This window comes from Taurulus bubalis, assembly GCF_910589615.1.
Source record: "Taurulus bubalis genome assembly, chromosome: 20".
Taxonomy (NCBI): Eukaryota; Metazoa; Chordata; class Actinopteri; order Perciformes; family Cottidae; genus Taurulus; species Taurulus bubalis.
The window spans coordinates 13,070,841-13,142,929 of NC_136608.1; the positions used below are offsets into that span (position 1 = coordinate 13,070,841).

Sequence of the window (72,089 nt, forward strand, 5' to 3'; positions counted from 1 at the left end):
ATTTTAAAGTGGAGTTAATTTCCCACCCAGTGGGCATGCATTAACAACACACTGTTTATTTCTCTTCCCAATGCTACTCTGGACATAAACCGAGGACATTAACTCCGACACAAAGCCAATTTCCCAGACAGTCCACTGCCAATATATGTAGTGTTGTCTAGAAGATGGGCCCCTTATGGATTCACGTCCCTCATGTCAGATGATTTGCGGTTGGGAATAAACCACCAAGGGAAATAAAACACTCAGAGAGGACAAGAGATGCACAAAAGCGCTTGAAAAAAAAGTTGAAGCAAAGTTTTGTGTGAGAAAACAATGCTGAAACAGCACTCTGAGTGGTAGCTATTATGTATTACAATGCATTTACAGGTCAGAACAGTACTAAACGTGGTTCCCAAATGGGGGTACGGGAGATTTAAAAAAAAGTATATTAAATATTAGCATCAATTCAAAAATCCTTTAAAAATAGTTACTTCATAAATATTCAATAAAATATAAGCGTAAGTTCATGAAGATAATTGTATATATTCAATATTTAATCAGAAACTGATGGCACAGTGCTGTGTATTACATATATTTTTCAACCAAAAATGATTTCGCACTGGTTTAAGGGGGTACTTGACTGAAATAATATTTCAAAGGGGGGTACATCACTGAAAAAAGGTTGAGAACCACTGGGTAGAGGGTCGAGGCAAAGAAGTACTGCATGTATTATGCAAGTATATCAATGAATAACACTGAATGTATTAGGCCAGTTTAGCAGATAGAAGTATTTGAATGTATCATGCAAGTGAGGTAGTAAGTCAGATAACGATCAGTGAAGCAGAGTGAGAGGACGCGCTCAGGAATGTGAGGTGCACTGAAGAGGGGGATGCCGAATGAAACTGGACATGTAAGAACGGTCTGAAGAGGAGCAGGAAAAGAGGAGGACTTTTGAAACTTGGGACTCTCCGGAAATCAACGGCTTTTCTCGCGAACTATCGAACAGACTCCAGACAACGCTGGACGATGGGATGTATTCAAGGCTCTATTCCATGGAATATTCTTTGTCGTACGTCAAAGCGTTATTCAATTTGTAATAGTGTTTGCTATACTTTCTATATAAATAATTTGTATTGTAACTGGAACCATCGATTCAGCTCAATTTTGTTGCGGGACCTCCTAACCGGGGAAACTCGCCTCAGAGAAGGCACGGAGATCCCACATTCACATGGAGTCTGTTTTGGATATTCAAGTTATCCAATCAGATGTTTTAATTGTTCTTCTGTGTCCTACAGAGCACATTCCTATTACCTGATTACATCGTCGTCCACACATCCAAACTGGCTGTATGAACATCGTCATATCAATTGCGTGGTATTGAATCTAGTCTGCTGAGCAAACTCCAGTAGAGCAGTTAATTATGTTGCCCTTCTGTTCGGTTAATTCCCAATTCTGAAGGTCTGCCAAACAGCCCTCTGGTTTTGGCTTTGGGATGTAGGAACGGTGCTCAAAAAATGTGAAACATTGTTCTGTTGGGATAGTGGGAACCATTTTGAACATTAGGACGATAATATAATAAGAAATAAACAGCGAGAGAAACAAGAGTCTACAGCCAAGCAAGTGGCCAAAACCAAACTGGTTATATTGATACGTTTTGGAAAAATGTAAGCTAAAACTATTATTAGTTAATTAATCATTTTATAACGTTGTAATTTGAATGTCTTGTCTTGAAGGTCTTTCAAAAGAAGCAATTTGATGATCGCAACTTTGACTTGAAACCACCATAGAATCAATGAATCAAGAAAATAATCAGCAGAATATTTAATAATGAAAATAAGTATGGGTTGCACCAAAGTCCATGAATGTATGCACTGAACTGCATTCTAAGCCATCCAATATTTCACACAAAATCCCAATTCTCAAACATCTGGTGGTGAAAAAGAGAACGCCAGGGGATCATTATTCAACCCGTGGGGGACATGCCTGTCGACTCAAAATATGTGGCAATTTGGCTCTTAGCTGTGGAGATATTTCAGATATTTCACTCTCCAACACAAATGTCAATCCCATGGTGGAGCTATAAGAGAAGACGGGATCAAAAAGGTCATTAGGCTTCATCCCCTGGAGACCATGAATGCCTGTACGCCTGGCTCAGAAACAAAGGTATGACATAATTATTCTACAAGATGTTTTTCTTGTAATTACTCGTAATGTCCAGGATTCCATACGTGTATAGCAAGAAAAAACAAAAGAAGAAGACAGACATGTAATGCATTTGGTCATGCAAAATTAGTTCACATGAGGTGAACGTAAAGCAGAAAGACTCTCCTAATCAGAGTAATTTTCAACATACATAGGTATACCACTTTATATGCATGGTCATACGGCATGGACTCACTGAATTTCCATTTTTGTGCATTTATGAGGTCCATTAGGTCCAACATTATCCAATGTTTCGTTTTCCATTAGTTTTAAAAATGCAAAATCACGAGCTGGCCAAAGATGAGGACATGAATAACAACAATTTATTGCAAAAATAAGGGATAATTTGTGGAAACACGACCTTTCCAGGTTAGTAAGAATCTCTTTCAATGCAGCTGTTGTTATTTTTATTTTTTTTCCCTGCAAATTCTGCAGTTTCCCTTGGCTACAGTTTGGTGCCCCCCATTGTCATTAAGTGTAAGGTAAATAATAGAAAGGATAAGTGTTGTACTTCTGCAGTGGAGGCTACAATGACGCCTTTGAAGTGACAGTGATGAAAGATCCTTGAACATTTTGAGTTTCTAGCTTTCTCGCCTGTTTTATGCAGCAGCTATGTTTAATTGTGATGTCCTGTGGTTGAGAATAAAGTAAATGTGTTATATCGACACATCAAAGTCTATGGTGTCTTGTCTATATTGTTCTTATGGGAAGTCAATGAGACAGTTTAGTCCTCTCCCTATAAATATAGTATTAAAGCTTGTCTGAATAAATATATATATAATATATAAATGTGCATACATATGAAATTACATCATGTTAACATACATACATATGCATATATGCATACACTTTATATATGTACTTCTAAAGCAATGCACCTGTATAACTTTAAGACACCTGTTGAAACCACATAATGCATAAAAATACATAAAAAGTATGTATCATAAAGCTGTGATCACGTGGCTCTTTGACGTTCAATTAGGGTGTTTAGGGATCTGATGGCCGATGGAGCACAATGTGAGTTAGAAAATCTATTCTGCGAAGATCCATCCATCTCTCATCCCTTTTATCATCTCATCTAAACTGTCCAGGGTCACAGGGGACCAAGACCAGTCGGTGGGTTGGGAGGACTGGAATCTATAAACGAGCATGTGTTGGATGAAAGGCAGACACACACACACACACACACACACACACACACACACACACACACACACACACACACGCACACGCACACACAGGTCGCCAGTCCCTCACCAGGAACTCTAGTCGTTACTAGAACAAGTAGTTCCGTTACTGCCACCAACCAACTGGACTCACTCGCACATTATTGCGCGTCCCTGTAGGAAGGACGCAGCCAAGGGTTGGACTCCTCATCTTCATCACACAGGGAGCGCGTCTCCAGTCGCTCCTCGTTGCGCGCTGGATATGGATCAGGACGCAGCGCGCCTCCCTGCTCTCTCCCGCGGACGGGCTGCACTCTGCGGCAAATAATATATATATTTATTTTTTAATTTTTTAAAGAGCCCAAATGAACCACCGCCCTCCCGGCTCCCCCGGCGTGGAATGGCTTAACAGGAGAGACATGAGTCTCCGGACGCAGGACAGCATCACCTTGTGCCAAAGGGCTCTCCAAATCATTACGGATCTTTGTCTCGCGGGACACGTAGACCCGGAGAAATGTTCGGATATATTTCCCGTGGAGAGCAACATACCAGGTAAAGGACACGCAGGTAAATGCCAAAAAAAGTCTTTATTTTCCTCCTCCAATTCCCTCAGCTCTTCACTTTCGTTTGTTCCCGTCGTAGAGAGATATTGACTTGTTGCAGCGTTTGAAAGAAAAACTAAAAGAGAAACCAATCCACAGCTCTCACTTGTTGAAACTTTACGACGGCACGTATAGTTGTATGTGTTTTATCGCGTTGAACTGTTGCCAAAGTGTTTCTCTACCTGTTACGCATCTCGCTGCAGCTCAGCCCTGCAGACTGGTGGAGCAGCAACAGGTGGAAAACAGAGAGTTGGGCTTTGCAATCTGGGTAATTTACTCAGTGTAGGTTTGATCCACACGTTTTAAAACACTGCATATGTAGAGTGGGCTGCATTAAGCTTCATTGCATAATGATACTGTACACAGTCAGTGCAAACTTTAAATATCAACAAGAAAAGGAAATGACAGGAGCAGATGGGAGATTTTTTTTCTACTTCTGTCTAAAATTACTTTATATTGTCCTGCTTTATCAAACAGGTGCATATGCTGCCCCCTCTTTCTTACAGCTGGCTTTTTTCTCTTTCTCCCTTGCATGTTTGTCCGTCATATTTTGTCTCCCTCGCTTGCGTGTCCTCTCCTTCTTATGTGTCTCTGTCTTCCTCTATGGGTCTCTCCATGGTTACATCTAGACATCTCTATTAGTCTCCTTGCTGTGGTCGTGGGTTTCTGTGGCCTCGCCCTGTTGGTAGTCTCTCTCTTTGTCTTTTGGAAGCTGTGCTGGCCTATTTGGAGGAGCAAGGCTCTGTCGGCCCACGCCGAAAATGGCCTCCACGTGGGTTTCCCCGAGGCGCCGCCACCCATCTCCCCGCCGGACCCCGAGTGCAAAGCGGCGGAGTTGGAGAAGAAGTACCCGCTGGAAGTGAAGGCCAACGGACGGAGCACTGTCAAGCTCCTGGAGGCGGCCATGAAGATCAGCCAGACGTCTCCGGACATCCCCGCCGAGGTGCAAACAGCCCTGAGGGAGAAGCTCACCCAGCAGGCTAAGATCCAGAGGCAGACCACAGAGCCAACCTCCTCCTCCAGGTACCTCACATGAACCACCGTAGTCACAACCGCTCTCTGTGTGCGCCTGCATTTGAGGGCGTGATAATGACACCCTATTTGCACACACTCATCTGGTGCTTACAATTACTTACAATGGTCGCACAGAAAGTGCTAGTTTGTCCGCCCCCCCGAGCACAATAAAAAAATTAAAAGGTCCTGACAGTTCGTGACAGTGCAGCCACAGTCCTTGAGGTGGTTTGGCACGTGTCATGCAGAGCAGCATGGGCTGTATCCTCTGACCTTGAAACGCTGGCACATGTTGAATTGTGTGTCTCTTACACTCTTGTCTGACCAGAAGAAAAGGGATTTAGGGTTAAAAGAAGAAAGAAAAACCTCCTCCTGTAGGCTCATGAGCCAGCCAGTAGATTTCCTCGCCGCAGTTCAAACCCTGTAATCACCCTTTTTTTTTTTTATGCGCGAGTCGAGCTGATGTGGCAACGGCAGGAAGCAACCACAGTAATTAAAACGACCAGCACTTGGTCCTCTTTGTTTTCCAGCACTGTGTTTAAACTAGATCGTCCATAATTAGCACCGCTGTGGGCTTGAAGCTGTCATGGTGGAAGGTTGGTTTCTGGTGAGGCGCGGCAGTCAGTTGCGCTCAGTTTCTCAGAGGAAGCCATTATTGACAATTGCTTCGGTTGGTCGTTCGGCTCGTTAATTAAATTACATTGAGACCACGGTCTTCATGAATTATACGCCCACATGGGGTGCAGAAAGGCCAGGTTAAAGATTACCACGGCCACCGTCTTAATCCTTCCGCCTACTCTTTTGGCGGTAATTCACGATTATCGCTGATTGTTTCCTTTTTGAATGACAAAAACACCTACAATATGCTCTTAGCTCAAGCCAAACACTAATTTAGAGCCAATCTTATCTAGAAAGGCCATTGTGTAGGATTTAGTGGGATTTATTGGCAGAAATGGAAGATAATATTCATAACTATGTTTTCATTAGTGTATAAATAACCTGAAACTATGAATCATTGTGTTTTTGTTATCTTAGAATGAGCCCTTCATATCCATCCACTGCACCGTGTCGCGCTGCCATGTTTCAAACCAAACACCCTCTCTATAGGGAGCCTTCCATGTTTTTTTTTTACCTGAAAAGTAGTTCTCTGACATGTCTTTGAAACTGTGGGAACCTGAGCTGCAGAGGACACAACCCTGATACTGCCGTCTCACTTCTTTTGCTCTTAAAGTCGTGTGATTATGACATGGATGGCCTCTGAGTGAGGCAAATGGCGTTATGACGACCAGTGTTCCCTCTAAGCTGCGTGCGTGCGCGGCCGCGCAGTGTTTCTGAGATAGGAGTGAGCCATCTCCACAATAATAAGATCTTTGATGTAACGTGTCGAGTCTTCTTGGCCAATCAGCGTCCCGTTTCTCGACATGCGCTCTTTGTACCTCTGCTAGCGCTCTGCCTCCGTTAGCACCCCCCACCCCCGCTGTCCTCCTCCGGGCGCCAGGAGTGAAGCTCGCCCAGAGCGCCGCATGAGCTCGGGCCGGCGCTGTTTAGGCTCCTCTTGGCGGGCCCTGCTGCAGCAGCTATAGGCCTCCATGGCGAAAAGAAAGGCAGAGCAGGCGCCCCAGAAAAAGGTCTGCCTAACGTTCAAACATGAGTGGCTAGATGAAATAGTCCAAACTGACACAGGTAGGATGAAACTTTCAGACATATTTAAATATGAAGAATATGAAGTTATTAAATTTTTTATATAGGCTACCTTTAGGAAAAATTACACCATGTCAATTTAATAGGCCTATAATTATTGTTAAGCACTGCATTAGCATTTCTTTCAATGAAGTTCCACTTAAATGTTGTACCTGCTGAGAAATGACTACACCTTTGATACTTTTATTTTTATATATATATCATTATCAGTCATAAACAGTGAACCAGTCATAACCTCCCCTTATTGATGTTCAAAAAGATCCTTTAAGTTCAACTAAACTGACTGGTAAAACACCATCATTAAAATGTTCCCAAAGTCCAGCCATTATAAACAGTGCCGTAACGGAAACACATGAGGCCCCCCTGCAGAATAACCCTGAGAGCCCCATATGTAAGGGATAATGTATTGTCCGGCGGTCATTATCCAAAGATAAACGAACAGGTATGTGAGCGAGTGTGTTTGTGCTCTTTTATTATTCTAGACAGTCCTTGCCAATCATTTATTCCCGTAGTCCAGGCACTGTTATGGCATGCAGATCTTCTCTCACCAAAAAGCCAACAGGGCTCACAAAATACACTCTCAATTTTGGGGGAGTAATACAGCCATTTGCGTTGTATCTTGGTTCCTTTTTTTTGACACTATGATACAAATCTTTAGAAAAACATCTCCCCTTTTTATCTTTAGGATACAGACCTTCACATTTACATGGTCCCTGCCTTAAAAGGAACTTTTTCATGTCAGCATCAGTAATATCCACCGGGAAATGTGCCCGGTCACCAGGGTAAAGTGTAGTATTAGAAGTTTCATCTGACTCTGTGGCACGGCTACCCGAGGCCTCCTCACTGCAGCCTGGCTCCTCACTGCAGCCTGACTCTTCACTGCAGCCTGACTTCGCTGGACTTGCAGAACCTTGGCGCACGTCTGGCTCTCCGTTATCCTCTGTCACAGAATATGATTTAAGTGTCAACGGTGAATGGGACTTTTATTTTGACGGCCACAGAGCTCGGGAAGCAAAGGAAGTTTGGAACGTACACAAACCAGGCATCGTTCACATAGCAACTGTCAAATAGCAAACTGTGAAGACCCATTCCCCCGGTACTGGGGGAGCGTCTCAAGATTACGTTTTCAAATAGTCGTATGAACTACAAATGAGTTCTAATACTTGTATTATTTTATATAATTTTTTTCAGAATTTTCTTGTGAAGAAAATGTATATTTAAAAAAAAAAAAGTTTTAGAACATATTTTGATCATAACTATGAACATCCAGCATGATCTAATTAAGAATGGCAGAAAAATGCTTTTCGAGCGGTTTCCGACATCAAAATGTGTGCTTCAGACCCTTAGCAAGGTCTCACGTACTAATAATACCCCTTGTTAGAAAGAACAGAGCCTAAAGAACCCGAATATGCAATGAAACGACCAAAGTGCTGGGGTCATTTGAAGGCTTTTCAGGGGAAAAACTGTAAATCGGTTCAAAAATGAAAAACGTCAAAGTTCTATAAAGAAAACTACATTTCCCAGAAGCCAGCCCGGGTGCATTCTCTTCAGTATACTGTGCATGTGCTGTCTGAGGTGGATCAAAGATCGTCCATTTGACAGGGGAAATGCTGGACCCAGAAATGTAAAATAAAAAAATCTCTGACGGTTGACGGAATTTAAAGTTACTTAGAGGTGGCTGGTAAAGATCTAGATGCAGTTCGACTCCTACATGCCCGCACGGTCACGGAGATGTGTTTATTATTGAAATCCGTTGTTTTAAAGGATAGTTACGAGCGATTTCGTGAAACGTTACTTGCGTCGCGGAAAGTAAAAAAAAATTAAAAATGCCACGCGAGGCCCCCTGTTCCTGCGAGGCCCCCCCCTGCGGTGCGGGGGTTGCGGGGGTAATCTCTACGGGCCTGATTATAAAGGATATTGAATAAATATCAACCTTGTATACATATTGATGCATTTGCTGTCATCTCTTTGAATCCCCTATGGCTAACGCAGGCGTGTGGTCATTTTCGGCAGGTCGCGTGGTTGCAAATTGCTCACAGTGCTGAAATGTGCGCTCAGAAAAAAAAAAAAAAACTCAGTGCTGAAAAAAATTAGAGGGAACATTGATGACGACTGTGCATTTTTTGTGGTTCCATTAATTAGCAAGTACTGATGCTTTTATTTACAGACAGGCCAATAATACAATGATTGGGCTGCAATTAAGGACTATTTTTAGGACAAGGAAAAACAGTGAGAATCTGGAAACAGCAAGTATTTGGCATTTTAAATGGATCTATAACCTATTATCAATATATTTGAAAGTAATGTGATCACCTACACATGGTTTTCATGATTGGAGATTCTTTCCCAACATGTCGAACATGATTCTATTTTTCGATATAAACCATAAATAAAGAGAATTCACACATCAACCAATTTTTTTTACAATTTATATTGTAAGGTATTGTAAGGTAGCTGGTATCTTTCGGATTGTTAGGAATGTGGAAAAGAAAGAGGATGTAGGCTAAACTTGCAGCTTTTTATGTTGTTTACAATACTCAGGTGAAAAGCATTACATCTTCAGCGGTTCTTTCAGGGGCGTATCATTTGTGCCATGGCTGTCAGATCACTGTGATTGTCTTACTGTCAGAAAGGAGGAGGGCCAGTTGCTAGGTGACAAGATTGGCGAGCCAAACACAGCAGTCAGGGTTTTTTTTCTCCAAAAGATTTCAACTTCACAGACATTTGCAGCATTCAGGTAATTTGTCTGAATGCTACAAATGTTGTTTCTTCCCTCCACAAAAGCCCATGGTCAGTGGTGACAAAGATGAAGAAAATGTGGCCACTTGTGATGTTATTGTCTGGGACTACATTCAGGGTAAAACACACCTGTGTTCAGTAAGAAAGAGAAAGGATGCTGAGTGTACTTTGTAGTAGGTCACAGTGCTCTTAGGTTGTCCTCAAAATTACAGATTTTAGGCAAATGAAATGATGCCTCGAAGTACGTGTTGTCTCCGATAGCATTCCAGTTTGTTGTTCAGTGAATATATCTGCTTCTTACCTGAAGATTAAAGACCAACCAAAGACCATTTTTTTCAGCTATGCTACCAGACAGTAATGTCTCAATGCTCCATGAGCACCTCATTATTATGCATGGTGCTTTTCAGATAGTAACCCTCTCCTGACAAACCATTAGCCCTCCTCATAACAAAGCCACTCGTGCGAAACACACAGACATTTACCGGATACCCTTTACCCTTTCCAACAGGCACAATTCATTCCGCCGCCACCTGCCTCGTCAGATGAATGTCACCAGCTTTGACTTCAGCATGGATACGGTGCCTCTCCGCCAGTCTTCTACCGTGAGCATTGGAAGAATAAAGCCTGAACTCTACAAGCAGAAATCTGTGGACTCAGAGGATGGAGCAAGAGAGCCCGTGGAGACTTGCGGAAAGCTCAGCTTCTCGCTGTGTTACGACCACGAGGAGCAAGCTTTGGTGGTGAGAATCCTCAAGGCCTTGGAGCTGCCCGCCAAAGACTTCTCGGGCACCTCCGACCCGTACGTCAAGATCTACCTGCTGCCGGAGAGGAAGAAGAAGTTCCAGACGCGCGTCCACCGCAAGAATCTGAACCCCATGTTTGACGAGACCTTCTGTTTCCCCGTGGTGTACGATGAGATTTGCAACCGCAAGCTGCACTTCAGCGTCTACGACTTTGACCGCTTCACCAGCCACGATATGATTGGCGAGGTCGTGGTGGACAACCTCTTTGAACTCTCTGATCTCTCCCGGGAGGCCGTGGTGTGGAAAGATATTCATGCAGCGACTACAGTGAGTTGGCGTTCACACTTACACACTGCCAAAGCCTCACATATGTGGACATTGTTGCTACGTAAGAAACGTTGCACATCTTTGCCGTCTCTGAGTCAACCGGGAACTTGTGCTATTTTTAGGAAAGGGCTAAACATGAAGTATTGCACTGAATCACTTCTAATAACCAGAATTCATCCACATTGTTTCACGAACTTGGCCGGTGGAACACATTGCATAATTAAAAGGCTTTGGGAAATGCATTTCACACCCACACACATTTTCCATAAACGGCTGGGTATTCCTCAGAGATAAATATAGCAACAGAAGTAAACGATCCGATCACAAGTCATATGAACGGCCGCAACATACTCTCAAGCTTTTAAGTATTTACACAAACAGGGTATTGCACACTGTAGATAGTTGGCCCTCATACAGTATGAAGTGGTTATTTACCAATTACAATAATATGAACACTCTACTGCCAACACACCTAACTGCTAAGACAATTAGCCAATGCAACTCTTCTTTCAAATGTTTTTAAAAGGGTTTCAGTAAAAGGCTGGCTAGTGGAGTAGCCTTAGGTCCTAGCTGGGTTAGCTTAGGTTCCATCTCGGGTTCTCCTCCCTGAGGCGCTCTGGTTGGGTGGTCGGCCGTGGGCAGTGATTACCTCAAGGCTCCACTTAATCCAATCCCCACGCTCTCCAATGTTGATGAACGTATTCTGTCACATGCCATTAGAGCTCCAGTGTTCATTTGGTAAATGATGGTCCCGCTTAGATTAAAATACATGATAAAGCAGAGTATTCTTTAGGGCATGGCAACCTTGTGATTGACAGGTCGCTACCACAACGTTATCCCGTCTGGAAGTTGTCCGTGTTTTAGTCCTGCAACTTGAACCCTTTGGGCCTGTATCCACAAAACATCTTTTTCTGGCAGAAAAGCACTTGCTGGGCGCTTGGAATCGTTTCATCCCAGAGTTTCACCGAAAAGGCACTCAGAGTGCATAGACTAGCATTGAATTCGACCGTTTGATTTATATTATCTATACGTGCTACTATTTATATGTTGGACATTGTTTTTTCACCATGAGCACCAAACGCAGGATACGTAGTTGGTTTGGCAGGTATCTCATCATGAAGCAAAGTTTTGGACAAATGGACATGTTGACCTGGTGATGGCGCCAGATGGAAAGTCAGGAGATCATGAAAGCTCATAGTGGCGCTAGTTCAGGGGATTAACAAACAAAGCAGTATTCATCCTCTCGCTGTCATGAATGTTGGTGCAATATTTCATGGCAAACTAATTTATAGTTGAGATATTTGTTTGAACCAAAGTAGTTAACCAGTTGTACAAGATACAACCTCCTTTATTTACTGACCTGTTTACTTTTTGATTCACAGAATGTGGTCAGAGGCTTTAAAATGCATGTCTTTTTTTTCTTGTCCCCAGGAGAGTATTGACCTGGGAGAGATCATGTACTCGCTGTGCTATCTCCCCACAGCAGGAAGAATGACCGTAACAGTCATCAAATGCAGAAACCTCAAAGCCATGGACATCACAGGCTCCTCAGGTAACTTCACAACGAATAAGATGTGGTCACGTCAAAAGTACATACTGAGACATAAATAGCACAGCGTCTGGCCACTTAAGATTGGAAATGGGAAAGAGCAGGTAATGAGGCCGGAGAAGACAAATTATTGAAATGATATACTATTACAAGCTGTCGGCATATGTCTGTCAAATGTGCTTTCCACCGTGAAAAAGGAAACCGTTTGTAGTCTGTGGAGCTTCTGAACACCTGAGTGTGAAAAGATTTAGAACTTTCAGAATAGTTTCCCTTCATGTTTGTATCATAAGTTTTGGTTCATATTATCATCACATGACAGTAAACATGTTTCCCAGACCCTTATGTGAAGGTTTACCTGATATGTGATGGACGGCGGTTAAAGAAGCGAAAAACAACCACCAAGAAGAGCACGCTCAATCCAGTGTACAACGAGGCCATCATCTTCGACATCCCCCCGGAGAACGTGGAGCAAGTCAGTCTGTCCATCATGGTGATGGATTATGATCGGTGAGTTAAGCCGTCACCAGATATTTTCATAAGGTAGGGGACAATGTGCTGTCTCCAAGTCAACGCAGACTACAGATGTGAAGAAAAATAATTGGGGTTTTTGGAGCGCAATTTTGTGTCTGTTCCATGACTAATAGAAGATGAGCATCCAGAATGTGTCTTTGTGTGTGTTTTACTATTTACAGAGTTGGACACAATGAGGTGATCGGCGTGTGCCGCACCGGGCCAGATGCCGAGGGTCTTGGACGAGATCACTGGAACGAAATGTTGGCTTACCCGCGGAAGCCCATCACTCATTGGCACACTCTGGGAGAGGTACAGACACACGTCTTTTGTCCCTGTTTCCAAAAGTCATATGCCATTTGCTGTGCGAACGATCTTTCACAGTTACGTTTAGTTTCAGATGATCCGCTTCTGTTTTTCTCCTGATTTACTAACACTGGAATTATATTCTGAACAGTCCTCCTTTACTGACATTAGAAGGAACAAGTGGGGACATGGGGACATACAAATGCGGGTTAAAAGGATGTTCGTCAAATCTACTCCTAAAAATGTGTTTGTCTGTGAAAATCAAAAAAATATATAAATAATGAGCTTGAAGGGATATTTTGGAAAACGTATTCACTGTCTTGCAAAGAGTAATTTAAGAAGATCAACATCATCTAGTTTGGTTAAAGGTGCTGTCCAACAACTCCAATACTGATACTGTCTAACTTACCTTTGTCATGCATGTGTGTAGCAACTAAAAAGAGATGTAAAGTTGGTCAATGAGAACAATCAATCTTTTTTTCGAGACCAACAGCAGCAAGACCAAGTGTCTAAACACAGCATCTCAGACGTTGCCAGCTTTGCAAACTGCAAACAAAACCATGCTTTGGGTGTCCAGTTTGCTAGCTAGTAAGACAGTGTTATAGTTGCTGAAAGGCCAACTGTAATGTATTTAATATTTTACATGTTATCAATGTGTCTTCCTCTTTTGCCCAACCCACTTACCATCCGACGAATAGGACAACACAGGTGATTACCCATTTTCAGTGGTAAATCTACTTCATAAGCTTTGGTGAAGAAAAAAAAAGTGATCATAAGCAAAAACAGTGTCCTCTGTAGCTCATGTCAGAACCTTGTTACCTGTAGTAAACACTCATTGTATATGGATATGGGAGTATAGTCAACTCGGTGTGTGTATATTTGTAAATCTTGTTTTATTCTGGGGTATATTTCCTTCTGTCCAAGATTAAACAGTGTGCTAAACATACTAAAGTAAAATTATTAACCCATGCATGAAGCGTTATAAATAATCACACAACACTTCAGGTACCGCAAACGAGACAGCGAGGATGTCCAGACCAGAGGAAGAGCATTTAATGCATGTTCCCAAGCTACAAGGGAAGTTTTAAATGGAAGCTATGTCTTATGCTATATTTTAGGAAGAAGCACGCTAACAGAAGAGGATTTTTGCTGCAAGAATGGTTTCACAGGTATCTAACAATCTCTAGATAGTTTCGTTTTTGAAGGTGACAATCCAATTTTTCTTATCCAACAATGTATTTTTTTTCCCTGCTGTGCAGAATGCTGGAATCTGTCACAATAGCCAAACAGCCAAACAGACAGTGTTGTTGCTAAAGGGAGCTTATTTTTTGACAGTCAACTTTCAGGTCCTCAAGGGGTGTGGGATACTCAAACTTTAAGACCACATATTGAATCATGGCATAGCACTCATATCTCGTCTTGTTATGCCTTAGTAAATTGCCTCATCGCCAACATGCAACAAAATACACTCACACTGCATCTCTTTGCTGCTGATGTCAAAGTTGGCAATGTACGTTGAAATCAGCTCCAGATGAAGTGACATCACCAACATATGCACAAACACCCGCGTGTACGCGCACAAAAGAAATGGTCAAATAAGTTTATAACCGATGTGGATGAAGTGCAAAGTGCCCTGCCGCACTTTGTCCAAAAAAGTAAAGGCAATATATTAGAAATCGCTATAATGGTTTCATGGCCATGATCTGTCTCTGCTGCTAACTGTGACCGGACCCAGCTGTGTCAATGCAACTTATTTTTTGTTTGTTTTTTGCCTATGATCACAGTACACCCTGAGGCCTCTATAATGTGTTGTGTTTTGTAATTTTCTTACCTTCCAGTGGCCTGGAAGAGCAGCAAGCTTTGAGAGTCAAGGTTCGTGTCCTTCACCCAAACCTCCGCGGACGCCCTGATGATCGCAGGTGGCGTGGTTAACACCAACCCTGTAAACAACCAGGTGTTTGTTTAGAGTCGCTAAAGTCTCTTGTGAGCACGTCGTCTGAAAAATCATTCCGACACGTTTTTTAAGGTGTTTCTAACAAACAAAGTTGTATTACAATTGTTCTTGTTTGTTCATTTGAACTCGGATCCTTCAAGTGTTGTTTTTTTTCATACATCTGCTTTGAAGTTCTCCGAAAGGCTTTACATTGACACAGACCACATGAATTGTAGCCCTCACTGCAAGAAGTCACCGACGAGTCACTTGCAGCTGCATCGCCCCTTTTTAAGATAATGAGAAGAAGAAAAATGTCCTCTGGCCCTAGAGCTCTGTAGTGAGGTAGCGTTCCCCTTTGAAATGGCAGGAAGTCCAAGGGCTACGCTGCTCAATGCCACAAAAACAATTACTTGACTAAAAACATTCAATAAATCCAGTAAGTCTCAATCCAGGTCTTCGCTGAAGAATGCGGGTACACAAGCGTTTACAAGGGCTGGGTAAATCTCTCTTTAAAACCAGCCGGTAACCAGCCACTGTTACCTGCCGACGTTAGAAAAGTCAGCGTGACTCAGATGTAGAGAAAGTGTAGCAGATACATGTAGCAAACTACAAAAGTCCATCTGTGGTAACATGGTAAAAAAAAGAAACTCTGCAAACGGTTTTATAATCTGTGTCCTAGATGCTAGCGAAGAAGAAGTGCGTACGGTTCGTACATTCAAGGTGCTGGTCATTTTTAGCTAACGTTGCTTGAACGATAGGTAGATAGCGAATAGGGCAGGCCCCACGATACAATATTATCACAACACTTAATTCACAATACAATCTTAAACATTACGCAATATGTGAGTGTTTCATAAGCATCTATTGCGCTACATTCCATCACTGTTCCCCGCTGACTTTATCCATGAATGCGCCAGGAAAAGCTCAGCACCATTTAGAGAACTCAAAGGAAATTGTTACTAAAAGGATTCATTTGTATTGGTAACGTTGTAGGTTATAATGGATGGTCGATACTTGGCATGAGTGTATTGAAAAATCACTACTAAGCTGAATGGATTTTTTATCTCCACCCCTACAAGCTACTGTGCTTTGTGTCAAAGTTGACCCACAGCTTTGGAAGGCAACTCGAGCATCGGGCTTTCATTAGTTGCTCGGATTCTTTTTTCTACCATGTGACCCTAGAGAGGCTTAGTAGCAAACATTTACAGAGAGATAAACAAAACATCAAAATGTGTTCGTAATCATTTAATAACTGTGTTTGCAAAACCCACCCTGGCAAGTATTCAAATATGACAATTTCATAATGTATTTTTGTACACACCAGATTATTTTCAGCACATAATTGTAAATTGAAATGGCAGCACTTAGAAATGTGTTACTCATTTGTATTACGCCTATAACTGCATTAAATATAATTAAACCGTTATTTAAACTGCAAATGCCCCTCTAGATAATACATGTGCCAATTATTCAGAAACTAGTGTCCAATCATAGCTTAATAAGCCAGCCTGTCAAGCTTTGATTTCTATGCTCTCCCGAATAATAAATGCAAGACCAAAGAAGTGTGTGTTCATCTGCTTTAATTGAAGCTGCAAACCTAGAATGTAATCATACATTTCCCCTTAACATACGTATAGTACCAGAACTATTACTTCTACACAAAACCATGCTGACTTTTTGTCTGTGTCATGCTTCTTTAGCCTTTTAGCATGCTTATATGTATGTTATGCAGAGATCAAGTCAGAGTCAAAGTTAAAAGTCAAATTGTGAAGCTAAAGTTAGCTTAATTAGTGAGCTAGCTAATAAAATCTACTAGCGACAGATGCCGTTTCAGCCGACAAAATAGAAGGTTGTTTTGAAAATTACAATGTACGGTATTTTGATTGGGAAATCGGCCACCATTGTTATTGTAAACTGCATGTGCCACGTTAAAAAGGGAAAGCTTGACAGGCTGTGAAATAGTACCTAAGGGGGCGTAGCTTAGCTTGTACGCTCAATTGGCCAAATAGCACAAAAACATAAAATAGAGTAACACAGCTGGGCTGTGTTCCAAATCGCATACTAACCTACTTTGATGCAAAATTGGTTACGTTTTGCGGCTCTTCCGACTGTCCAATGGCGGACATGTAGGGAGCTCATGTACTGTTGAAAACATGTACCAACAAATGTATAATTTGCATTAATACTGGAAAATATCAAATTGAGTGGAAGAGTTGATGTGATGAACAATTTTCATTCGGCTCGGACTGGTACGGTCTTGATTGATACAGTCATGTGACGCAGAGAAGACATATTGCTTGATTATAGTGTGAACAGTCTGCTAATTGTTTGTTTAGTGGACAGTATGCAGTACACACTTAGTATATAGTATCAATACGCAAGTATGCAATTTTGAACACAAACTTTATTGCACAACAATCTTTTTCTCACCAGTTACAAAATCAGGGAAATATAATCCATAAAACATTTGCAACTGTTACATATGGTTTTTGTTTACATGAAGCCATACAAAATTAAGTTCAATGCATCTGACACGAAACATTGACTCAGCCTCGCCTCATATGTGAGTAATAAGAAACTAATAAAAAGACAACATAGCAAAAAAAAAAAAGGCAATGTACTGTTATCTTACTTGCACATGGATATATAATGATGCTTTTCCCCCTTGCACTGCCCTTAAGAAGAAAGAAGAAATTATCCTTTATTAATATTAAAAAGAAATATTTTTACTTGTAGCATGCCTCTCACTTCTTTAAAAACACACTGATTGAGGGAAACTATAAGAAATTAATATGTTAGAGTATTTAAATTTGAAATATTTGTAAATAGTATACTTGTCAATGGCACTGTTTGTATTCAAACGTGAAATTTAAGAAGTTGTCGTGAACTTATGGAGATAAAAACATCGCAATGTATTTCTATTGTTCTGTGATGATCTGAACAGCTCAGACTTGTAATTGAGTGAAATTGATACATGTTGTATAATAGTTGTGAACAATAAATCAAACTGGAGACCCAGTGAAACCAACTCTACCTTAATATTCCATGTTTAGCAGTTTAGAGCTTTGATCTGTAAGTGTTTGCATATTGGTTGATTCTATATCGAGCAAGAACAACTGCAACCGCTGTCATGATGTGTACAGTTTGTGATAACTTTTGTAACACATGTGATTTATTGTATCTGTTTCATATGTATTTTAACTAAATAAATAAAAAATGAAGAGTCACAGCAGGTCTCTCTCTGATTCTTATTCTCCTACCTTTGGCATTTGTTCAAACTCTAACTTCATTTTTGACAAAATAAATCAACTTCTCTGGGGTGTTGTGTCCAAATACCAAGTTAGATGGATATCTACTAGTGTACAGACAGTACAATTTGAGCTTTGTGTTCATTTTGTCAAAATAAAAGGATTATTTTGTTAACGTTCAACAACAACATTGACCTTCACATGGAAAACACTGGCCGCACTCTTTGAGTATTTAGTCATTTGACACCGATCATCCAGACAGAGGAAGTTCGATTAGAAGGAATATGCTGATCTAGGTGAATTTGCGTTGTTTCAAGGGGTCACCCAGCAAATAAGTTGAGCCAAATTTACACTTCACTAAGCACCGCCCCCGCTGCTACTCCGTCAAGCGGTCAGAGCCCACATGGAACCCACACTGTCACTAAAGAAATTAATCCATTTTTGGAAAAACAGAAAAGCAATTTCAGAGAGAAGCAGACAGAAGGATCTACAATATGCATTTGAAGGATAAATCCAGGATGTCAAACATATTCAGCAGCGGAAACAGGTTAAAAAGATAAAGATACAAGCTAAAGTTACAGATCTCAGTGTAAAAGTGAACAACCACATCCAGACAGAAGACAATGGAAATGAAGTGTTCCTGTAAAGCTGGGTTGCTGTTCATTCACTGTTACAACTATTAAAAAGCAAAACAAGCATAGACACGGACGTTATGATTATACTGTTAACGTTGAGATTGTTAGCAGAATAATATTGTTGGAGTGATAATATGAATTGACTTGAACACCTTGAATTAAGAAGAGAAATGCAAATACAAGTTGGGTTATTTTTTAAGTTACTTTTCCTCCAAGAGCAAAATCAACAAATACAAGAGAAAATGAGACACATTCTAGCAAAAATGTAGATAAGCTTGGAAATTGGCCACAATTATAGCCCACATACCCCTCCACACACAGTATTGTTGCTGTATTGTCAATACAATGAGTTGATATAGACCATTGTCACGTATTAGGTTTGTCTTGTGTTGCTTTTGTCTGATGCAGCCTCTCAACATGCTCTCCCCACAATCATGTGGATAATTTCTAAAGTGTTGTCTGCATTTAAAATGGCACAATTACCCGACTACACAAGAGAGGCTTTGAACTCTTCAGAGCGCTGAACTGCATGAAATCAAACAGTAAAAAGAGAACATTTCTTGTTTGCTTTTTCCCAAAACACAGAGCATTGTTACAAGTGGGATGAAATGCATCTAAACTTCAAAAAAATCCCCTTTTTCTAAACCACCTGTTGCTGGTCTCTGTAATCGGCTGGCACCCTGCTGCATCCATCAACCGCCGCGAACACTCGAGCTAAAGCAAATACAAGGCCCCCCGAGTTTGTGAAATGCTTTTAAGACGCTCAGCAGATAGATGGGTCCCTCTTTCTCATCTCGCATCCGTTTGATGGTGAAACATCAAGAGGACATTTTGATATCTCGTGGCACGACTTCCTTTCGCATTAGTTTCCCTGGCAATGAAAGCTGCCCACTCTCCGTGCACCAAACCCATATTTAGAGTGGAGTGGTATCCTTACTTAGAAAGGGCTAATAGCTCCACGTGGTGATGCATGTAATTAAAGCTTTGTCATTTCCTGATTGCTCGTTGGAGCTGGGCGTTTAACACCAGTGCTCTGTGGAGACTTAGAAGGAGATTGGACCGGCCTCGTGGCTCAACAATGCACCTGCAGGATTAGTCACAATTTTGGGAGGAAATTGATCATCCCAGTTTCAAATTGTCAACACAGAAGATATCAAATAAAGATGAGAGCTTCTTTCAAATTCTACTCTTGTTTTGTTATAATGGAAACTTGAATTTGACATCGCTAGCTTATCAAAGAGCCTCAGTAATGCCAGTATGATTGGACTTGTTCATTTAATCAGATTGTTCATTAAGATTTGCTTCTAGATATTAAGACCAATAATTGTTATCAAATCCATCTGGCATCACCTAAGCTTGTATTTACCTCATTTCACAGCTAAAGATATCGGTACGCTCACACAGGTCTGCTTTATTACAGCTCCATGCCGCGTTGGATACCGAGGGTCAAAGGTCCACTCATTAATGCCGAGGCAGCGGGGTTCAGTTCTATTCTCAGAACAATTTCAGTGAAAGGGGTAAATTAACGGACAGTTATGTAATGCCACCACCCATTACTGCCTAACAGTCTTTTTTATGCCCGTCAATGTCTCCATTCAATTATATGTCAGACACATGCTCATGCTTAGAGTGCACCTGTTAGAAACTGGATCGTGTAATTCAAAATATAAATGTCCTAGTGTAAAAAAAAACATTTTCCGGAAAGCATGCAAATCATAAACGATTGTATATTATTCCGTCTCCGTATGAATACAAAGTTAGTTAATCTTCAATTCAATTCAAAAGAGAGATGAAACATCCTGTAATAATTGCCCCTCACATAATGGAGCAGCCAGACGAAGCCTTGTGGTTGTACAATGATTTCAGAGTATCAGTAACATCTCAACACCGATCAGACAATAACAGTCCTCTCTAGTCCTGAAAGAGGACTGGAGAGCGGAGAGGGTGTGTTTTTTTCTCCAGAGGGCTTTTAGCAATGGGATCAAACACAAAAACTGTGCACTTTTCTGAACATGTCAGGTGTTTAAAAGGCAGGGTTGGTAATATTCTTCAAAAACATTTGGGATATTTTTGTAGAAATTCTCATTATATCCTGACAGCAATGGATTAATCAAATGCTCTGACAAAACAATTATAGTTTTTTCTTTGCTTTATATGTGGCTGTCACAGGACTGTAATAAACAGAGCCAAACATTTAATTTTGCCTGAATGTAAAGGTTGGATTGGACCTGCTCGTCCAACCTGCTGCACGTATTCTGCACATGCACTCGTCACCAGAGTCTTCCACAAGCTGTGAGCATGTACAATAGGATGTTCGTTGTTTGCGTTCATATGATTTCTTGTGTGTCTTTGGAGGGAGGCCTAAAAAGGAAAGGCGGTCAGTCTTGATCATTTGGAAACTTTTTTTTGGTAAGATTTAGGGACTTTTGGAGCTAATGCTGCTCGCTATACTTTAATCGGTTGGATGACTTTTAAAATCTTGCGTACACTTGCAAGATTTTCAAAATAACCGACCCTTTAAGGATGTTTAGCTGAGGTTGAATTTTAATCAATTAGCTTGAGGGATTTAGGGTGGAATGGCTGTGTCTCTGGTCTTTGCTTTAAACGTCAGGTTATCTGTATCTTTCAGAATAAAACCCCCAGCAGGCCGGCAGTGTAAATAGTGAGTATAACCTATACTTTTTTTCTTTTTAAGTAAAGAGAACAAAACTGAAAGCTGCTAACTGTCAACTGGAACAAGCAATCACCTGTACAGAGCAGACGACATGCTGCGACGCCACTGAATGAAGCATTAGCGGAGGTGACAAGGATCTATTGATGTGAGGGACTGCAAATAAATGCCCATTAGTCTTTCTCCTTCAATTGATTGGTCTTGACAGAAACATCAACCTCATGACTAACCATGATGTGGATTAATAATCTAAGAGATTGAAATTTATAATTGTGAGTATTACTATATTTCTATATTCTGAGTGACATGTACATTTGCAAAGTGGGAGAGGACCAGAAGACATGTTTTGCCCATGAACTGTTCATTGTTTGCACTGATGATTCAAGCTGGTGAGTGGCGTGTCCATCCAAGGCAAAGAGTGTCATCTAACATGGGTTTTGGAGAAAATAGACAAGTTGTCTTCATAGAGAAAGAAGTCTGAGAGAGGACAGAAGATGTGTTAGTTCTCTGTAATCTCATAAGTCATTCATGGCCATTTTCCATTCAACTTCCTTCCAAAAATACTGTCATTTTCCAAAAGACTGAAATTATAAACTGCTAGCAAGTGGGAGGGTCAACAAACCTATTATACCTCAGAGACTTCCGAGGTGTCACAGTTGAGGACAGCTTATCTCATCAAATACAGGAGACACATACAAGCTACTTTTGAGCAGAAAAAGTAATGTTTTCTCACAATTGTTTGAAAAAACAATTGAATTGAATGTCCTGCTAACCATCCAAATGTTGTGTCCAGATTATAAGAAAAGGAATCCCAGAGATCAGCCTCTCACTACCGGAGATAAAAGCTTAAGGCCTCTTAAGGATGTTCTATCCTGTGACACCATCCCTGCTGCTCCAGTTCTCAAAGTTAGTCCGAGGGTGGTAATTAAGACACCATGAGCGCCGCCGAGACGGGAAACAAGAGGCTTCACCGTGGCTCCAACAGGTGTGAGCGCCTGGGAAGACGTGGTAATAACAGGCTGTGTGTGCAAACGGGCCAATTCAGCCGCTCTGCTGATTTACATGGTGGGCAGAGGTGGAGGCAGTCGGCATGAATCACCCGAGAGACTCAGAGGACACCGTGGAGGACGTGAGCTTGAATCTAAATGCAGCCGTTCATCAAATGCCGCTCATGCCGTCACAGGTGTGACTCATCCAGCAGTGCCGCGATTCTTAACCGGAGAGGCATCCGACGTCTAAATAAACAAACAGGTGGGCCCAGGACGTGTTGGGAAACACGTGGATACACCTACAGGTTCCAGATCTCTTCCAGTGACTGCATTCATATTAAAATGACAAAATAACAGAAATAATGCCTTCAGGCGGACTGTTGACCAAGTTCAGATTTTTTTTTAGCAAAGAAGACATAAAGTGTGGAATTCGCCACCACTGCATAGTCAACATAAATAAGCCTTAAAAATGTTTTAATCAGACTTTTATTATGTTCTACTGTTTTCCCATCATGCTGCTCAGAACTTTAATGGAGGTTGCATTGTCTTGCATTATGGTGCGTTTACACTCTACTCAATAAAAGTAGTTTTGTGAAGATGAATCATAACGCAAATACTTTTTTCAAGTATCTTGACGTAGAATTCACAAGCAGAATTATAGAGGGAATTATTGGGTCTAAAAGCTATAAACTTTTAAAAGGTTAGAACTATAAATGTTTTTTTTATTAGAATAAAAGATACAATAATGTATTTCCTAATCATTTGAATAGTGCCTTTATGCAAATAACCACTATAGATGACAATAACAAAGTTAAAAACTAACATTTCTATTTTTTGTTACAGTTTACACTGACTTCAAGTTGGTTAAAAAAAAGAAGTGGGGGGATGGTGGGGAATAAAGTCTTGAGACTTGCCTCAATTATACTTCTTTGAAAATCGGCAAGTCGGACTTAAAAAAAAAACTGAAGCGGCCAAGAAAATTCCTAATACTCACTCAACATGAAATAGTCGATCCACATTAGAGCCCTTTGACCTCCACAACTTAATTAAACTACGACCATTTTCCTGATAATGGTTCTAGAGTGCAACCGAAAGCTGGAAACAGAAATCTAACTTTTAAACAAAGGAAACGTTGTGAAAGCATTTAAAAAGCTTTCAGTCACAGCCACCATTTAGTATCAAGAGTGAATGTTGGATGTTTGGATGTTGATGTTGGATCTTCCTGTTTTGCCCTCGACTAAAGAGCTGCTTGTCCTCTCCTACCTGATATTGACGCTGTACCTTCATGACTCACAACTCTATTTATGGTATAGTCGTGATTTTAATTAAGCTCTTGGTGTGATGCATCACATCTCACAAAGCCTGTGCAAACAGCAGCCAGCAGATGCGTGATGTCAACGTTCCATTTGAATTTGAGGTTTTTTGATTTTTTTTATGAATGAACAGCCTGAGCTCCTACACTCCGGTGATGACTCATGGTTCTGACCAGCGCCCTTACAATGTGTTGCTGTCATGAAGCTGTTTGGCAACTGCGTGGCATTATATTCCTAATGAAGAAACAAGAGTGACGCACACGCTCTCTAACTCAAAATGACTCACTCACTTCCCTGTGAGACCGCCATTCTTTATAATACATCCGTGTTGCCCACACTTCAACTTAGCGTGAGTGATATTACTAAATACCAACAGGAACATGATCTAAGAGCAGCGATTTTCATCTCGATAGGAGGTATTATGGCATTTTTGGTTAGAAGAGGTGCAACGTGCCCCAACAAGCGGGGGCAAGATGATTTCCCAGGTGGGGTATCAGAAAACGCTCCAAGTAGATTTCCTCTCTCCAGTGAAGACCAGACTTCTGATGCCAACACGGATTCAGTCTGTAAAAAAAAGGCCAGCAGAGAGTTTCTATTCTGTGAAGATTTTTTTTTTTTATGTAAGGAATTGTGGAAAGGTTAGATAAGCGAAGCAGGGAAGTGAAACATGGGTAAACAATGTCCCCTGCATGTCATCGCTGAGCAACAGGAGCCTCACAAGGCCGGCTGCTTTACGGCCGGTCAAAATGATCCACTCAAGGGAACATTTGTGACAGGCATGAACATACATTTGCAGGCGAGTATTTCACACTTTTGTGTTTATTCATCACGCCCCAGAAGGCCATATATGATAATATGGCTCATGAATAACCATGTGCATGTGAATTAACTCCAAACAGGCTCTAGAAACCAAATACATGCCATGACAACATATATATATAGAGAGAGAGAGAGAAAGAGAGAGAAAGAGAGAGAGAGAGAGAGAGAGAAATGGGGTAAACAGAAGGTATGTATAAAATACACATAAAATTACCAAAAATGAAAATGTACATTTAATTTGGTACAAATTTTTGACACCAACTCCTCAGATATGTTTATTGTGTGGCACTCATAATGACTTCCTCTCAGTAAAGTAAAGTAGAGTAAAAAAAAAATACTTGAAAATGGATTTCAAGAACCTGCAGTTTTCAACAACGATTTTTCTTAAAAGATATTGGGAAAACAAGATAATTTTTTGGGCATTAGTTTATATAAACAAACTGAAAGCTCAGACATCTTCAGATTAAATCCCTTGGAAAATGATGGTCCGGTTTATTATAACAGTCATTTCTGATCCTCTGTTCGTATTATCATATCTAGAGTGATGCTGCATTCCAGCACTGAAGCTGTGCACTGAGGAACTCACTCTCTCCGGGTTGCAATGAGGCGCTGACAGGATGCATGGCGACATCAAATCTTTATACGGCCAGAGGGATCTGGGCTTGAATACTTGCAGGATGCTCGCAGGAGATTTATGCCCTGTCGGCTATAGCTAGAGCTCCTTTATACCTCTGGCTGCCACCAACTCCCACCTCAATTTGGAGGAGGTTGGAAATAAGCCTAAACAACGCTGTCTCCGGGGCAGGCTCAAGGCATTCAGAAGGCTGGAGCTGGAGCATTTCTATGAGCTGGTTTCCTCACTGGCATCATGTGTGCATGTGTGTGTTTATATACGACAACACATTGAAGTCTGTTTGCCAGAAAGAAACAACCTGTTAACGAAAAAAAAGAGCCTCAAATATGAGTTTTATATATTCTCACCTGTGAATTTGATTTAATAAGGTGGCGCGTGATATAATTGACCTCGTGGGAATCATGATTACTTGAGTACCCAATTATCTACCTAATTAATAATATAAGAAAGTACTAACAGTTAACTGAAGTGGTTAATGTGGCAATTTAAGTCCAGCTAATGGAGGAAGGAGTATTCAGATTTTAAAGTAAAAGATGTTTGGGGCATTTTATAGAATAAACGGTCATCCAAGGAATAATTAATAAACCAATTGATAACGAAAATACTATAGTTTTAGTCCTATAGTTTCATCATTAACAATATTCATAATCTCATCATGTGCTTTCATGTGAGAACGTTATCTGCAAAGCACAGCAGTCAAGAAAATGTAAAGGATTTGTCCATCAAATGGAAATAATCAAGTAATGTATAAGTACCTCAAAATTGTACTTAGGTACTTGAGTAAATGTACTAATCCCAAATGTCAAACATTGTAATCATATAATTCCTCTTCACTTAACAACTTGTTTGTTTTCATTTGCACTTGCCCAGGAAAACAGTTATCTACTCTATTGCCTTTGTGTACTTATACACATATTGACAAGTATTTCAAAACAACCCACTGCCTGCCTGAATTCATGACAACAACTGGGATGACCAAGTTCCTTACATCATAAAAACAGAAGTTTCTCTCAGCTGTCACTGGATGTAAATGAGGGTTATTTGCACGTAAACAAGATTAAAAACAGAAGATTACAAAACACGAAGCACACAGGAGGTTACCGTATCTCAAAAATGTGTGTTTTATCTCCCACGGTACTTACCAACAGGCGTAATGCCATTTACTTCTCATTAAAGAAAATCGTAAATAATTACTAGGACCCAGATCGACTGCATCACACAGGCTCACGACAGCCGTTATGTTGGATTCTGTGGAGCTGAAGACACACTGAGGCACTAGAAATCATGGCTGGATCAAGAAAAGCCACATTGTGTTTTAGCCTCCATGGCTACGTTTACATGCAGGCATTCGTCTCAATCCGCGGTTTATTTCCAGGGTTAACTTGTTCATATATTTATGAACCCACCGCTGGGTGAGAATCAACTAAAATAAGGAACTTACAAGGAGTCGATTGCTAGCCTTCTTCCTTCATGAGTACAAAATCTTGTTTGTGTCTTCTGTAACACAAATACATGATCCTTTCCAGACACAGAACAGAAACAGTTAAATAAATGAATGCTTTTTAGCAGGTTAAAACATATTTATTCTGAATTGTCAAAGGAATTGAGATACAAAATACCAGCAGTACATATTTGATGTTTTGGCCACAGAAAATACGCAACCTCATGAAAACAAAACATATTGTGGCTTTATAAAGTTACTTGCACATAGCTGTAAGCATCTGGTGACTTGTATGCTCATAATTTGTCACTATAGTGTAATGATACATGCTAGTTTCTGTGTGACAAGCTGGGTTCAACTCACCACATGCAAACCACAAAGTGCTTCACGCTTCCATCAGTTAACATGAACAGACAAGATAACGCAAAGATCACACAAACTGCAAACATGTGGATGTGGTCAGAAGTTAAGATAATGTGGTAATCACAAGAAGCTGCACTACCAAAGTATACTTGACACCATCAAGAAATATAAAGACATGAGTTGTCTTGCTGGCGTCATACACGCTCCGCCTCACACAGTATTATACTCCAACCAGTTAGCAGGACAGGACATTAACCTGCTTTTGATTTTTGTTTTACATATCTTGGTAGACGGGAGTGAAATCATACACGGGGGAAAAGTCAATGTGGCCTCGGTACAGACATCGAGGTCACTGCTGACACGGTGACGACTTGTGAGTTATGATGTATTATATAATGGTGTTGCACAATCTCAAGAGGGTGGAATAAGAAACCTTGAAAAGAGATAGAAACATCTTATGAAGGAAATGGTAATGACATCATGCTCCTCAAAGTAAATACATAAACTCAGGAGACATCGTTCCTTATGGTCAACTTATTTTATTTTTTTACGATCATATATCAACAAATGTTTCTTTAATTAAAGTCTAGTTTAATGAAAAAGAAGTATGTTATTATGAAATCAGATAGTTTTTAAGTTTTGCTTCCTGGTCAACGGAGAACAAACAATTCCACTTCCTAGATCTGAAATGAACATAAAGAGAAAATAAAAGTGAAGTTGTGGATTATGAGGATTCACAACTGGGGCTGAAGTTGTTGATGATCTGCGAGTGGATGAGTCATTCTGTATGTTTCCTGTTTGTTTAATGAAAATGTATGACAAATGTAATTCATTCATTACAGTTAATGTTGCATTTAACGCCATTGTTGTGTGAGTCACAAGTCTTTGCACTCAAATTCCAAGTCAAGTCTTAGTCAAAACTAACAAGTCCTATGTTAAGTTTGACATGTCAAAGTCAAGTCCCAATTCTAGTTCTAGACAGAACTGATTATTCCTAAATCAAGAGTCAAGAGTCCCAAGTCCAGTCAAGAGTCAAGACTGACAAGTCCTAAATTGAGACTGAAAAGTCCCAAGTCCAGACCAGGTCAAGATTAACAAGTCCCAAGTCAAGACCCATGTTAAGACGAACAAGTCCCAAGTCAAGACTAACAAGTCCCAAGTCCAGACCCAGGTCAAGATTAACAAGTCCCAAGTCAAAAGCCATGTTAAGACCGGCAAGTTAAGACCGAGTTTCGAGTCCTGAACAAGTCATAATGCACTTTGAGTAATGTAGTGCCATTCCGCACACGTGTTGCATACCAGAATACACCTGCTTAACTTTGATTAAAATACAGATATCTGTTTGGACAACTGAACCACCTAATGAATTCCCGATCAGAGTTGAAAGCGTCGCTGGAAACTATCAATCACCATGCAGCATTTACATCATCCTCTAGTCTCTGCTGGGTGCTAATGCAGACACTAGACCCCCCCCCCCCCCGCCCTCTGTGAGCCTGCGGCTGCTGTTGGAGCAAACGTTCACACGGTTCCAACTCAGCATGTGCATCACCATGAAGTGCATTTCAATCATCACATCAGAGCAGCAGAATGTATAACTTGAATTAACATCCAGCAGCAGCTTGTCTTCAAATCAACTTGAGAGTTTTGGGAACATGCCGTTCCCCGGTGCCACACGGGTAGTCGATTGATGCGCTGGTATGTCAAGATGGGGTCAAGTCGGGCGTTTTTCATCATTACAGTGGGCACCTTGAGGCTGGATGAGGGGGGTGGTGGGGTATTGAGACCTGGTCATATGGCTTTCCCCCAGTCTCTATGGTAACCTGTTATGCCTGGAAGCCTTTTAATGACTTGTCACAGCCATGAGAGCAAAACAGCGACAGGGCATCTACAGTCCAAGTCTGAGTGACAACCAAAAGCTGCAGGGGAGAGAACTGTCAAAATACCTTTGTCTGACATACTGTATGTTCAGTGTTGTTTAGTGTTGGAAAGAGAGTCTGTTTCATTGGAAAAGTCTGAACTTATTAAAATCAGAAAAAGACACTAATCTTTGCCTACAGATACAATGACTTCTGATTTTCTGGAATTAAGGACTTTGCAATTCGTTCACAAGTAAAACAACAAAGAGTACATTAACCTGGCTTCCTAAATTAATTTGTATCATTTATTGAATACATATGTATTGCATGCATACACATTATTTAAGTAATGTACTTTTTGTGTGTGTAATAAAAGTGTTTGCTTAAAACTGACTCTCTAGTGCCACCTAGTGGAAGTAGCATGTTAATGCTGCACACTTTGACTTTCATTTGACCGACAGCAGGATGGTGTTTTAGGACAGCAAAAGGCAAAAAATAAAATACATATTCACAAACTAGATATTCAATGTCTGAACAGTTTTTCAAATATTAAGATCATTTTGAAGCCAAAAATTAGGTTCAGAATAGTTTTAGAAATCATAAATAATTGGTAATGGGGGATGAGAGGATACTTGCAACATACATAAATCAAAGAAACTAGTTTTTCTGGTGGCCTGTCACCTGCTGCAGATTCCATATTTAATTAATGAAAACACATAGAGGAAGTTTGATTGGAATAATCTTTGCCGGCCAGAGAGCAGTTTGTGCAGACGAGTGCATCAACAACATGAATTATCCGACTCATGTTAAATTCGAGGTCAATGATTCGAATGATCTGATAATTATTCCATAAAAAATCTGAGTTTTATCTTTGTCTTTCATTGCAAGACAACAAGAGAGAGAAATGGCAACCCGGGTCTTGCTGATTGCATTCCTTTAAGACATCAGTCACCGCTTTGCAAAGCTCCTTCCACTCTGCAGGCTCTTTGGGTCGCGACCTGTCGGTCAACAGTTGGGTCTTTTTTTGCTATAGAAATACTGCAGGTCTAAATAAGTATTCTTAAAAAGTCAGCTGTTCTTAACACAACTGTTCTTAAGTGACATCATTCAATAAATTACCACCAACAACAACGAAAAGTTCACATTTCTGTCTTGGGAGTCACCCTTTTTCAAAAACAATGACACGTTTGAAGTGGTTTATTGGGTATGAATGTAAGAGCAGAGTAAACTGAATTTCTTGAGTTAGAATGAAGATTAACTTGATTACAGGCAGATTATTTCACAAGAGATTAAATTGTGTTTTGAAGATCACACATTTTTGATAATAGAGTTTGTGGGCAGATGGAAAAACTAAAATGAACAACTGCACAGGTGGAAAGAAACAGTTTTGGTTTGCAAAGATAAAACAGCACACAGCGCTGTGAAGTAGTGAAATCAACACCACCACACACCAGGTTTAATAAAGTCTTCAACCAAACCATGAGTGAACATAAAGTGAGAACAATCAGACATGTCGATGACGTCCATGATACAGTCCAGCTGCGGCTGCGCCACCCTCACTTCCAGGAGCCGGCCTTGCCCTTGGCCCCGCGGGACGCCTTGGATGCTTTGGAGCCCCTCTGGTGGTCGCTGACTCGGTTCCGCAGCACGTGAATGTCGTACTTCTGCCTCTTGAGCTTCTCGGCCAGCTCAAACTTCTCGGCGTGCAGCTGGTGGAGCCACTGCCACAGGTCCTGCGCCTTGTCCGCCAGCTTGTCCTGGTGCAGGTGGTCGATGTTGAGCGGCTTCCGGCGCTCCAGCAGCGCCTTTTTCTTCTCCTCGCGCGCGGTCAGCTTCTTGCCCTTCTTCTGGTCCACCTTTTGCAGGTAGCCGCCGAAGGACTTGTTGGTGAAGATCTTCTTCTTCTTCGCCTCCTCGTCCGCGCGCAGCTTTGCCGCCTCGTCCTCGCGCCTCGCCCTCTCCTCGGCCAGACGCGCCTGGCGCTCGCGCTCCTGCTCGGCGCGCACGCGCTGCTGCTCCGCCCGGTCGGAGCGGCGGTTCTCGATGCGGCTGCGCAGAGAGACTAGCTCTTCCTCCTCTTTGTGGCGCGTGGAGAAATGCGACTCTATCAGCGTCTGCAGGTCGTTGAAATCCTTCTCGAGCCGCTTCCGGTGCAGGTCGTCGAAATCCACCTTCTCGCCGTCGGGCAGCTTCGGAGGAGCGATATTTGGCACATAAGTCGTCTTGGGCCGCCACTTGGAGTCCTCCTCGTGCTCAATCTCCCCTGCTTGCTTTTCCGTCTTCTCCGCTTCATCCTCTTCCTCTTCTTCAACTTCTTCCTCCTCCTGCTCGTACTCCTCAGTGTCTGACATGATGGACAGAAGGCAGGATGACCACGGAGACCAGCTGGGAAGAGATGACTGGGGTGGTGGGTGTGCAGCTAGAGGGGTTTTAAAGGGGTTTGCCTTTTTTTTTACCATGTGACCTCCAAAGTCTCCAGGGTGGGGTTCAGCAGCAGGGTGGATTTTGAGACAGATGGAGTAGTCTATTTTCTCCTCACCAAACCTTTTAGCCACACTTAACCGACCCCTCCCTCCAGTTCTGACCCCGCAGCGCCTCCTCATTCCTTTGTAAGGACAAGATGAGAGACTATTTCAGATACACAACAGATGCGCACACACACTTGTGCTTTCCAGTCCCCACAAAGCAAACACACATGTGTCACCCGGAAACAAGTGACGCCCATACTTGTAAAGGCCCACCGAGGCCTCTTGACGCTGACAGAGACGTGAGAGCCGAGGATAAATAGAGAGCGATGCTCTTCGACTCTTGTCTGCAGATATTTCACGCGCAGTTGGGGGAACTTGCTAATCCGCAGTGATGGTTTAAAAGCCACCGTGGCGTTTCGAGGAGTGACATTAACGGAGCACATTGCGATCTCTTTAAGTGCATCAGAGCCGCGTGAAGTCACAGCTGTCACATTCTCCAAAATGAGCCACTGCCTTGAATATCCTCAAACTAACATGTTTTAAATGTAGTTCAAAGAAACAACTTTATAAAGAGGATATATCTCTTTTATGTTCAGTTATCTTTGTAAAGTTATTGTTTTAGCAGTCAGCCAGTGCATTTTAAATATTGGTATTTGTGTACCAACAGTTATTATTTCTGAAAACGGAAAAAAAAAATCAAAAAGCTCAAGTACCACAGATGATCATCAGTAAGAAAAAAGACAAGATGAGCATCACTGCCGCGCCTGTGTCTCCTCTTTGGAATGCAATTAAAACATTCTTGCTATTGGAGGCCTTTTGCTCTCAGGATTAAAGTGTAATTGCTCCCACGATGCAACGCTTCGACGGCGGTGTCAACAATGTGTGTTCCCAAGTCTTGAGTTGTGAGTGGAAAGGGACCAACAAAGAGGATGAGATATAACTGACGGGAGGGAAACAGGTGCTCCGCTTCGTCTGAGAATTCCAATTAAAGCGTTGCGTTAGCCTCCTTGGGATGAGCGGTGTTCTGCTGCATACGCATGTGGGAGATGACACATTATCTCCAGGGGGTTCAGTTTCAGTATTCTGGAGCTCTGAGTGAGGATAGGTTTATTGTGGCCTTAAAAAAAAAACAAATTTGAATAATTGCGAGAAAGTCCCCTGTCTCGTCCCAGAGTGGACTGAGAGCCCCAGTAAAACATGCCAGTGCACAACAGCAGGTGGTCCCAGTATAAACTTGGTTGCTGGTGCCGAGGGACAACTGTGTCCATCAGCGAAGAAAGGCAGCAAAGGCTATAAATACAGTCACATCCTGTTGCTGTCTAACACAGGCCGCGATGAACAAATAGAGTGATGCAGGGAAACTAAATGCAAATGAAAAGAAAAAAGTTCTTGCAGAGGTTGACATCCTTTAAACAGAAATAGAAACAGTGAAGTATGGTTGCACATGCAAGGAATTTGACTTGGGCCATCAGTAGGAAGACAAAGTTAGAAATTAAAATTTGAAAATCTACAATAGGAGATGATAAACAAACAATGTATATGTGTTATTTAAGAGTCCATCCTTGTATTCAACCTTTTATTAAATTGAAAATGCATGAATGGACTTGTATTTGTGTACTGTTCTAGATGTCAGACGTCATTCACACGTTCATACACTGATGGGGGGTAATTTGGGGTCAAAGGTCGTGCCCACATCAACTGGATGAACCCACCAGGAAAGAAGCAGTTCTGCTCAGACATGCAGGCAACACTGGGTGAACAGTGACCTCATCTGGTCAACACATGCAGGGCAGTGAAGTGTATTGAGTGTCACCTTGGGAAACTGATGCCTAACGGGATCCACATCATGCAAACTGATAATCCGTTCACATCAAAATGTATTCTCCCTAAATCCGGAGCGTAGAACACAAATTCAAGAGTGACATCTTGACCTTTTTGCAGGGTCAGTGTTTCTGTTTCCGGTTGGATGTTGTGACCATCGTCCTTATCTTGTTAGTTTCCTGGAAAAAAATATGAAATTTGGCACCGACAACTCAGTTTGGAGACGTTTATTTGAGTTTAGTTGTGTTGATGAGCAGTTTTCTTAAATAGATCCGCTCCATTTATACTGTCTTAAATACGTTTTACTTATCATTTAGATTTGGGAACTTTATTATCCATATATAATGAATTGTAGAATAACTACAATTGACATGTTATCAGCACAATGACAGAAGCCTTTTTCTCCACACAAAAAAAATGTCCTTGAAAGTGTCTTCGGCAGGAAAAACAATAAAAAACAGTTTGGTCACTGAAACAATATCTGTCATTCCATTTTCAATTATTGATTTACCAAAAATATGTTTGTGTCAACCTAATTCTTAAGAAAAATACTCTATAATACAATTATTTCAGAAATGATATTGTTGTGGTGAGAAATTGTGTTTTTATAGACGTGTGGTGAGAAATTGTGCTTTTATATTAATTTCCACTAAACCTGTTTCTGAAAGTCCGATTTTTTTTATATATATGTTTTTTTATAGTTGCAAGCCAAAATAAACACATTTTCGAATAAAGTTCCACATTGAAGAATATCTTTTCTATAAAAGTTTTTTCGGCCACTGCTTTCCTCACACAACCGTAAAATGGAGGTAGAACTGTCGCAAAATCTACCACAAAGCACGTCTGAAGTGTCGTACAATAGCCCCTGATCTTCGGCGTGTGAAACCCCGTTCGTTCTCTCCGTACGGCACCCTAGCTGAAGACGGTATGTTTGCCAGCCCGATCCCCTTAAATAGTATAAAATACACATATTCACTGGTTTCTAGTGTAACGCTTCTTCCTTGTGTGTTTCAGAACCATGCCGGCTAAAGGTCCTTTGCAATCTGTCCAGGTCTTTGGACGTAAAGTAAGTGAAATAAAGACTGTATTCCACATGTGGTGTTGTGGCTATCCTGTCTTGCTAGCGCTCGTTAGCTAAAGTAGCTAACATGCTGCGTTGGTGTGTGTGCTTAACATCGTGTTACGGGAGCCTGTGTTGCGCTAGACGTGACGAAACATTGGTTGAAGCTCTATTAATGTTGCACATGTTCATAAAGCACCTGTGATATTTGCTGCTGCGTTTAAAATCGGTCAGTTTTGCTGCATAACGTCACCGGATCGGAGCTTTGGTAGCTAGCTAACTAGCTTGGCTGCTAGCACTGGTTGTCTTTAGATACTTTACGCAGCACGTCACCGTTCATTTCACCTCACGTCTCTTACATACGAACACCAATTTCTGACTTCATTGACAAACCCAGCAACCCTAATCCATCAACGTCACGTGGCTCCAGAACATCATACACCTAATGTTTGAATTGTAACGGTGTGATACGTGTTGTATCGTAATACACGTGCAGGTTGACCGGTGTACAGAGTTAACTTTCAGGTCTCTTTGTGATCTGACGATAATGTTGATGCTTTCTTCTTAGAAAACCGCCACAGCAGTTGCTCACTGCAAGAGGGGCAATGGCCTGATCAAGGTGAACGGCAGACCCCTGGACATGGTGGAGCCTGCCACCCTCCAGTACAAGGTGAGTCCTGATGAGAGAGGCGGTTAACGTCCGGATGCACATGGCTGATGGAGGACAAAGCCTTTAACATCTGTATTTGAAGGAGATGGGGACAGGTCGGGATGAGCTGGGGCAACATGACAAGGGTGCCAGTTGTAGCCTTAATCGAACACAATGCATGTGAAGCCTATATGGAGTGGTGCCTTACTGCCTTTGGCCTAGCAGCTGAAATCAATATTAAACTAAATTAATTGAAGGGGATTTCTATTGCAGATGACAGCGTAACTTGCTTTCCTTTGAAGCTAGTAGGGATGTATTAGATTGCTACAGGACGCAAAAGTATTTTTTAAGCAGCTTTCAGTATTCTGCAAAAACTCATCCATTTGCAATAATCCTGGTCACTATGATTGTTTCTTTTTTCTTTAATACATGGTTGTCATGTGTTCTTTTAGCTTCTGGAGCCAGTGCTGTTGCTGGGCAAGGAGCGTTTTGCTGGAGTTGACATCAGAGTCAGAGTGAAGGGTGGTGGACATGTGGCACAGATCTATGGTAAGAAGAAATCATATTTGTATCAATGATTAGTTGTTTCATATTTATCCATCATCAAATGGTGTGTCTGAGGATGTTTCACCTTCCTGCCATTTAATGTTGTTATTGTTGTCTTCCAGCTATCCGTCAGGCCATCTCCAAATCCCTGGTTGCCTACTACCAGAAGTGTGAGTATTACATTTTTCCCAGTGCACAAACATCACTCATGCTATTGAGAAATTGCTGTGAAGGTTTCAACCCAATAGATAGTCCTGATGCGTGGGAACACATTTTCATTAAGTTCTGTATGTCAACTATGTTTTATTTCGGGTCAGTGAATGTCCATTTGTTTAGACATGCTTGCCTAAAAAAAAGTAGTCCCCTGTAAGGTGGTATGACCTGTTCACTAATGGTAACATTGATGCATGGACATTAACTGATGCTACAGATCTGAGGACATCCTAGATGGCTGAAAGGTTGTCAAATCGGGATATTTAAAATACGAAGCAACACTCAAATGAGATATTTCTAAAGCTTTAGCATCAGAAATACACTTAACTTGCAGTCTTGAGAACATGTGTGCCTGCAAGTCTTTGAGTTTGTGCTGTATTAAGGGTTCCAGCCGTGTGCTGAGCTTTAATGTTGAATCACTGTAGAGTTGGGGTTTTGTGTCAGCATGGGAACAATAATCACTCCAGGGATTTGTGTATCCACATTGTTTGGAACTTGAGCTCTACATTAGTTTATTTTGTCATGTTTTTGAGCAAATGTCATAATACATTAAACAGTTGGGTGAAACTGATTGCCTTTTCATAGAAACTACCTTGGGATGCTTTCTAAACAAGACAACTGTTTTCTTTAAGTTCTATGTTACAAAAAGACCTTTGGGTATGAAGATCTGAAAATATGCAGTGCCGTGTTTATTACAGTAACGGTATAATGTATTCGAACACTTTGGATAGAGAATAACGTGGAGCCTTTATGTCCTTCTGCAGATGTTGATGAGGCCTCCAAGAAGGAGATCAAAGACATCCTGATCCAGTACGACAGGACCCTGCTGGTTGCCGATCCTCGTCGCTGCGAGTCCAAGAAGTTCGGTGGACCCGGAGCTCGTGCCCGCTACCAGAAGTCCTACCGTTAATCCCCCTGTACATTTTCTTAATAAATTGGAGGAACAAAAAAAGTTGTCCTTTTTTTTTTTTTTTTTAATTCATAAAACAGCCGATTTGATGGCTTATTAGTAATTAAGAAACTTGTCAGCATTGACTGTTACCAATTCCAGCATGAAAGATTATTCACAATACATCTACCATCTGTTCCTAGTTTTCAATGACGGATGTTTGTCAAGTTGAAATTGCTAAATTCATTAAGTACAACACACTTTGGAGTTATTTTTCTTAGTCACATGGCACAGAAGTACATGTTGAGAGTAAACTACACATTTCACTGATAATCTGTCGAGATGTGAACAATTAAGTTTTTTTTTTTCTCGTGAATTATATACATTTACAGCGTGAATTCATAATCCATCATTTACTGCTACTGAAGGAGGTCAAGGTGAATAGTCTTTATTTGAGCTTGACCTCTTGATGAGGAACTTGTGCTGTTATACTCACTACTAATTAACAGTTCTGTACTTAGCAGATGTAAAATGTTTCGCAGCATCAGTAGGAAGAATCGCACAGGTGTTACTCATCCCACTAATGATGGCAGACTGCATGCACAGCTACAGGACCCTGAAACTAAAGAAGCCTAATTACATTCAGACATCGTTAGTTTTTATTATCAACATGCATGCTTTATCTACTGTGACATACCAGAAAGACATAAAAGTACAATTGAACGGGTGTTTCTAACGGCTCAATCTTGTCTGCCATTTATGAAACATAATCTGTACAGAACTTAATTGTAAAAATTGTGAATAGTCATTGTACCTTAAATCCCTGACTGATTCCTTGGGGAAATGCTTTTTGGAAATATTTCTTAATACAAGGAAATTGTATCTGTCATGGTGGCAGGTCATCAAATTGCTTTTATCTGCAACCGCTGACATTAACCTGTTAGTCTAGTGGCAAGTAATGATATTCCCTGAGTGGGAATCAAGTCAGTATTCAATATAACATTGTTTCTTTTCTTTTAATGGACACACATTCTGCTCTGAAAAGTATTTCTCCACACACTTTCAGAGAGACCACTAATACTGGTTTTACTCTCACAAGCAGACACACTGAATGATTTTACGGTGCTTGCGGCAACTGTTTTCTTTGCCATTTGCTTTTATGATGACCACTTTCCACCAGCAGAGGGCGCCAGAAGACAGCGGTGAATCAGCGACGCAGAGACGTTCACTCACCAGCAGCCATTAAAAACCTGGCTTGCTGCCATTTCAGAAATGTCGTACAGATCAAGAAACATATGATGAACGAGCACACACCACGTCACAACTCCACACGGTTTCCCCTTTTTTTAAACCAAAGTGCCTGTGAGCGAGCCCCATACAGCCTGGCTCGGATAAATAATAAAGTCTAACAATGGTTCCCAAGCTGACTTTGCTTTGAAATCTCAGTAAACAACATAATGGGACTAATCCAAAGGTTTATCCAAAGATAGATGGATATATACTTTATTCATCCTCAGGGGGAAATTTGTTTGTGACAGCACGTTACATAATAAACTTGCACAAATTTAGTATGGGAAATACTCAATATAAACAATACAATAAAATAGAGCAGAAAAACTAATTTAAAAAAATGAAATAAAGAAGATGCAAGTATAATCAGCTATTGTGACCTCTGCTGATTTAATGGATACTTATTCACTCAGACGTTTTCATGTGTCGGAAAGTGTCAAATTAAACTTTCTGATCCCAAATTTTTACATTTACCCTCCCTTCCCCCCCTCCCCTGTCCTTTCCACCGTGATAAGAACACCTCGCACAGATAATCTCCACTTCTCAACTCCGGGTCTCAAAAAGATGCTGATTCCCTCATGCCGACCCCTTTCTCTTTCCCCCCTCATGTTCTGCTTGTTACTTACTGCTGTCTGTTTTTCTGCCAGTGCTGCTACACAAACACTCGCTCCACTCCGACGCAGCAACAAGAGCGTAATGAGGTGAGCTGAGCTGAGGCCCAGATGTTGTTGGCCTCTCTGTGGGCAGCCAGCAGCAGCCGTTCCCGCTCGGTGAGCTCCCGGGGGGGGATCGGGCTTGTGTACAGCCTCCAATAATCAACACAGCAGGGAGGCCCACTCCCCACCGCTACTGTTGTTTACTACTGTTTATGTTCTGGCCCTGCTTTCTGCCTCACCTCCAAAGGCCATAATGCAGCACCGGTGACATTCTCTGTCTGTGGAAATGTTTGTTCGGCAGCAAGGCGGTGGAGGATGCAGAGAGCCACAAAAAGATGTGTCGAAATAGATGTTTGAGCCTTGCAGTTTTTCCTCTGTGTGATGGGAAAAATTTGGCTTAAGTAGGACGAGAATTTCGCAATAGCAAAACAGTTTTCCTAACACAGCGATGCCTTCTTAAACCTTTTAAATCTGCAACATGCATTTCAGATCATAATCTGGTCGCCGATACCTGGTGATACGTTGGAATGAGCCAGTCTTTAGAAAGGGTTCATAAGTGCTGTTTAGTTTGTTAGTTAAAAGTCATCATTGAGGAGAACGTTGGGGTTGCCAGGTTCTTTATCCTCCTGCAGCCAGACACTTAAGTTCAGCCTAGAAATCCTCCAATGGGCCATATGACCTCTGAAAGAAAGCTCTGCAGTATTTATTAACTGTTTATCAATATTTACAACAGATTTGATGGCTTATTAGTAAACAAGAAACTAGTGAGCATTGGCAGTTACTAATTCCAGCATGGGAGATTATTCACAATACATGTTGCTCTTAATATTGGGCTATAAATAGTAATTCATTCAACCATTATCAACCATTATTAAAGCTGTTACTTGCCTTTTGAGAAAAGTGATAACAGTTACGTGATTATGTTTGATATAATCATGCATGGCTGCAGGAAATGAAGTAAGAAGTTACATTGGTGTGTAATTTGCAGTTTGCAATTTGATGTGAGCAACACATTGTCGCCTGTACTGGTTTGTTTCCCTCCGTCTCAACAAGCTGCCGCTTTGATTCAGTGACGCTGCTTCTCCGGTAATTTAAAGAAACGAGGAGCTGTGATAAATTAAATCCATTTGATTCGGTGTGTACAGAGGTGTCTGTGTTATTGTTGCACAGCAAGTCTTTTAGCTTTTAAAGTGTGTCATTAAGTGTGCAGGGTTTACTCCTTTATGGCTGAGCACACACACACACACACACACACACACACACACACACACACACACACACACACACACACACACATACACACTCTGAACCCAGCACCGGCCTTTCCTCTGTTAACACCTCTGCCTCTCTGGGTCTCCGGATCACACAAACACTGAGGTGTTTGGGCCAGGATGCATTTTGTCATCACTTGCACTTCATCCCCACCTCTCTGAGCGACACCTCCATGAACACACACACACACACACACACACACACACACACACACACACACTGCAGTTAACACGTGAAAAGCACATGAATACACCCACATGCAAAATCCGGTTTCAGGCACAAACCTGCACGGTGAAATATTTCATCTCATCCTCCTCTAAATAAAGAAAGAGGGAGGGACGTTCATTAACATACTGTAGACACTGACCACTGCTCTCCTCCTCCTCCTCCTCCTCCTCCTCCTCCTCCTCCTCCCTGCAGCACTCTAACTCCTCATCGAGCCTCATTGCCCCGAAGGAGTAAACAACAATTGGTGGAGGGCGTCGGAGGCTGAGGATCAGGGACAGTAGCAGGCAGCAACAAATGTCTGCTTCAGTGGGGAGGAAATGCGGCTCAGCAAAGCGACGCGCCGCTGTTTGGAGCCCAGAGTGATAATGAGCTGCTTATCTGTTGCTTTGTCCTTGAGGGGAGGTGATCAAAGGTGATCAACGCGTGTGTGTGTCTGAAGGAGTGATGGGCAACTAACACCAAAATGAGGCTTTTTTTTTGCGTTTTCCGCCAATCATATTTCTTCATGTCAAACTTCCTATCTAATCACTGTTAAATGTCTTAACTGGTGCTTCAACAATCCGTCAGTCATCATCAGTCAAAAGATGATTAATCAACAACAGTATCCAAAATTGGTCAAACATTTAAATAATTTCTAGGGTAGAAAATCCAAACATTCTGATGGATTTTTCTGCTTTTCTCTTTTATATAATTGCATTTTTTGTGTTTAAAAAAAATAATATTATTATTATTATATTATATTATTATGTATACCAAATCTATGGAGAAAAAAAAAAAATATAATCAGCAGTTGCAGTCTAAGTCTTAAAAGAGTCATTTTACTTTGGAAATCACAGTGAGAGGATATACTCTCATAAATATGTAGTTGTTTGCTTAGCTTAGCATACAGATTGTAAAACAGGAAGTTACCAGTGTCTGGTACTACATCCCTGGTTGCCTGGCAACAGCTTTAGGCCTCAACCCTAACGGAGACAGTGTGTGAAATCCCGTTTTTAATATCTGATCAACACCGTCCACGTCCTCCGTGCTCCAGCAGCGAATGCAAACCAAGACATTCTCATAGTGTGCATGTTTACTAAAGCTGCTGTTTGCCCAGGATGCTGACCGAGCGTTCTCATAGTTTCAAGCAAGCAATGATGTTCAGATCTCCTAAAAAAATAACACTATAAAAGACGGCGAGAGACAAAATAACAGCACACAGAGAAAAGTCTATTTAAAGGGTTCAAACTAGACTTTCTAAGAACAGATTCAATTGTCTGAAGTCTGAAGTGCAGAGAGCGCAGCGATCATCGAGGCTTTCTTGTTCTCCTTAAACCGGGCTTATATATATACATGTGTGTGTGTGCGTGTGTGTGTGTGTGTCAGGCAGCTTGTTACAGGCAGCAGCTTTGAACACTATTCTCTTTGGTGCAAAAGACAATACAGATGCTGGATTTGTCTGTGAAGAGATTATTCTCTCTTTGCAGAATTCTTCTTTTTTTTTTGGCAAAGAAGAGCCAATCAATCTTTGGGTCGTTTCTACTACTACTTTTGGGTTTGTGCCTCTCTGCAGAAGGACAACGATCACAAATGAGCAGCCAGCTGAATGCTCGAAATACACAACTCATGAATGCTGATGACACTTTTAAAGTCAGGTCTCTGCTCCTCCACGATCCCACGCCTCCCCGCCGCTCTCTCCCTTAAAGTACCCCTTCGTGCCGTCGAGGGTTGATGGAGAACACGGAGCTGATGATGGAGTCATCTCGTCTGCTTCACTCTGCCCAAAGAGGCCTCGCTCGCTCTCCTCGAGGCCTGTGTTTGGTCTGAAAGCAGCCAGAAAAGGGCTCCCTGTTACTGACCCGCTCTCTGCGGCCAGCATTGAGTCACTCCCAACGCATTTAACCTCGACTTGAACTAAAGTGAAATTAGTCCCAGTGCGCTCGCACCGCGGAGCCTTTTGTCTCCCGTTAGAATCCGCCTCCTTCACGTCCTCCATCTTTGTGCAGGCGGCGTGGCGGTGGTGGCGGCGTGGCACTGCGTGGACCCGGGCCTGCACACAGGGTCAGCCCGGGTCACGCAGGGGTTTTCCCCCCACCGAGAGCTCGGGGCTGTTACGCCCGAGCCAAATCGTGAGGTCAGAGGCTACCTCACACACCCTTCAACCTTTACCCTTCAGCTCTGGCTGCGGCGCTCTGATACCCTGCGACAACCTGCAGAAGACCCGCAGTGATCCCACCCCTCCTCAGGGGTCAGCGTGGTCGGCCAGGATCTATTTTAGAGAAAACACACAGTTCATACAAGAGAGGCTCACCTCCTGTGCAGCAGGGGCTCCCAGTGGCCCCAGACAGCTTTGAAGTATGGAGGTTATCTTTCATTCCCGCCACGTTTGTTGATGTTTCTTCAAACGTCATGATTCAAGGAGTATACGTCGGGGATTGGTGGGCTTACCTGAGAGGAGATGAGAACACGTTCCCTACCGCCATCTGTGTGTTCCCCTTCAGATGAACGGCCCTGGCGCTTCACGATAAACGCTTTAGTCCAAATTAATCACTAATATTATCCTCGCTTTATGCGCCCAGCCCTTTATATTATAATCACGTATATGATTGCAGAATCTCTGTTGCATAGTATTTGTTTGGTGTGACTATTAACTGATCAATTGATTACGGCAGTTTTTTACTGCCGTAATCAATTTGGTTGATTAAATATGATTTAAATATAGCAAAAACAAGGTGTGAAAGAGACAATTATATTTCAATGTGCAGGATTTTCTGACTTTAGGGCCTTCTCCTGGAAGGGTTTAATCATACATTAATTCTACACAGAGGCTTTAAAGGAATAGTTTGACGTTTTGAGAAATACGCTTATTCACTTTGCGGCCCAGAGGTCAAAAGGGATTATTGATACAAGTTAAATGCGAGTGGACTCGATGTTTTGCCGAGCTCTTGATTGCTCCCCTAAAACATTTCCAGAACTAAACTTGAACAAATCAGCTTTAAAAGGGGACGTTTCATGTAAAAACTCACTTCTCAGTGCACTACCTGTGAAATAAAGACAACCCCGTCAGTTTCTTTTTGGCCTGCCTCCATCAGAAAACATGTGCATACATGTATATTCAGATAGACAGTATGAGAAAAATTGTGTTTTTTTTTTTACATTAAAGCATGTAAACATGTTCTAGTAAAAAAACAAGAAAAACAAGTAGGGCCCTAAAAATGAGCACGATATGTCCTCTTTAAAAACACCTTCATTCATCAAAATCTATTTCTAACAAGGATAATATTATTATGTTTATGTTGGTAACGCTCACCTGTAATAGTCATCTTAAAGTATCTATATTAGTCAGGGTCAGACAGCAAGGATCTAGAAACGATGAGAAGAATGAATTACACGCACAGTTCCAACAAAAAAGATTGAAGAAGAACAAATAACGCACAATGACTGTAAAGCTAGAAACATGTTTTACCGCTTAACATTCAGAGAAACGCTGACATCCGCAGCAGAGGGCAGGTGAATTTTATTGTCGATGCTCTCATCACTTCCAGGAGGCAACGTTGGTGAATCTCCCAAAAACCTGTTGCTCTCCTTTTGGGGGGATTTGACCTCCTAGTCACCTTCACTAAGTGCTGTGGAGCACATGAGCTACTTGACTCGGACCTGTCAGGAAGTGTTGTGAAGAATGTTACAGAGAGAGAAGAGTGTGAATTGATTGCCCTCCGACTGCTGCCAAACCGCGCTCAGTGTGCCATCCTGTGCTGAGTACGTGTGTGTTTCTGCATGTCATGCCCCCTATATGTGGAGATAGGTGGGTGGAGGGTGTGGGGGTGGGGGGCATGGCTAATTAAAGGGAGTAAAAGTTGTTGAAAGGGGCTGGACACTGCCGGCAACGAGAGGACTTGACGTCCATGTGTTCTTGTTTCCAGACAGAGAGGGGGCAGGCGTGACGGAAGCAGGAGGCCCAGGTTGCAGCACCCCGCCTGGCTGCCAGAGCTCAGTCATAGGGCGAGGCATTGTGGGGAGGAGGAGGAGGGGGAGGGGGAGGAGGTGGTAAACGGTAATGGAGGAGGGTGGCGTTAATATTAACTGCAATTCCAGACCTTCTACTACCAGTCTCTCCCTCTCTTTTTTTCTTCCTTTTTTTCTCCGCAGAGAGCTCTAAACCCCAACACCCTATCCCACTCCATACACACACACACACACACACACACACACACACACACACACACACACACACACACACACACACAAGTGTACACACATTCCAAGAGGCAGGGATGGGAGCGTGACAATCGGGAAACAACGCCTGTTAGTTACAGAAAATGCATTACGGCGTGGGCCCGGGCAGCGGAGCGGAGGAGAGGAAGTGGTGGGATTACGCCGGGCTGGGACAAGCAGAGCACGGGGCCATCTCCTCCCCCTCTCTGTAGTAAACTGTTCAGATTTACAAGGCCTCCAGGGATACGGGCGCCCCATCCCCATCCTCATCATCGTCAAACCTCGACAGCTCCTGATTTAAAAATAATCCTAAATCAGCGCATGACAGTTGTCAGCAGGGCATAAGGAGGTCAGAGGAGCCATCGACTGAGGAGGATCGACAAATCGCATAAGGCGATTGTTTTTTTCTTCTTTTCGATAAGAGATGAACCTTGTGTGCAATCTGTCTGCTGCAAAGTGACTCATTACGGCCTCAAACATGACACTTCTCCGACACTAACATTGATTTTCTGACCTTAGAAGTTTGATATCTTTTGGGGGTCAGGTAATAATATCCTTCTCGTGGTTCATGACTAAGGGCAACGTCTTTGTTGTTCTCCTTGTTTTTGGTCAACAGTCACATAACAAGTATTTGTTTGCACAATATTGAGGACGATAACTCTCTTCCAGCTGCTATATTGTGCATCAATGATAAGCAGATTATGCAGATGTAAAGGCCAAAGTTTAAAGATACTTGATTTTCAAGTTTTTAGATACATTTAGATTCTTGTTGTTTATTTCAATTAATCGGAAGGGTAGATCACTCATTATTTATTTTGTTCATTTTTCGCCATCATTCCTATATATTGTCAATAATAGAATTCTCCGCAACGAGTTCATTGATGAGACCCTGGAAGCGTCAATGTCGCCTCATTTCACTTTGTTGAAGCAATGATGCAGAATTCCCTGATTTTAGCGACTACATCTATGAATACAATGTCATCATAACTGATAGAACAACTAAAATAGGACCACGGTTGTATTAGACCCATTACTTGACTTGACTTTATTTATTTGTTGTGGACCTCACAGATGCACCCTGTTGAGTGTATATAGCAAAACGTTAATTTCTAACACCTGTCTACATTATATAATAAAATGTGATAAAATAGAATAAATAAGAGAATACATCCACAGATACATACGTAGATACATACACAAAGTAAAAGTATGTGTTACGTTAAGTGTGTGAACAATGTTATTTAAAAAAAAAAAAAAAAATTAAAATGGTGTTGTACTTTCAGTTCTGTTGGGAGACAGTTGCTCTGCTCCTCGAACAGAGAAGGCTGACTGACCAAATGAGGTTCATAGCAACCCGGCAGATCCCGTTCACTTAAGGGGCCATACGCCTAAAAGAGGTTGATAATTGTATCATATGCATTGACTGTGTTGTGTGTTGTTCATTCTATACACATGGTATATATATCCCTCTGTTGCTCTCCTGCTCTCCCTAAGGTTTCTCTCCCCATCCCCCATCCTCTTTCCCGGGAGAGAGGATATCGTATGCTGCACAGATTGTAAAGCCCTCTGAGGCCAATTTGTGATTTTGGGCTATACAAATAATCCAAAATACGCTGCATGGAGCCCCCCAGTCTAACACTCTCTCTCCTCTTCGCCGCCCAACAGAGGGAACATATTTCTCCCTGTAGTCTTCACAGCAGTAAATAACACCACTTCACTATCTCCCCTCACTCGTGTCCCAGCTACTGCTCCATTGATGTATGTTTTTTTTAACTGTGGCAGCATCACTTCAAACCGGATGCTATCCGGCTGCCCGCCAGCCTCTCCTGTGATCACCGCAGGCCTCGGAAGACCCCTTCAACAGAAACAGGAAGCAGTTCACCGCGCGGGTCACGACCCCTCTCATTCAGAGTCAAGCACGAAGCCCACCCCGGTGAAACACAGGAAAGTTCCGGTCCATCGACAAGGTGTGGAAGGATATTCAGGAGGGAGGGAGGAGGGAGGACGGAGAAGGGAAAGGAGACTTCTCTCTCTCTCTCTCTCTCTCTCTCTCTCTCTCTCTCTCTCTCTCTCTCTCTCTCTCTTGATGCACATCTGTATGCATGTGTGTGAGTGAGAAGCAGAGAGTTGCACATCTGTCGAGCAGTAGCCGTGTAACATTGTTACACACAAGGCCCAGAGAGACACACCTAAACACAACTACAGCTGCATCTAATACAAGGCTGCATCCACAGGAGGAAACTACTGTATGAGCCGCCATTGAACAAATATCACACAGTCTGACTAGAGGAGCTGGGCCGTAACACGGTCTATAACTGAAAGGCTGGGTGTGCATGTGTGTTGTAAAGCTGCAGAATCCACTGCTCTTACAACTTGAGTACAGAGATAATCTTTTGAAGCGTTTCATTTTTAAAGTAACTGATTTATTGCTACTCTATAGTGAGCAGTACATTGAGAATTGGGACTTTTGGATCAATAAAACGTAAAACAATGCATTGTAATTTTCACTCTCGTAATTTAGACACTTATTAAAAATGGTGGACAGTGAAGTCGGTGCACAGTGCACATATTGAGTGTGTTTTATAATACAAAAGTGTGTTTTGACCTATCCACCTCCTCTCCTTCCCACTCTCCGTGGGATTTTGCGATCTTTATACTTCATGGTTCACGATAACGGGGATTACATACAAATTGACTACGAGGGATATCTACGAATTACAGTACATTCATTTTCGTGGGTATAACTACGAACACTGTATGAGAGAACAGCCTGATATGTGAAGTGAGGTATTATGACTATGCAAGTCCCCCAGAGACAGAACATGACTGGACTTGTTCCTGACTTGTTAGGAAAGCAAAGCCAAGTGTCCATATTTATGTTACTACTGGATGTGGTCTTTCTCTTGGGAAAGGAGAAAACTGTTTTTTTCTTCTTTATCAAACAAAAAGCATAAAATAGACGCCACAAAAAAACAGATCATTCTTGTTTTCTACGCTGAAGCTTTTATAGTGTGTAATGGATGCAGTTTTAATGCACTACGTTGTCAAAATGTACATCAATTTACTCCCAGTGAAATGTCAAGGGATTACAAGTACATTAAAAAGGCTACTTACCTACAGTAAGAAGACAGTGAGTATATGTTTCCTCTATAAAACCACAAAATAAGACACTTGCTGAGTTGATGTTTTTGTGCCAAAGATTCTGGCTTTTTTGGCCAAACTATTGAGCTGATGTCATGGGAGCTCGGTTAGTGTTCATGTTCGGCCACATCTGATATTCCACTTTAATGGAGGGGTGTTAATAGCAGAGGGGAAGCAGTAGAAACATGGGAGGGATGAATTGGCCCAACAAAGAGAAGCTTTTCTGCCTCTGTTCGATTAAATCCCCACATAGGCTTTTTCCTCAATAGCTCACCAGACTCCAACAGTATCTGCCGATTTCAACTTCTCACATAATCTACACTTAATAGCTTCCTCTGTGAATCTGAATTATTCAGCCTTCCCAGACATCTCTAGCCTCTGGCAGGTTTATTAGTCCAAGATAAGATTATGAAATCAGTCCTTAGCAGCAAGACCATCACCTAACACATGATACGAATAAAGCCTATTAGAGAGCATGGTGGCTTTTTAAAGCAGTCATGACCTAGTTAAAGCTACACTCATCAATCATTTTTTATACTCACAATAAATCAAATAGAGATGTGCAATGTGACAAGAGTCACTCCTGGTGACCTGCAGACAATTTTCACCAAATCCAGCTATTCAGCTTAAGTTTACTTTTAATTTATGTTGTCATTCTCTTTGCTGTCATTTCCAAACAGCAGAGAGCAGAACATGTCAGATAAACACACTATATGGGATATAGATATATTGTGATATTTTCAAACTCTGTTGCTTGCAGCTTTTGTCACCTGTAGCTAGCTACCTACCTAATTAAGTTAACGTTAGCTGGTTTCCTGGTTGTGTTTTTCTGGTTCAGCTGACTCATATCAAAAGAAGAATCTTGTAAAAGGACTGTCATGGTTGTAGGCCGCATGACAGTGCTTAAATACTGAAGCTCAATAGTTAGTTGGCCTTGGGGGTTACTTACTAGAGTAGGTAGTAAGCTAGTTAGCCAGGCATGCTAACGTTAGTAGCTTACCGACTTCAGAGCGCATGAACCACACTGTTAAATCCCGTCCTTAACTGTTCTTGTTTCCTTGATTTTAGATGAAATACACCACCCTCAAAACTTTAAATGCTGAGTATCACTCTCACAGACGAATGCACACTGTTGCAGCATTTTGAGAAATCTGCCTGGATATGGTTGCAGTATCAACTTTATGAGATGATAATATGTCCATGTTTCCAGTTTGTTCCGCAGCCCCCGCGTGGCCAAAATGTAGCTTTAAGTGATTTTCATGAAAAGCAGTACTATTGTTTCTATGCAATAAACGCCGTGCACAGAAATTCTATCCTCCGTCTCCTTTACGGTGATAAGAATCATCTTTTCTAACAAACAAGCTGGCTTTTCTCCTGTTGAATTTGTCCCTTGCCAGTTGTGGTATTTGTCCTTTTGCCAGCTGTTTTCTTTCCTGAGGTAAATCTCTATAAATCAATGGAAGTTAATCTGCTGAGAAGATTGTGTGCTCGCTCTGGCTATGGAGGCACTCTATCTCCATTGGTTACAGAGCATCCATCAAGCGCTCAATGAAGGCTCAGCGGAGCAGTGACATCCCGATCCCCTCTAACCCCATCACCCCAACCCTGCTTCCCCACAAAACCTCCTCCTCACACTTCTTCATATTCTTCTCAGGATAATTAGGTTATGAAGATCAATTTAATCCAAAGAGATAAAGCCCGATCGCCTAAAGAAATGCTTATTATCTGTTGTTAACTTTTCACAATCCATATCCGCTTCTCCTTTATCTCGATGTCCTTTTGGCCGACTGTGAAACGGCTCTTCCTCCAGCGCCGTCTCGAGGGCGGCAGTGTCTCGCTGCATTGGAAAGTTGATCTGATTGCCCCGTCATTCATCATGTAACTTTAACCCCGGGGGGGCGGACAGTGAAGTGAAGACTTCTTCCCGGTGATATAAAGCTGGTGCTGGATGGGTGCAAATCATCTTCGGAGATGGGTTTTGAAATTCCACACATTCTGTCCAAGAGCGTCTCTGTGGATATATCTAACCTGGTTTCAATAACACATGCACACTTGTGATATGCAGATGCACTCACCATTCATCATAGGCTGCAGAGTACTATTACTGTAATTGAAAACTGTAATCTGGTTTTATGTGAGAAAAAGAGGGGGTGTTGAGACCCTTGTGGGGACCAAAGCTGTTTGACCAATAGAAAAAAAAGACAGAATTACAGAGAGTAGAAAGACAAAAGAAGAGTGAGATCTTGCGAAGGGTTTCCTGGGTTTGAACCCCGGATGACCCTGTTGTGTTTACCCAGGTTGTCCTTTAACTCCTCCCCTTTTACCCACCCTGCTTGACCGCCGTCCTCTGCTTCTACACACCATTTCGCAGGTGAGGGCCTTTGTTGACAAGCAAAATATTGATAATAGATATCAAATGTTGAAAGAATACAGCCAGGCCTTTACAAGTAGGTTTTGTTGAGTGATGTTAACGCTACTTACCCACCAGTTAGCTTGTTAGCTTTGGTGCCCCATACAAACGTCTTATTTCAAATGGGAAAAAACAGTGTCGCATTTTTCTGTCAGCAGCTAGAGTATAGCCCCATCATTTATTGGATCTTCTACTGTGCAATACTGAGTTAACAGTACAATAACTTTGTGGAATAATTTAACTCTGGTTTGCATTGGAATTAACACTGCATTTATTATGCATTTATCACTGATGTTATATATTGCAGTATACACATTTATAATGGACACATTTGTCCTCTCTCTCTCTCTCAATTCGATTAATTAATTTGTTGTTAATAAACTCAACATATGTTTTTACATTTTCAGCATTTGGAATGGCTGAATGTGAAGAAAAGAAATTATCCTCCTTAATTTAATATACATCCTGTTGAAACAAACATAACAAGGTGGAATCATTGGAAGTAGTCATGAGAACCCATTAAACACACTACATAAATAAAATAAAATGTGTTGGTTATTTTCGTGAGGTTTTGAACAAATGCATTGATTAGATGATTTGCCAAATAATCATGAAATCAGTGCGGTCAGAGTAACAATGCTGTAGTCACATAATTTCACATAACATTCCTTAATACTTTGTGATACTCACATTACATTATTATAAGTTTGACATTATGATCATTTTAACTCAGTGCTGTATATTCCATTACACCGGGGGTTTGCACACATGGTCTTCTTGGTGACGTGAGATCAGTATTCTGACATGTACAGGCAGCTCAGGAGGCTGTTTTTGAAAGCAGGCCAGCAGAGACCACACGGGGAGAGGCAATCAGGGAAAACATGTCTGACAAACACAACCAACAACCACTGACGTCGCCTTTCATCTGCCTCGATTCAACACAGAGACGGTGGGAGGGGCGTTGTGGACAGCTCTGGAATCACTGCTGAATGATCTATTCCACAGGACTAAATAAAGACTAGAATGATGAAGTCAGGGAGCTTATAGGCCTCCGCTGCAGTGAGTAAAGATGTGCATTCCTTTGTCAAGCACTGTTAAGAGTGTGGGTCAAGCAGGTCAGTCCTGGACATTGGTGTGTCAAAGGGGGGGAAAAAGGGGAATCTGCGGTCCAAGATGACTCCATTCCATCCTATTGGTCATCATCCGGACCGTCTTTCCATTCGAGAAGCATGACTCGAAAACTCAAACAACGCCCCCAAAGGACTTCCTCACTCACAAAGAATGTCCAAATGAGTGCGAGTGTCTCAAACATCAGCGCTGCTCCCTTAAAACAAAGTTCTCCAAAGAGGCAAAACACACAGAGACAAAGGCTGTCTTGATTTTCAGCCAGCAGCGGAACCGGGCTGGTGGGAAACTGAAGTAATGTCTAATAGCAGTTTAAAGTTACAGTTTGTGTTTGGATAACTTGAGTGGGAGCCAGAGGGTGGTTTAGTTATAATAGGCTGGAGCCATGCTCTGTGATGGGCTCCGGTATGGTGATTAGCTGGGGGGTTACAGATGAACCCCGGGCAGCGCAGGGTTTCAGCTCCCCGCTGGCGTAAACTGTGGGTGGCAAGGAGATAAAACACAAGGCGGACTCTGCGTTGTTTGTGCTGCCTGTTTGTGGTCTGCGACCATGCAGGGGCGTGTGTGCAGCAGCCCTTATGTCTCCACAATGTAGCAAGGATGATAAAACCTCCTACACAGAAAATGAGGTGTAATAACGCAGCTTTTGTTCAGCCAACACTTACAGTTAGGAAATCCAGCTTCCATGAGGCGTTTTAATTCAATCAGATTTTTCAAAAAACATTTAACTGCCACAAGGTGAACAAATACATATAAACGTGATGATCCACCTCGTATTCTCGACTGGAGGTCCTCGGTTAAGTATGGGGGGTCCCGCTCCACCTGTCCCTCTGCCCCCCTGCCCCGAGCAGCCAGGGTCAGCCACCAGAGAGGTGGTCCCGCCTGGCTCCGTCCACACCACGACGAGCCCACCCTATCAACGCTAAACAGTGTGAAACAACACATTAACCAGCGGCCTGTCCAAATGTCAGCCAGGACAAGTGCTTGCTTTAAAAACGACCACCACACATCTCAGTTATCTAGCTGTGTGGTCTTCCTCATGAAGATACGTTGTTGGATTTTTGTTGTCGTCGCGTTGTTGTCGCAACCTGCGTGAAAAAAAAGCGTCTGCTGAGCAACATCTGAGACATAAAGAGGAGGGTTTTGGAGGAATCGGTTTCCGATTGAAGATTGGACCGGGATTTTTTGTTGATGATACAATGACCACACAAATTCTGTGAAGGAATTTATGATGTTTGAGAATGCGTTGACTCTGACATCTGCGTTCTTTGGCCCAAAGCTTAGCAAACACAACAGGGTTCCTACAATCAATGACTCATAATCAGGTGCTGCCTGCTGTGTTTTACCACATTCACAATCAAAAAGACACCGTTGATAGTGCTGGTATGTGTGTCGAAAAGAAGCGAACATATTCATACTTTAGGCCAATTTTTGTTGAAAGAAGCATGTTGAAGCAAAATATTATCTGCTTTTTGTTTTGTTTTGTGATAGTAGAACATTCAGAGAAGCCATTTTAGCTGAAAGAGTCCTTTCTTCCACCTCTGCAAACCAGAGAAGAAGAATTCCGCTTGGTTGCATTATATTGTTTTTATCACTGAAAGGATGAGAAGACTAAAAGGGTGTTAGTTTATGCGTGGAGGTATAATTAAAACAATCAAACAGAAATCTGGAAAAGTGATGCTGGGGCCGAATGTAGAAGTAAATCATCTTTTAAAATCGATTTACCACACATACTAATTTCATGTATTCAACGTATTTATATGGACCCTGGTCTTCCAATATAGATTTTGATACTTACAATAGATGCTTGGGCATCTTTGGCATTACAAGTTCAGTACTGCAGAGGATTAATATTGCGACACTTTGGTGGTATCGTGCAACCCTAACCCTCACTACTGTTCCACACATAAATCTCACAGAGCGTGACTAACCCGGCGGTAACAGGAGCCGGGGACAGCGGTCCCCGCGGACCCCGTCCTGCATGTCAGTGTTTTCGACCGCTCCGCTGTAAGGACCAGCCCCAGAACCTCCCTGGGCCCCCGGAGACCCTGTGAAACAAAACAGTGAGGTCAGCTTTGGGCTTCCATCTCACAGCGAGGATTACACACACACACAGACACACACTGACACACACACACAAAGAGCTAAAACCACTGAGACTGGATTAAGTCATTATGGGTAGCCATCCCCTAAAACCTCAGCCAGGGACTTTCTCTGTAAAGAGATATTCTCTTCTCACAGCAATTGATTTTCTATCTGTGAGCAGAGCTGGCAGGCCTCTCCTGACCTTTAGTTTGGACAGACAATTAATTTCTGCAGCGAATGACAGTTTATTATGTTCTTTCTTAACTAATTCTCTGCAAAACACTCGATAAAAGACTTCCTGGCCATCTCCCACTAGAAGACAATGTAATTAAATAGCTGTAAGGAGCAGACTGATGCTTCCCTGTCAATAATATTACACCCGTCTGACCATTTCCCTGCATGCACCTGCACTACTATTACACACGCGCAATGAAACTCAAGCTCCAATAACTTCCACAACAGTAACACTATATATTTTTTTATTGTATCAAACAGGTGGTGATGAGCTTCAGGGCCGGCGACACGTCCTATAAGACTCGTGTGCATATGCATGCGTGTGTGTGTGTGTGCGCGTGCGCGTGCGCGTGCGACACCTCAGTCTCGCACAACAAACAACAACATCACACTTTCAGAATAAAACGCTTACCGTCCCTGCAGCATTCCACACACAGGGACGATGCACACGTGTATGCGCACAAACTCACACACACACACACGTCACACACACACACAGTCATCAATGCTCAATTACCCTCTCCTGTGTTTAGACAGTAACGCTAGTCTGGAGGGTCTTGGGTGTGGAGAGCAACCTGTTGAGAATAATTCATGCGAGTGTCAAAAGTGGGAATCTCGGGATTCTCTTACATTTTGTGGGCCACACACGTGAGGATGGACGAAGCCTTCAGGCCATTTGTCAACATTATAGGGATCAATTGTAAATCACGTTTCATTTATTGCCTTCAGCCAAGCCAAGTAGTATTTATTTGGGTTATTTTACACGTAACGTAACCCAATTTATTATAAATCCTGCTAAAAGCCACTACTATTGATTCCCCCAAATATAGAATTCCTACGCTTTAAAACACTCAATCAGGAATATCGGCATTTTTAAGTTTGGAGCGTCCATTTCATTCAGCAGTCATTATTCATTTAGATGGCACGCTTCTCTTTGTTGAACAGTTTCACCTCAACTAGAAGGGCACAGACCTTCTGCCAAATTTGTAATGGCTTTTTCCTCGGCACGTGTTACACACAGCCTGCCACCAAGTTTCGTGAGCATTGGGCCAATAGTTTTTCTGTAATCCTGCTGACAAACAAAACAACATACCATCGTAAAAAGTATGGGTGTATGGAAAGTCAAGCCCATGTCTTAATCACTTTGGGAGCAATCACAATTGAAATGTAACCCACTAAATATTACTAATGCAGGTCACATCTAGAATCCACCACTGATGGATTCATAAGGAGATCTAACTCAAAATAAGGCAAATGCTTTGTTGGTGTCCTGATAGTAATATTTTATACATTCACTACACTGTAAAATCACTTGCTTAGGAGTGTCCACTTTTATCACTATTTATCATCTTCGTTATTCACGGGCGTCATGCCCTAACATTTGATCTCTTTGATGAACACTATGATTGAAATTAGGCCGGAAACTAATATGAATCTATCAAGTATAATTTGTTATTCCATAAATGTGGAACAATAGCTAGATTTCCTGTCATAATTTCCCAGAGCCCAAGGTGATAACCATTTTGTTTTGGTCAACCAATTAATGTACAATGATATGGAACATGCAAATGAGACATTGAAGCTGGTAAAGCTTAATAAATGACTAAAACCAGAAGAACAAAAAGTGACCAATCATCTCAGCGCGAGCTCAAACGTTAAAGAGCACTTGCAGACAAAGTTTAGAGCAACTGGAATTGTCTCAATGTCAAATGGGACGAAAATATGCCTTCATATTTATTAAAAATTGAAAATGTATGAAATCTGTGAATCCACAGGATGAAACAGGTTTTGGGTAACAAAGGCTCTCCGTAATGGCTGAGCCAGACATGGCTGTGTTCTTTACCCACTGTGGCTTTACGGATATCATATTATTGCCTGCATCCAGTCAAAGCTTCAGTGCCCTTTGTATCTGTTGTTTTAATGATAGACCCCATATAACCAATTATACAGCGCAGCAGTGCCCCTCTCTTCACTCGTCAGCACTGACATTCATCAATATCCTATTAGTTTCTCTTGGAGCCAGGCACTTTATCCCCCCCCTACCAAAAAAAAAAGAAAAAAGTCTGCTGTTGTTGTTATTCAGGAGTCTAATTTTCATTGTAACAAAACACGCTTTGTTCTAGGCTGAGACACTTCTGGAAAAACTAATATTGGTGGATCATTGTCACGCAGGTTGCCATGGCTACAGTCACACTTGCTGATGATTGGATTCATTCTGTGTTATCGCTGGCTACATCCCCGGCTCCCAGAGGCAGTGTGATATTAATGATAGCGATGTCCCATCGTATCGTTTACAGGCTGCAACATCAAAGCTGCAAAGAAAAAGACTCAGACTCTCTCTTCTTCTTCTTCTTTTTGAGTTGCATTCAATTTCCACACTCTTTGCACAATGGGAGAAATGCCTTTCTGTACACTGCGACGCTTGGCACTTATCAAAAAGTACATGATCAAGAGGTGAAGTGAAACAAAGAAGGCCAGACAGAGGGCAACGGGGTCGTCGTCTCACCTCACCGGCCAGACGAGAGGTCTCCAATCGTCTGCAGCTGGGTCAAGGCCAGTGACCTCTCTGAGTCCCCATCAGTGGGGACAGGGATACAACGCCAAGGACTAATCCATCCCTCTCCTGAATGAGGACAGAATCAATCAGGAGGGACCTTCAGATCACTCTGAACTAAATCACCGTCGGCTGTCAGGTGATAGGCTGCAGAAGGCCCAATCTCAGTGTGTGTTACCACGAAGACCTGTTGAAACAAAGGCGAAAAAAAGGCATGCGAACAGCTGGTTAGATCTGCTCGCACTATGGGCTTGTTGGTATTTCTGCCTCTACTCTCGATGCTAAATGGCGAGTTATTATTCTTTTCATCCATTTGCAGGAACAACCCTTTAAGCCAGTCCGTCAATACCAGTCCATTTGCAAGCGGGTTATTGACATTGTCTGAACAGTGCAACACTCTCGTCGTGTCGCATAATGCAACGCTCTGAGGTCATGGAGAGTTAGCTGGCAAACGGGCAAGTCAGCGAGCTCTTTCACTCGCTAATTGATGTACTTCAGCCGCTCGGCCTTTGAACTGAATCCCTGCGTCGTCCACCAGAGAGAAGGCAGATGCCATCAGCGTTGCCTCCCCTTTTTTCGCCTTTGAAACACAAGCTCCCCCATCTAACCCGGCAGCTCAGGGCACGAGTGAGAGGAGCCGTCTGTTAGCTTAGCTCGAGAGACAGCTACTCCCCACCGTCGGGACGGGCCCGCGAGTACGAGGGAGCCAGGCCAAAAAGATTAGCTGTGTTTTCAGTGGGAGATGCTATCACGCTGGCGGTAGTGACTGTCTCAGAGCTCGGTTGGGCCAAGCAGAAGGAGGGGAGCCATTGTTTGTGCAGGACTTGAGCCAGGACTGGCACTCTTCCAGCCCTGTAAGGAATTATTTGCCTGTGCGTTTGTGCATTTAGGCCAAGAGTTTTAGTTACTTCCATTTCAGGACAATAACATGTTAGCAACTCATCTTTGCCAACATTTTTCAAATTTGTTTTAAACATAATTTTTTTAATTCAGCAATCTTGTGAGGTTTGCACGCATATCAAATTTGAATACTCTCTGCATGGCACTCTGACAACCCGCCTAAAGTCCAAATCTTGCAAAGTGGAAGTTTTCTGTCTCAGCCAAAACCCCAAATGTATCCTCAGCCCTAAAGTTATGCAGCTTCTCCAAACTTGAACCGATAACTCTCGTGTGTCTCATGGTTATGGAAATCGCATGCCCAGTTTGTGTTTCTGTCCCAGAATTCATTTTCTGCTTATAATTTGAGGCAGCAGTTTGAAAAGGTAGACATAGAAACATACGTTTTACATGTCACTCGTGGCCACCCTGATTGCAAAAACAATCTCAGGCAAGTGGATGCAGTTTGCAAAAGAAAGGGATTCTTCTTGCTGGATATCTGAATCCGCTAATACTTGCATGTGCTGGTATGACATCTGAAGTTATTTCTGGCTGGTAATGAAACGGGCTAATGAGCAGAGTAACAGGAGAGGAGGAATTTCTGCTCATTGTAACCACCTGTTGCTGTCTTTGTTTCTGGCCTCCCGTGGCACATGGCTTCTCGTTGATGCCTTTATTTTTTGCAGTTGTCTGCATTGAAGTGCTCCTCTCCCATTCTTGGCATTTCCAAGACTTAAGTAGGCTAAGCTCTGCCTTGAAGATATGGAGTAGTCACTTTAAAAACAATTAAAATAAAATAAAGTTTGAACAAATTAGAACTAACATGTAGCTCATTAAAAACTATTTGAATACAGTCCAAACAATCTAATCTGAAACTATGTTGTAAAATTCATACGACTTTGTTCATTTGCTGTTCATCTGGTGCCTCACTTGAGTGACAAGCTAACGTAAATGTAAGTCCTCCTCTTAACATACAGCGAACGAACATGCAGATGGTTGGTCACGCTGCTATTAGTGACATAGTTCTTTGGAAAGGTCAGAGTGAGTTATGTAAATGTATTGAGAATGAGAAAACAAAGCCCTAAGTCCAAACCATGGACTGTATAAAAGCAGTGGAGGGAGTCACACCGGGACTTCATCCATTGGTTTGTCTTTGGCCATCTTGTTTTAAAAAGACATGAGAGGGTAGAGCACTACAACTGGGTTTCTGGGTGACCAGAAATGTGACAAATAACTTTGATGAACTGAAAACACACTTTGAAAGGGTTGAAGTTGTAAAAACGAAAACACAGACCGAGACCGGACGACGCTGTGGTAGCAACCTGTCAATCACAAGGTAGCCCCGCCCTAAAGCGTACCCTGCTTTATGGTCTATTTGACTCTAAATGGGACCATAATTGACTAAATGAACATTATGCTGCATTGAAGAAGACTTGAAACTACAGATTGGTTCCATAAACTCATTACTTAGGTAATAAATCAGGTGAGAAGTAGAGTAATGTTCTCCTAGACTTCTATTCAATCTGACTTCTTTTAGCAACCCCTAATGGCCATTAGGGAGAATGCAGGTTTAAGACACCCCTGCATTGGCTTTACATTTTAGAACCGGAGGCTGCAGACATCAATCCATCCATTATCTTTCATCGCTTCGCCTGTTCAGGGTCGAGGTGGCGCTGGAGCTGGACAGGTCGCCAGACCATCGCAGGGCTGACACAGAAATAACCATTGACGCTCACATCCACACCTACAGGCAATTTAGAGTCATCAATTAACCTAAGCTGCATGTCTTTAGACTGTGAGAGGAAGCCGGCGAGAACCAGCGCTGACATGGAGAAAACATGCAAGCTCCACACAGAAGGGGGATATAAGCCCGGCCCCTGATCCAAACATAGCAGGGTAACAATAAAACTTTGATAGATGATTCATAAAAATGGAATTAGTGTGGCAGCTCTCGTCAATTTGTTGCTTCCCAAACTGAGAAAAGAAGAGACAACGACAATAAAGAGACTGCAGAAATGATCCATCCATCTTTTGTTGTCAGTTTTGAATCAATCTCTGATGAAAGTCTGATGTAACATGTGTCATCAGCGTGCCAACATCATTTTTTATCACAATCCAAAAAACTCTGCTCCACTCATTTACCAACCTCCCTTTGCAGTCGGAAGACCGGAGGCCCTGAAGGTCAGAGGGTCGTGATCCCAGGTGAGGCATTGTCATCGGCCCCATGACCAGGGTACTTAACCCCTTATTGGCTAATTCATATCCCAGGTGTGGAGCTGGGTTATATACGGTGTGTCCGTCACGGCGATCACAGTTTCCTCTAAAACAGCCCAATGAGTGTGCAGCCTGTCGGCGGGAGGAGGTCCAGTTAAGCCCGGGGTAGGTGGAGGACAGGAGGTGTGTGAGAGCGGCGGGGAGTGTAGGGAGAAGAGGTCCTGCAGTTCATGTTCATTATCAGTTCCGTTTGTGACCCCCATGTCAGCACTGGTCCTAACTGGATCCCACTTCTATCACTTGTTGGAGGGAGAATTATCACATGGACAAGCTCGGTTATGAACTGTGAGACAACACGATACTGCAGGCATGACGCTTTTTACAAGTGTGTGGAAATTTAAGATGAGCGAAAAGAGAGAAAAATAAAGTTTGCAAAGTGTTGTTAGTTTAAACTACAGTAAATCATAAAGTGCATTCAATAGCACCAGTTTAATAACAATAATTACATTCCTGGGGGTAAGTGGAAGCTTATTTATGTCCTTGATATACTTCTGTTTAAACATTTCTACCAAATAATATTTATGGCTTGATCTTTGTCTTTTCAATTATAATACCAAATGTGAAGTTAACTTTATTTGTCAAAAATAGAATAATGAAATAAAAAAGAATGGAGAACAAAGAGCCATTCAGTCAAAAAAAAGAAGTAAATTCCAATCATTTCACCAAAATAAAAGTTTATTCTTTAACATGTTCCTGAAACACGGAAGTGTTCTTCGTTTGAAGAAAAGAAAAAGATCAATAAAGTTAGAATGACTCAGCTCACTGATGTCGGTTATTATCTCCTTGTCACTTCTCCCCCAGAACACGATCAACTATTCATCTCAGAAAAAAACAATATGTTCTGTCCCTGCTGGGATCTTGTCCTACTTTAAAGTTGAGGTGCTGCTGGAGTGCAGACACACTTTCTTTATGTTTTATTTTTTTATTTTTTACTTTTGTTCCTTATGAATTTTATGTGGCTGGAAGCAGGGACATGTAGGAAGATGAACCCACCAACTTATTTTACCCCAACTTAATTTTCTTTCTGGAGTTTTTCTGAAATGCTGAAATATTGGTCTTTCTTAAATCCGTAAAACACAAAGAAGGAAGTAAAAGTATGCAGGGCAATATTATACATATATATATATATATAAAACATGAATGAATGACGTTTTAAAAACATTTTTATATTAATTCTGGGATATGCCTATTCACTTTCATGAGGAGAATTTGCGTTAGCTGTACAGCAAATATGTAGCGACCACCTGAAGTCTGTTAGTCAAGCGTAGCATAAAGGCTAGACACAGGGGGAAACAGCTAGCCTGTCTTTATTCAAAGTAAAACAAATTGTCTGTTACAGTTCCCTAAATATGACTAATTAAAACATTATAGTTTGCTTAATAAAGCAATGTTAGCTTTGCTGGTTCAGTCTAAAACAAGTGAATGCTACTAGCTTAACCTCATATTTGGCACTTGTTTTTCCAGTCTTTGTGCTATGCTAAGATAACCGTCTGTAGCTTCATATTTAACAGACAGATATGAGAATGATAATAATCTTTGCATTTTAACAAAAGAGAAGATACGTGTATTTACCTAAATGAAGAAGCGGTATGTCTTACCACATATTTAAATGAGACCCTTGTATCAGCTCACAGCTTACATACACATTCAGATTCCATCGTACGTTTTCAGTATTTGCAATACTGAAATGACTGCAAAGCTGTTGAGTCCAAACTTCATTGGATCAGATACATTGAAGTGTCCATCCTGACTCCACCTCCTCGCCTGAGAGGCCAGCTCCTCCAGTTTGAGTTTCTACCCAGGCTATCCCATGATTCTCCCTGACAGCTGAAGCGGCAAACCCTTGACACTGACGGGAATTTATGGTCCGGTTCAGGATGCACAGTAGCCCCGGGGAGAGAATACAGGATTGGGGCACAGCAGGGACACGACTCCATTCATCTTCAAAAAGTGTGGACTTCATTTAAGCTCAGTGATTGAGGCCTATATCACCTGAAGTCCGGCTTCACTTTGATGTACATTATATTTACCAGCAGACTGTTTATCTAATATATTCATCATCGTTCATTCATCTTTGTTTGTCATTTTTCATTTTACTATCCATTTACGTGAGAATAAGAAACTGGCAGTGACAGGGAATGCAACACAAATGTGGTTTGGATTTTTATGGTAACTATGGGATGCAAAATCTATCTCCTGACAAAACGCACTCAGACACCAATGCCTCCCACTCGGGAGAACTTAATGCACCATTCAGAGGCACACACACACACACACACACACACACACACACACACACACACACACACACACCTCCCGCCATACAATTTCTGCTGCGTGGCAAGCTCAAAAACAGCAAAGCAATAATAAAAACGATATTGTTTTCCACACGTGACTGCCCCTGGGAAAACCTCCCCTATAGGTAAAACAAAAAGAAAGGAAATCTCATGCATTTTGCAACATACACATCTTGAAAAGTGTGCTTTTTATTCTACATGAGCTTATACAGCATTTTTATGAAGTTTCTATGTTCTTAAAATGAAATATATACATTCACATTCTATCCTGCTGCGTCCGCAGTGATGAAATAGCAGGACATGTGCAACATTAATTAGGGTCAAAGTGTTAATTATAACATCATCTTACATTTTAATGTGAATAGGTGTCATGTGCTGGTCTTTATACTACATGTACCCAACAGAGTGCTGAGCCTATAAGCCGCTTGTAGAAGTTACAACTTAATCAACAGGAATTCCATGCAGAGACAGAAATACAATGGGTCACATTATGACCCAGCGGGAAACACACACAGGCGTAATCAAAAACATTAATTATGCACCTGCATGGCTGGGGGAACAACATGCTTTGCCCAAATGTGACCATAAAAATGTTAATACTGCTTTTCCACATAGATAATAGTGTCGTAACACATATACATAAACAATAAATGTTCAGTATTTTATTACTTTGCAGATATGTTCATAAAACATTTCCTTTTAGAAACTACTTTAAAAAAAAAAAAGATTTGTAGATTAGTAAATCTAATTTGCACATGCCTGTTGAAGAAGAGCCTAAATTGAGCCCTCAGTTTGGCTTCACCACAGTGCGCACAGGTGGAACTAATCACGTTAATTAGGGCTCTGCTCCATTGGAGTGTCTCAGTGAGGACGTGCTCGTTAATGATGCGTTTGACAAGACAAACTGACCACTTTAAAAACAGATCAATATAAGTGAGGCGCGATGATATCAGTGGTTGTGAGACTGTCAGCCAGAGAGGGTGAAGAAATGATGATGATGGACACCATCATCGCCAAGTAGTCGTAGTCTTGGTTCGTGATCACATTTGAAAATAAACCCCCAGAAGAATGCCAATCTGTTGTTTTAAAATGTCAACACTATGCGACTCAGATACAAGTCTTTTTTTGGGAATGTTGTCAGAATGTGAAGAACTCAAAAACCCTATCGTATCTTTGGATCCTTTGCCAGTTATTTTTATTACAAGATTGTTCGCCTCTTTTCCAGCCCTGTAGTTACGATCCGGATACGAACAAAGTGTGTAGCTCCTAGCTGTCTTTGATGGCGGCTTAGCAGCATGTTTGCCACCAGTTTGTCGTTAAAGTAATTAGGATTCAGAGATATAAAAAGGAATTAAAACCACAGTGCTGATATGAATACTCCTTCTCGCTTGGCTTCTCTTTGTTACGGTTGGCGTGATGTGACGTGAATGACTTAAGAGATACCATGTTGACTGGTAATAGGGTTTCAGACACCCTGGCCTGACAAATGATGAAAAGCCTCCATGACTCTCCAACAACGTAACAGAAGCCCCGAGTGGGGGTGGGGGGATATTCAGGGTAAAAGTAAAACCCAACTAGTATTGCAGCCATACAAAAATAGGAATCCGTCACATTCCCGCTTGTGAGTTTTCCAATCGTAGACCTTTCAGGTTGCAGCAAAAATGCAGCAAGCTATATATCACCTCCTCACAGGCTTTTATCTCTTTTATGAATCTGAGATGAATGAGCCACGTTTCTATTTTTAACATCCCATGCATGCGTTTCACAAAGCTGTTTTGACACTGCACATTCCAATCTATTTATATTAGGATTTTCAGCATGTTACAATCGGCCATACCATTCCCACCAGCTAAAAACAGGCACAACCCATCTGAAGTGTGTTTGGGATTGCATGGCTCCTGTATGTGAATGATATTTGGCTCACAGTGACTGTTTGCTTTTACCTGGACTAAGAAGTTGGGCAGTCTGCTCAACCTTTGCAGCCTATAATCCAGCATGACATGCTTGTCATTTTTGGGTCACACAATCAAAGAGTTCAATTTGTTTTAGCCACTTGGGGGTAGTGGAAACAATCTCTACACTGACACATTTTAACCATAATCTGACATGGCGAGTGGAATATGAAGTGACGTTGCTTATGTACGGATATGTGGTTTAAAAAAAAGTCACTGTGGCATTACTTGCATAAGGAATTAATAAGTCAACTTTTTTTTTTAAACTATGTAAGTGTTGTTACTTAAGTACAGAAGTAACATTACAAATAAGTCAACTTTTTTTTTAAACTATGGAAGTGTTGTTACTTAAGTACAGAAGTAGCATTACAAACGTTGAAAGTGACGTTACTTATCTACAGAATTTACCTGACAAATAAGTACATTTCGGGGTTAAAAACTATGGAATTGTTATTTTATAGATTCAAGATATTTTTATTGTCATGTGCACAGATAACAGACAGTTACTCTAAGCTTATTTTGCTAGGTCCTCCTTACACACGGCATTACAATACACTTAGTGTTAGAGTTAAGGATACAAAAATACATTAATATAAATGCTAATAGTATAAGAAAATATATAAAATAAGGCACAGGCATATATATATATATATATATATATATATATATATATGTATATATATATATATATATATATATATATATATATATATATATATATATATATAAAAGCAAACTTGATGTACGTAAGGATAATAAACTGCTGTAGAAGGACGACATCTGATTGCAATTGTTCTTTCAAGTGGCACATTACTGATGTAAAAACTAATAAAGCCATTAGTTACAAACCCCTTAAGGAATGTTATACATTAAATGTGAATATGTTGACTTTTTAACAAGACTATTATGTCTTTCACTTTCTCAGTGGCAGCCCTGCGCTGCCATTTTGTCCGGATGCAGATATTTGAAGCACCTGTCATGAAACCTGAGATGACATTTCTTTAAACCTTAATGTATATGCATTCCCTGCACAAAGTCAGTATGGTTGTAAAGACCTATTGAAAGGGGAAGAAGAAAAAAAAGATGCTTGATGCAGTGTGGCAGCCAAAGTGTTGGGTAGAGTTTCACATTCTATATATAAGCCTGGTGACTTGTGTCCCTGCTGCTCTGTTTGAATGCCAGAGTCACACTGTCAAAACAGAGAGAGGGGCGCCACAATATGATGGACCTTTTTGAGACCAACCCTTATCTTTTCAATGATTTGCGCTATTTGGAAGAAGGGGATCATGGACCACTACAGCACCTGGACATGTCCGGGGTGTCCCCTCTGTACAACGGCAACGACAGCCCGCTGTCCCCGGGCCAGGATAACGTTCCGTCCGAGACCGGGGGCGAGAGCAGCGGGGAGGAGGAGGAGCACGTCCTCGCGCCGCCGGGTCTCCGGGCGCACTGCGACGGCCAGTGCCTCATGTGGGCCTGTAAGGTCTGCAAGAGGAAGTCTGCGCCGACGGACAGACGCAAGGCCGCCACGCTCAGGGAGAGGAGGAGGCTGAAGAAGATCAACGAGGCCTTCGAGGTGCTGAAGCGGAAGACCGTGGCCAACCCCAACCAGAGGCTACCCAAAGTGGAGATTTTACGCAGCGCCATCAGCTACATCGAGGGCTTACAGGACCTGCTGCAGACGCTGGACGAGCAGGAGAAACCGCAAAACGGATCATCCCACAAGTTCAAAGAGCACAGCGTAAGATAGCGTTCACAATCCTCGCAGCATTCCCATGATATCTCGTCGGAGTCTGGCAGCGGGCCTGTGGCATTCAGATGACTTTATAATGACGTCATGATGACTTAATGATGTGTTTTTATTCCACATTACATCCGTTGTACCCTTATACTATTTTTGCATGTACTTGTAAGGTGACTGTGGTGCTATTAGTTACATTATTTTGACTTTTATTGACTTTTATTACAGTTGACACTAACCGTATAATATTCAGTAAGTCACTGATGTTAATGTTGGGTCACTTTATATGTGTTCCTGTTAGGATATACCTATGATGTTTGAGTTTGTATGTCTGTTTTGTTTTTTTTGCCAATTTGCCAAACCATTCTTATGTTTATGCATGAGGTTAAATATTAACTGACCAAACGCATACATGGATAACATGTGTGTGTGTGTGTGTGGTTCCAGGTGGCCAGTCATGAGTATCACTGGAAAAAGTCCTCCGAGACCTGGCCGACCTCTGCCGACCATTCCACTGCAGCAATGATACACCAGAGAGAAGGTACATCTGTCAAAACTTCATTTACAAACAACAGTAAATAAATACATGAAATTAAACTATTGTTAATGTCCCTTTTTTTGTTTTCAGGAGCCAGTGAGTCTTCCGGGGCCTCCAGCCTCCTGCGTCTGTCCTCCATCGTGGACAGCATCACCAATGACGACAAAATCCACTTCAGCGAGGGCGTTTCAGAAGACTGAAACACGCTCGACTGGACCGCCATTTTCAAATTTAGAATTGACATTATTTATCTCTAAATTATTTCCATCATATTCAGCCATCCTGGCTTCTGTTTGTTATGTAGTCTTCATTTGTACCACAGGAGCAACACATTTGTACATATTTTATAATAAAATGATGTTTAGATTGTATTTATTTTATATTAAGAAACATCAAGCTTTTTTTATGAAAGCTGATATTGTATTTAAATGTTTGTACATACTGACCAAGACGATAAATAAAAAAATAACTGCACAGTTAAACTTTTTTTTAAGCTGAGGTGAAGGGACAGCTGGATGTAAATCTTGTTTCATTTATGCTCTTGATAAACCGTACATTTATCAAATTCAGAGTCACATACCAGATCATTATTTTCTACAGCTACTGCAGCTGTATCGCATGTCGACGCTGCGTTGAGGCTTTTGTCACGGAGTTGGGCGTTGTTTCATCCCTCGGCCCATTGCCCACATTTCTTACCAAAAAATGCAGGGGGTGGACTTCGCTTTAGACCTTGGGGAGACGTTTCACTTTAAACGTTTGCAATAATATCCATCAGTATATTCCTCTTTCTTCAAGTGCACGCTGGAAAAGAGACCATTCTTCTATAGGGTTGATTTGTATTTGATAAGCAGAGGCAACTCAAGCATCAGACCACACAGAGTATCTTTAAGCTTTTATTTATTATTTTAAATAAGAAGTTGCTCTGCTTCTCTGTGTTTTACACCAAAATAGAAAAAAAACACACTATCAGTTCAAGGTCTACCAGTTCCCCCCCCCCCAGTATTCACGGCCATTAGAAGTCCATACGTTTAAACTAGCCTGGAATAGTTTGCAGCCGGGCTGCTTCTCTTTGTTCCAGCAGGACTGATCCCACAGCAGTAACTCGAGTCCTCTCCAAACACAGCGTGCCTCTCCTCTCCGTCGCATGTTGGGGACATGGATCTTGGGCAGCAGGCGTGCGAGTCCAAAGCCCACTGGGATAATGTAGTTATCTGAGCCATTAGGTCTTAATGCATCATCACTTGGCTCATAACGGCATGGAAATCCATTGAGTCTTGTTTGTCGTGTATTGACGGGAAAAGGGGAGGGGCGGGCGTTTGTTGATGTGCTGGTCTCCCTCAGATCTCTGTGGACGACACAAAGCCCCGGTTGACCTTTGGGACTCTGTCTCATCTCTCAGGCCTGGAGACACACACACTCACTAACACCAACACACACACACACACCAACACCAACACGCGTGTCCGTGCAAAGTGTCACACATGTCAGGTTTATTAGAATCAATGTAGCATCCAACGAGGGGAAAACAAAGCTATTTCCAACAAGCAGGGAGAGTTCAAACCATGCTTAAGTTTGAAGGTCAGCTCTTTTTTCTGTGTTTTTAGTGTCTAAAAAGTGCGTTGAGTGAGCGGTTCCAGATGCCAAGATGCTCCACGGGACGATTTTAAAGGACTTTTTTGACGGCAGCTGTGAAACTTTTAAATTACATGAAATATGTGCATGTTCCTGAGATATAAGAGAAGTAAACATGTTCAAAACATTCTAAATAAACTAAATAAAAGAAGTCCCACCCCTTCTAAAACCTAAATAACTTAATGTTGATCATATATACAAATAAACAATCATTTTAATCTATAAACCAAAACAAAGAAACAGAAACAAGTACAGGTCCAAACAGAAAAAACAACTCCAACAATCCAATCCAATTTTTTAGGTTTAATTTCACATGTATTACTTCTTCTTTTTTTTACCCATTAATGGATAAATAACGTTTTCTAATCTAAGTTTTGCTACTGTTACTGTGCTACATATAAAAGGTAAATGCTGAAAGTATTTGTATAGTAGTCAGTGGTGAAGTATTACTAATAATGATCCAAAAATATAAATTATATTTGGGGCCATTCTGCACAACTGCAAAGTCCTTTTTACTTTTCAAGCTTAAAGAACAATTTACTGAAAGTACTTCTATGTTTGAGTACCTTTTTGTATGCAGGACTTACTTGTCGTGTAGTATTTTTACACATTTGTGCTAAAGTAAAGTACATGAATGCGTGCTCCATCACTGAGCTGAATTAGGAGCTTGCCGTAATCCTCTGGTGTCCCTTTTCAACAGAACGATTCATATCTTTTCCCAAATATCCAGTTTTCTGTAGAAAGCAGACAGAAATGTGATACCTCTATCAGTAATGTGCTTTTAATGGGCTCCTGCCCACTCACAGCAGTGTCACTTCACTACAAGCTGCAGCTCCATGGGTACCTGCTAATTTAACGTCTGTTTGCTAATGACTGCATTTTACCTAAATTGTAGATTTAACATCGAAAATCACAGTTTGTCCCCGTAAAAAAGAAGTTTGTTTTAAAGTGGGTCTTAAATTAGATTTTTTCTCTGCTTATATGCTTATATCCCTGCATTTTGTGCTATTAGAAGACAGGTCTCGCTGTAAAAGCTCAATATCCAGCTGTTTTTCTTATGTCTGCTCCAGCAGACCTCACAAAGAAGCAGCTCTCTGACTCTCTCTTCTAACTTTACAGGGATTTCGGTGTTACTGATGACACCATATCATTGTCATTTGGCTGTGAAGGCAATGTTTTAAAAGTCAAAGTTGATGAAAGGCGAGTAATAGGAGGGGGGGATAAGCCTGGAGGCTTGAACGCTCTGATTTATCCATACTTTTCTTGAATATCCTGCTCGGAAAAGGATTCACTGCTACAGAGTTGGCAGTGCACCTCTTTCTGCTCTCTGCCAAACAAATGCTGTTGCCACTCAAACGTTTTTTTTGTTTCACTTTGGTTATTCTTGTGGGGAAAGAATAATGTACTTCATGTGTGGGGAGCCTTTAACAAAAAACACTGAGCTCTTTTTTGGTATTAAACTTTATTTATTCTCATGATTTTCCTTTGAAAACCCTCTAAATTGTCTCAGGAAATTCAAATTATATTGTAAATCTACATATTTTTATTTTCAACAATGTCTTTCACTATTGCACATTTTTTTATTATAATGCACCAATCACCTAGCAACTTCATTGGCTGTGCAAACTTGGCAATAAACAGTTTCTGATTCTGAATTAATATGTATTCTTAATAAAGTTATAGTGCCAGAGAACATCTTCACAATAATTTCCCCTTGAGATGAACACATCTTATCTTAAAACTCTAATTCCACCCAGTATTTTGACAGTAAATAATGATTTAAACGTGAATAACTTTGAGGTGCTTTAGAAGCTTTATTTACATAAATGTAAGTGACAAATTGCCTCTCGGTATGGGGACAAGCGGCATATTAAGTCAACGCGCGAGGCACTTTAGAAGAAATAAGGTTTTCAGACGTGAGGGAGATGGACATAAAAGATCACCTCCTGCCCTTCACTTAACTCTGTCTCTGACCCTTGAGAACAACAAGAAAGCAAACTCAAGAGAGTTCCCTAGGGACCAGATCCTGCGGGGCCCGCGCGCTGCGCATGCGCCAATAGAAGTTCCCCCGCAAGTCGCACCATGTGCTGCGCCAATCTAACTCCGGCCTCGATCCGCTCTCCGGGTTGATAGCAGGTTTTCTCATTGGCAACGTTGTTCTCAGCCCCTCGAGCGCCGCCTTTGATCTTCTCGGCGGCTACAAGCGGCCGGCGAGCCGATGCCTTCCTCAGCTGTGGCCCAATCCAAACTCCGACGGCCATTCGGGGGCAGCAGGTAGCGCGCTGTTTTCTTAGGTGCGCGCAGTTCCCAGAGAAGGGGGATCGCCAAACGTTTTGACACATTGTGAGAAATATCCGCATTGTATCCTTGTAAGCTGTCAACAACATAATTACCTAAACAAGTCGGCTGGTTCAGGGTCGAGCTGCTAAAAGCTAAAAGCCCCCCCCCCCCCTCTCCAATTCTGCAAATAGAGAGACAATTAAACTTCACTCCAGTGTCGTCATCTTTATTCTCCAGAAACAGATGTCAGCAGCTTGACACAAAACATAACTTTTTTATTTATTTATGTAAATGTAAAATATTCAGTTATTATAATATATATGTAATATCCATTATGTTCACTTCTATTAAAACCCCACACAAATGAAATAAAACATCTTTGCATTCCTCATTGCTTAGAGCAGCGCTGCACTGTGATAGCCATCTGTTGTGTGCTGAAATTGAAGTGCTTGACTTGTGTCAATAACTTTTAATGGTTAAAATTTGGTCCAAGGGAGCAAAATGGCAGGGAGTTGAGCAGTGGTGTCAATTGTGTAATTGCCGTTTTTAATGAGGTAAAACAGGGAGGATCGCCTCATTCGCAGCACCTTTCGGTGATGAGCTCGGGGTGTTTTGAGAGGGGGGCTTACCACTGCAACGTGAATTCACAGGGCTTGAAATGTTACACCTTGCCTTGCAGCTGGGCTGCATCTGCAACGCTGTTGTCTGCGCCGTAAAAAATTGGCCCGCATGCTCCTACAAGTGGTCACCCTCCTTTTCCGCACAGTTTGACTAAAACGAAACAGAGAGTTTTTTTTAAATAAAGCGTCTTCGCGGGGAAATGTGACTTCCATTTGGAGACCCGGCTGCGGATGAATCGAGCGAAAGAAAACCGAAACGCTTTGCCCGTGCGGTGATTAAGGCTGCAAAAATGTTCGCCCGAGCATTGTATTCACCGTGGCCGTGCCGTAGAAGAGCCGCTGGAAGGAGAGAGTGGTGATGAGTGGGAAAACACCAGTAAGTGCAGATGTGGGAAACTCTGCAGGGTACTGGGGGGTGATTGGGGATGGGGCAGGGAGGGAGCTGAGCTAACCCCAGCCTGTCTTCTGGCTGGGCCAATGGGCCATGGTAATTAGATCTGGCCAATGTGGGCCCTGGGCTCTGGCCTGGGGGCATATAAGGGGGGCCTGGGGCAACAGACCCCTCATATCACTCAGAGGTCTCCTCTCTCTCTCACCCCGCTCCTTCTTTCCTCCCTCGCGCCCATCTCTCCATCCGTTCAGACTTCTTTCCCTCGGCAAACATGGACATCTTCTCCCCGTCGCAGGTCTACTACGACGCTTGTGCGTCCTCTCCCGACAGCCTGGAGTTTGGCCCCGGCGCGGAGCTCGACGGCTCCGAGGAGGACGAGCACGTGAGGCTCCCCGGGGCCCCCCACCAGCCGGGACACTGCCTCCAGTGGGCCTGCAAGGCCTGCAAGCGCAAGTCCAACTTTGTGGACCGCAGACGGGCCGCCACCATGCGCGAGCGCCGGCGGCTGAAGAAGGTCAACCACGCGTTCGAGGCTCTGAGGCGCTGCACCTCGGCCAACCCCAGCCAGCGTCTGCCCAAGGTGGAGATCCTGCGCAACGCCATCCACTACATCGAGAGCCTGCAGGACCTGCTCCGAGAGCAGGTGGAAAACTACTACGGCCTGCCTGGAGGGAGCAGCTCGGAGCCCGGGAGCCCGCTGTCCAGCTGCTCTGACGGCATGGTAAGACCTCTGATCCACATGTTCAGCCTCCTCGTGCAAACATCTGGCTGTGCGCAGATTGCTGCGGCTCTAAAACACCCCAAAAAAGTCAGGCAGGGAAATAATACATGCAGGACAACTTCATCTTGCAGGAACTTTGCCTGAAAGGGCCTTTGTTGTTCAATGAAGTATCTTCAGAGTCTTGCATTTGAGCCCTGGTGTCATTTCTCATTAGCATGTAGAGTAGTTCATTTCAAAATAGAGCCTAGATTTCCAATCGAGAAACCTATTAATCAAAGAGGCTTGTTTTGCCCCAATGACCTCAATTACAATGCCTCTCCATGCATGTCATACTCTGCTCTAGAATCTATTATGTAGTCCTACAAGTATCTGTGTGTATGTGATGATTGTTATTAAAGGTCAGGCTGAATTAGTTTTTCTCAACAACAGTGTGAAGGTGACGGTGTATGCAGCGAATACAAAAGAACTTATCTCGCGGTGATGGAGTAATGGCTTTCCCACCACCGGACACTTTATAGCCCTAATAAACCGAGCTAAATCCACCTTACTGAAGTCTGGCAGGGAAAAAAAGCGGGCGCTTTTCTGCATTCCATCCTGACTGCATGTTCTGCACCGCTGCCAGGATTTTCTGCAGATTTACTAGGAGAAAGTGTCATCTTGCACAAACTGGTGTTGCTTCCACTGATACAATCGATTCGGCACGCTCTCAGAGCCTCGGCCGGGGAAGGGAGCGCACACTGCCACTTTGACTTTAAGGTGGAAGTGAAATAAAAGAAGCCCATAACTTTGGAATTCAGGATTTATTAGCCTGTCCAAAAATATCGTGAAGGGCATCGCTTGTTTTTGCACTTTTCCTGCTTCTTCCTATCCCATATATATATATTTATATGTATGCAACCATAACACATGTCTGTTTGCAAGAATTCAAGGGTAAATTGAACTTCTAATTTCCTTGCAGGTCGACAGCAACAGTCCACTGTGGCAACATCTGAATGCAAACTACAGCAACAGTTATTCGTATGCGAGGAACGGTAAGACCTTTTGACAGCAGCCTGAAAAAAAACAACCTGATAACTGAGCTTGAAAATGTATCCTATCTTATATGATCAAACATGTTTTTTGTTTAGTTTTGCGGGTGCTTTTGGAAAAACATATGTCCTCTGTCTTCCTGTCAGATTGCTCAGGCGATAAGGTG

General features: G+C 42.0%; 5 protein-coding genes across 6 annotated transcripts in view; 4 read left to right on the forward strand and 1 right to left on the reverse strand.

Annotated features, from left to right (window-relative positions):
• Positions 1 to 3,712: 3,712 nt before the first annotated feature.
• On the forward strand, positions 3,713 to 14,745 carry syt10 (synaptotagmin X; the record flags this gene model as incomplete). 2 transcript variants are annotated; one of them, XM_079235738.1, is made up of 7 exons in its annotated part: positions 3,713 to 3,914; positions 4,579 to 4,972; positions 9,909 to 10,470; positions 11,902 to 12,022; positions 12,355 to 12,526; positions 12,712 to 12,841; positions 14,674 to 14,745. In XM_079235738.1, 7 exons carry the CDS (start codon positions 3,713 to 3,715, stop codon positions 14,743 to 14,745), a joined length of 1,653 nt encoding a protein of 550 aa, XP_079091864.1. The 2 variants fall into 2 exon arrangements, with proteins under 2 accessions (XP_079091864.1, XP_079091865.1); XM_079235739.1 differs by having other exon boundaries at positions 3,713 to 3,899.
• A 15,268-nt stretch (positions 14,746 to 30,013) lies between these two features.
• tnnt2c (troponin T2c, cardiac) lies at positions 30,014 to 31,088 on the reverse strand (the record flags this gene model as incomplete). Its single annotated transcript, XM_079236262.1, has 1 exon — positions 30,014 to 31,088. The coding sequence occupies one exon, from the start codon at positions 31,086 to 31,088 to the stop codon at positions 30,294 to 30,296; it is 795 nt and encodes a 264-aa protein (XP_079092388.1). The 3' UTR covers positions 30,014 to 30,293.
• A 2,809-nt stretch (positions 31,089 to 33,897) lies between these two features.
• Positions 33,898 to 36,440, forward strand: rps16 (ribosomal protein S16). The gene is made up of 6 exons (XM_079236321.1): positions 33,898 to 33,951; positions 34,041 to 34,092; positions 34,655 to 34,756; positions 35,188 to 35,284; positions 35,404 to 35,451; positions 36,259 to 36,440. Exons 2-6 carry the CDS (start codon positions 34,045 to 34,047, stop codon positions 36,402 to 36,404), a joined length of 441 nt encoding a protein of 146 aa, XP_079092447.1. The 5' UTR covers positions 33,898 to 33,951; positions 34,041 to 34,044; the 3' UTR covers positions 36,405 to 36,440.
• Positions 36,441 to 64,159: 27,719 nt separating this feature from the next.
• Positions 64,160 to 65,724, forward strand: myf6 (myogenic factor 6). The gene is made up of 3 exons (XM_079236198.1): positions 64,160 to 64,712; positions 65,160 to 65,253; positions 65,341 to 65,724. The coding sequence occupies exons 1-3, from the start codon at positions 64,191 to 64,193 to the stop codon at positions 65,448 to 65,450; spliced, it is 726 nt and encodes a 241-aa protein (XP_079092324.1). The 5' UTR covers positions 64,160 to 64,190; the 3' UTR covers positions 65,451 to 65,724.
• A 4,562-nt stretch (positions 65,725 to 70,286) lies between these two features.
• The window catches only part of myf5 (myogenic factor 5), a gene marked incomplete at its 5' end in the record, with an annotated part of 2,248 nt that continues 445 nt past the window's right edge, over positions 70,287 to 72,089 (forward strand). The window contains 4 exon segments of the mRNA XM_079235788.1: positions 70,287 to 70,367; positions 70,370 to 70,894; positions 71,853 to 71,925; positions 72,070 to 72,089. The exon segment at positions 72,070 to 72,089 is cut by the window's right edge and continues 445 nt beyond it. Of these exon segments, the coding sequence (XP_079091914.1) occupies positions 70,287 to 70,367; positions 70,370 to 70,894; positions 71,853 to 71,925; positions 72,070 to 72,089 (699 nt within the window).

Bases quoted from the DNA above. Each gene is read 5' to 3' on its own strand.
- rps16 (XM_079236321.1), top strand. From the start codon at position 34,045: ATGCCGGCTAAAGGTCCTTTGCAATCTGTCCAGGTCTTTGGACGTAAA. The intron at 35,285-35,403 runs GTAAGAAGAAAT...GTTGTCTTCCAG, and splicing joins ACATGTGGCACAGATCTATG to CTATCCGTCAGGCCATCTCC. The intron at 35,452-36,258 runs GTGAGTATTACA...GTCCTTCTGCAG, and splicing joins GGTTGCCTACTACCAGAAGT to ATGTTGATGAGGCCTCCAAG.
- myf6 (XM_079236198.1), top strand. From the start codon at position 64,191: ATGATGGACCTTTTTGAGACCAACCCTTATCTTTTCAATGATTTGCGC. The intron at 64,713-65,159 runs GTAAGATAGCGT...GTGTGGTTCCAG, and splicing joins ACAAGTTCAAAGAGCACAGC to GTGGCCAGTCATGAGTATCA. The intron at 65,254-65,340 runs GTACATCTGTCA...TTTTGTTTTCAG, and splicing joins AATGATACACCAGAGAGAAG to GAGCCAGTGAGTCTTCCGGG.